Raw genomic sequence first — 71,332 nt, forward strand, 5'->3', positions numbered from 1 at the left:
AAGGTAGGGAGGGGGCATTAAATGCAGAAACTCACTAGGTGTGTCCGGAGTCAGAAGAGACCGCCTCAGCCCAGTGTTCGTGGGTACAGTGGTAGCACGAGAAGACTGGGGGCAGCTACCCCCGGAGCAGGTCCAAGGCACAGGGCTGCTGGTTTCACTGACTTAAAACAAAGAAATCGAGATTTACCTAAAGCGTTTCTTTAATTACAGCATTTACCCTCCAGTTCCAGGACAGGAGAGCCCTCTGAGGTGGGCAGGAAAGAAATTCGAGGAGATCCCAATCGCACACATTAAAGCGTCCTACAACAAGTAAGTGGAAGGGGCGCCTGGGCAGGTCTTAGGGGGGCTTCTTTCCCCTTTGTGGGGGAGGGCAAGCCCAGGGGGCTGCGTTCCGCATGGTAGTGTTGATGCAGGGGTCCCCCGGCACCCCTCCTCGTTTTGGGAAACCATCTCTACCTTTATAAAGTTTCTTCAGATTTCATGAAAACGTGAACTAGGTTGGGCCGATCCTAGTGTTAAGCTTTCTCTGCCCGCCTTACGACTAGTATCTCCTGGTTCTGCTCACATAGTTGGAGAGAGTGTTTATTAGGGTGTGTGTATTGAGTGTTACTGGGTACTGGGGAACAGAGGATGGGTGAGATATACATGAGAGAGGTGGTTTAAGAGTCTATGATTTATTGAGAAACTAACCAAAATGTAAATCTGTAAGTAGGTATTGTCCCTGAAGCGCTCACCACAGTGCACTGACCTCCAGCCTCATAGGGCTACACGAGAATCATGATTCAATGCGTGGGTTCCAGATGAGTGTCGGGGCCTTCCCAGCTGCGTGTTGGCAACAGAAACCTTGCTGACCTCCAGGACAACTTTGCAGGCCAGCCCCCACTGGGAGATGGGCTCACTGCTTGGTCACAAGCCTACCCAGGAAACAATTCAGAGAACTGTACAGGAGACTGTTGGCAGTCGGGGATGATGTGTGGGGCACAGCTGAGATGCCATAGGGTTCATCCAGCATTCATGTGACAAGCTTGAAATGAGAGCAACTGGGTTTCTTTTTCTCCCCTTCTCAGGCTGATAAGGACACAGGTTAGCACTCTCTGTATAAGCGCCGATGACCTACCCTATGTGTCTCTATTGAAGTTGTGTCAGGGACAAGCAGTTCCCCTGTCAGGGGGAAAGGGCAGTCGTAGCCAGACCAACAAGCAGATGGCCTGGGCCCGGGGCTGTTCCTCCACCTCCCTCTTTACTGGGAGTCCTCAGGGAGCTCTTCAGACCAGAAGATAGAGTAATGTTGCCCAAGGGGAAATGAAAAGCATGTCTAAGTGTCTCTGGAAGTCAGTTAGAGATGACTGGAAAAGAAGTTTCACGTAAAAGTTTTTTGATCACGGAACAGAGAGCATCATTAGCATTAAAATTATCCAGTATGGCAATATTGCTCACTTTTTTGGGTATGATAATGGTTTTGTGGGATTTTTTTAAAGTCATTATCTTTTAGAAATATATATTGGAATATTTACCGATGAAATGATAGGTCTAGGGTTTGCTTCAGAATAACCCATTGTGTGGGAAGAAGGGAGTGGAAACAGGGTTTATGGATGAGACTAAATTGGATAGGAGTATTCCTGAAGCTGGGTGATGGGTCCATGGGTGTTCATATACTCTTCTGTTCACTTTTGGGTATATCTGAAACTTTCCCTAATGAAAGCGTTTTTTTTTAAATTACCTGATGGGAAACATCTAACTTCTTAGGGAAAAAAAGCCCAACAAGGGTATCAAATCTAACTTGGACACCAGCCGCAGGGAAGACACTAGGAGGAAAACACGCCAGCCTTCTTCTGGATGACATTTAAGCACCCGGATTCTGCAGCTTGCCTTAGCTCAGACTCCTAAAACAAAATACCACAAACGGAGGTTTTAAGCAACAGACGTGGATTCCTCGCAGTTCTGGAAGCTGGAAGTCCAGGATCGGGGAGCCAGCATGGGGGGTGGGGGGGGCTTCTGGTGAGACTTCCTCTGAGTCACAGGTGGCCAGCTTCACGTTGTGTCCTCCCATGATGGAGGGGGCGAGGGAGCTCTCTCGGGTCCCTTTTATAAATAAGAGCACTGACCCCATTCATGAAGGCTCCACCTGATGACCTACTCACCTCCCAGAGACCCCTCCTCCAAACACCAGCAGGTTTGGGGCTAAGATTTCAACATGAATTTGGGGGGACACAAGCATGCAGTCCATAACAGAGCAGTCCTTAGATGATATGATGCATCAGTTTTTGATGAGGTTTTGGGGGGGTTCTGACCTTTCCCAACACCTCCTGTAGCAATTGAGAAAGCATTCATCTGAGAAGCTCCAAGGGAAACCAGTCGAGTGCCTTTTTCTTCCTCATTTGGGCTTGCAAGGGCCTGGCTTAGTGCTGTTATTCCCTGACCAGTCCCTGTATCCTCCATGCCTCCCTGTTTCCCCAGCACACAGATCCAGGTGGTCTCTGCAGCTTACCAGCCCCTTGTCCGCACTTCCTGTGGCACGGAGGGGTTCCGGAATGCCAAGAAGGGCACGGGCATTGCCGCCCAGACAGCAGGCATAGCCGCCGCCGTGGTAAGCATGTGTTCTTTCTGGCTTCTTCTGTGGTGTGTTCCATTTTCTCCGTGGCTTATCACTGTGAGGAAGATTCTCCTCAAAGTCATTCAGGAGCAATGGTGTCCGACAACTCTTGTTCGCTACCCCAACCTTGGCAGCAGTCTGAAGAGATCTGTCTCTCTCTCTCTCTCATGCAACACCAATTTCATCGTGAGCTGTTGTGGACCTTTCTAGAAGCAAATTGGCAGTATGCTCCTATTAGTATATTTATGGACCATCTACTGTACGCCAGACACCTTATGTTCATTACCTTAAATCCTCAGAAGACACTCGGTATTACCCACGTCTTTGAGAGCCAGTTAAGATCCAGGGTGCGACTTGTTTTGAGTCGTTGGTCCGGGACCCCGTTCTATGCGCGGTCTACCATAGCGCCCGCCTTACAGAGGTTCACCTTCTGCCAAACCAGAAGTATTTCCTGAAGGAAAACCTTGGCCTTCAAACAAAGCTTAACACCCCAAAATATTGTTTGCTGTGCATTAATGATCATCAAAATACAATATGGATTGTATACACTTAAAATGTCAGTGTTAACAGTAGCTTTTGTGTGGTAGGTTGAGTGACTTCCGTGTGTCTTCCAGAAACTTTCTATAGTGAACTGCTTTTGTAATCAAGAAAGAAAATTTAAATGACATCACTTAAAATTTTTCAATGATTTTATGATAACACTTTTTAAGTGGATTATTAGGCTAGGCCTTAAAGTTCTGCCCTTACTGAGAAAAATGTGAGCGATGTTCAGAAATCTCCATCAGGTGGCAGTGCTGCCCCGGGTTAACAGGGATCACAGGTGGCTGTAAATCTTGAATTGGACACATTCCATGCTCTCTGCTGGTGTCTGCCTACACTGGGCCATCTGTCCTTTGCTGCCTTCCCTGTTTTCTGCCTGTTTATGTATGTGAGTGCCTTTTCCCCAGAGCACTAACCACTTGCTCGTCCTCTCCAGAAAGCTGTGGGCAAGGGCGTGACCCACATCCGCGTGGTGGTGAAGGGCCTGGGCCCCGGGCGTTTGGTAAGTGGCCGGGAGTCTCTGCAGCGTGTGTCCTTCCTTAGTGAGAGAAATGGGGCTTGAGAACAGAGTCAGGAGAGGGGGAAAACCCTCTCGTGGGTTTCCAGGACAGCTTGAGTTTCTTTCTGCTCTTCTAACCTACTGAGCTTCTCAAAAGCAAGCCCAGGTCACAGAGTTTAATTCATCAGACATTTATGGAGGACCTGCTGTGTGCTAGGCACTGGGCATAGGAAGGTGCTCTGGGGGGGCCTGTCACGAGTGGGTCCCCCAGTACACACTGGTGGGTCCAGCGGTAAAGCTCGTGCCCAGGGTGCTGGGAGCCCACTGGATATATCCCCAAAGAGCTGACATCTGTACTGACTTTTCAAGAATAGCAAGGCATCAGCCAGGTGTGTGGGGAGGGAGGGGACATTCCAGGCAGAGGACACTACAGAAGGGTAATGCTTAAGGTCTGTTGGGGTTTACAGATAGTCTCAGTTTTCAGATCGTAAAGCACAAGGTGGGAAGTGGCAAGTGCTCCTAGAGAAATGGACAGCAGCGAGGACGTGGTAAAGGGGTTTGGTTGGGAGTCCATGAGAGAACAGAGTCAGGACTGTAGGGATCAGAGCCCCCAGCCCGTCCCTCTCCAAGACCTGCGTGGACGTGCTGTGTCGTTGTGTCTGGGACCATGGCATTCTCTGTTCCTTCTGCTCCTTCCAGTCTGCCATCAAGGGACTGACCATGGGCGGCCTGGAAGTGATCTCAATCACAGACAACACCCCCATCCCGCACAATGGCTGCCGTCCCAGGAAGGCTCGGAGGCTGTGATGGAAAGGAAGCCATGTCCCTGAACTTGACCGCAAGTCCCACCTCCAGCTGGACCTCATAGAAGGTGCACTGTCAGAGCTCTCTCCAGAGCAGGGCTTGCTGGAGACCCCTCAGGGAGCAAGGGGGAGCTTTACACCCTTGCGTGGTGACCTTGCTTGTTCCTTCAAGTGGAGACTGGTGTCCAGAAGGGACTCGAGAGGAGCCCGGGGCAGCTGCGGCCCAGACTCCACAACCAGTGAACGCTGTCTCTGCTCTGCAAAAATAAAAATATCTCTACCACCTGTAGTAATTTGTGAGGTTTCTGCTGGTAGAGTTGCGAACAGTAATCCCGGCTGCCTTCTGAAAGTGAGGAGGTGACTGTGAATGAAGGCGGGACCCCAGGCAGAGGGGGAAACGGACACATGAGCTGCTGCTTACCCAGCAGCCTCCTCACTGTTCCCAGGTATTTCCTTTCAGGCCCCAAATGGAGAGCTTCTTGCCTCCTCCCTCTAGAATATTCTGGTGGTACAAATTCCACTGTTGGCGGGCGTATTCAAAGTTAGCGCCAGCGGTGTGGGAGGACTGCCTGAGCTCCCCTACCGTGACGTCACCCGATGCACCCGCCAAGGCCTTCAGCAGCCCCAGTGCCCGAGATCAAGGGACCCTGAAGGGAGGAGAGGGGTTTAAGACGGGATTCTCTCGAAAACTGGCTGGATGGAGGGATGGGCCGGAGCAGTAGTTGGTATGGAGTCTAGATGGTGCAGACACAAGTGGGCTCAGCCTGGGAGCCCCAGGCAGGACTAGCTGCTCACTGATCGCCTCTGAGCTCCCTGTATACCACACGGTAGCCCAAGGCAAGGGGTCTAGAGAGGCGCCGTTCTTCCCACGTGAGCCAGGCTGTAGGACAGGCCAGCTGAGCACAGAGAGGCGGGCGTTCCACATCTGGACCCAGCCAGCTGGGCAGTGCGATCAGCCTGGACTCCAGGGACATCATCCACAGGTGCCCTCTTAGATAGGAAAGCGGCTGTGCTATGCAGGGTTGGAGAGGGGGAAGACCACAGCTTGGGCATGAATTTAAAAGGAAAAATGTCTCCCTACTGCCTCCTCTTCCGTCCTTCGCAGGACCTGTGAAGGTTCACTTGTGACCCTTGACTAAAGAAACCCAACCGGAGGCCTGATGGGTTAAGGCCATTGCTAGAAGGAGTTCCGCTGTCTCACCGTCAAACTACCTGTAAACATGATTCATGAAAAAACATGAGCACTCGCTCACACAGCTCCTGAGAACCGCTCTGGGATTTGATATGGTTTAGCCGTTATTCAGGTGGACAGTCGGACAGTTTATCAGGCAGGGCCCAAGCAAGAAACATGGTTCAAAAGGTTTAGAAGAGAAGGTTAATGAGGGCTCTTTACAGACGTGTGGGCAGGGTTGAGGGAATAAACACCCTGGAGCACTCAAGGACCAGCCAGAAGCCGTTCCCACCCGCGGGGGCAGGGGCAGGAACAGCTACCAGAACCTGGCCACAAGGAGCACAGCCTCTGCCAAACTCTGGCCTGGCCGAGAAAGGAAAGAAATGCCCTGACTGTTTCCACCCTCTGATCACCTGCGGGCGTCTCGGTGGCTAAACCCAACCAGAAGCAAGAGAGGAGGGGAGCAGGCTGGTGTGGTCCTGGAGCCTCGGCCTCCCAGGCCACAGAATGGTGGCCTCCTTCGTTCCGGAAGTGAAACCCTCCATACGCGGTAGTGTTAGAAAACATTCTTTTATTTACAGGAGGGCTTTGAAATGGAAGGGAATGCTCAAGCACGGACAGGACACTGGGAGCCGTACAAGATCAATGGTCTTGGGCCCAGAAACAGATGCCTGGCACCACCACCAGAGCCCACGGTCAAGGTCTGCCGGAGACACGCACTGCCTTATCATGAGCTCTCCGTGCTGTGGCCAGGCTCCGAGAGGCCAGTGAAACTGATGCTCTCTGAAACATTACCTCTTCCATATTAGATCTTGGCGTCTCAAAGACTTGGCCCCTTCCCAGGAAGGCATTCACCGAAGCCTGACGATGAAGGCAGTCACCATTGACTTACAATGCTGGCCACCCCGCCCCCTGCTGCCACAAACCCTTCTCAGCCACAGCCCCCCTCCTAGTCCTGAGGACACAGGTGGGCCCAGGGCAAAGGAGAGGCAGAGCAGTGGGTCCCAAGTATTTGCACAGAGTGTTGGCATCAGCATATGTGACACCCTCCCTCCCTCCCTGGCAGCAGGGCTCAGATTATTTCCACGAGTGCCTCTGCAGTCTTGCTCCTACCGGCTCAGAGCTGGTGGCCCAGGACTGGCTACATCTGCATAGAAGCTCTATGCAGGCAAAAGGACAAATATGCCTTCTTTCCTTTCTGCATAGATGCAGTGTTTCCCCTTCTTTGAGCCAAGGTCCTCACCTGACACGGAGATACAGCGTCGCCACCAGAATAAGCCGGTTTAACACTAGAGTCCCTGGGTGCTGGCAGGATATCACTGCGCTTGAGGGGAAGCCATTCTCCAGTCGCCTCTGCCTGCAACCTCGCTCTGCCGTGTCCATTCAAAAAAATGCGTATACACCTTCCCCCTGGGCTCCTTTATCCTTTCTCTCAATTCCTTTCTTCCTGTATTGGAGACACATTGCTTTTTATAAATCTGAGTCGTATCAGCGCGAAGTGATCGAGAGCAGTCACCGCCAAGGCAGGAATTGTCCACTCAACCGAATTAAGCAAACATAGGTTATTTTGCACAAACAGGTCAGGCACTGCCATGACTGTCCTGGATGCAGCTCACAGTCTAAGGAAGCTAGACAGACATGGGGCTGAATTAGTTAGAAAGAAAAGAAGCATTAAAGGCCCCCTCAGCTTAAGGGATGCTAGGGAAGGCTGTCTGGAGGAGATGGCAGGCAAAAGGAGCAACTGGGTCAGCGGGCACCCTTAGGATCGGAAGCTGGCAAAGCAGCAAGGCCCAGGCGAAGGGGGTAAGAGATCATCGGGTTACGGGGTATGGTTTGGTTGGCGTGGAGGGTCGTGGGGTTCAGACCAGATAGGAAGACAAATGGAGGGCAAAGCTGATGAGAGAAGAGGAAGGAGTAAAACACTAAGAATAAAGAACAGGTTATGCAGATGTGGAGAAGGGGAGGTGGGCATGCAGAAGGTTCTAGGCAAGAAGGAACCTGAGCATTAGGGACTATAGCTCGCTCCTTTACAGGCGGTGAAGTTTAGGTATGTAGGCATCTAAAACCGAGTAGGAATAAGAATCCCAGAGGTTTAAGGCGAGAAACTGTGAGCTGCGGAAAAGAAAGCTGTCAGTCTTACTGCTGAAGCCGCAAAGGGAAGTCGGGAAAGGGGACAGAGAAGGCGGCTGTGAGGCTGAAGACCCCCAAACAAAGCGGAGTGGCCCAGAGAAGAGGATGGCGTGGCCACTGCACCTGTGTGGCACAGAGTTGGGGGAACCAAGCTCTAGGGGGGTGGCTAGAATCCCAGGGTGGACGCAGGCTGTGGGCTGGGGTGGGGTGCCCGGCGGCGAAGGGGGTGCACACAGAAGGGCCCGGTCGTGCCTGGAGGGGGCAGGGACAGGGACCTGCCATAGCCCCAGTCTAAAAAAAAAAAAAAAAAAAAAGATGCTCAGTCTTACTAGTAACCAGGAAATGGGAATTAAAATGCATGACTGCCATTCCCCAAATGATGCTTAATCAAAGCCATGGTGGGGGTGACACTGCCCAGGAAAACACTAGAGAAGGAGGAAAACAAGAGGCTGAGTTATGAATGCTGAAGGAGGACGTGACTGCAAACGAGGCGGGGAAGGAGTGATCAGAGAGGCAGTGGCGCTTTGGAAGCCAAGGGACAAAGTGCAGGCTGTGGCTAAGAGCTCTAGCAAGATGAGGACCGGGCAAGGCCACCTGCATTTGGCAACTCGGAGGTCACCACCCGCCAAAAGGAGAGTGGCTGGGAGGGAGGTCAGGAAGGAGGCCGAATCTTCCAGTAAAGACTGTGCCATGGCAAGAGGGAAGGTGCCAGGACACCAGCACTGTCCCCTGAGTCGTGGTGGGCCAAGATTCAGGGTGTGGAGGCGCCCTGGCCTCAGGGAGGAGAGGGAGGTGACTTGGATCTGGAGAGAGGTAGCCCTCAGCAAGGGGGCAGGAAGCCAGGCCTCAGCGGGGAGACTCCCAGTGACAGGCGTGCCCACTGGAAGCTGGGGACAGCAGGGTTCAACTGGTCGCCAACAACAGAAACAGAACGTCCTCGCAAGCAGCACACAGGGAACATTGCTTCCCCCTCCACATTGCATACAGTCTTTCGGGAAGAAAAGTGCCGTTCCTCTCTGAGCTCTGATCGCGGGGAAGAGAAATAGCGAGAGGCTCTTCGGGGGCAGGTTCCGCAGTATCTGTCGCCACGTCAGACCTGCGGAGCTCTGGCTGCAGAATTCCCCTCCAGGAATGTATCCTGCGGGGCGGCACTGTCCCAGAGAACTCCCTGCTCCGTAGAAATGCTCCATCTCTGGCTCCGCGGGGCTCCGGAGCACTGACATGTGGCTAGCATCACTGAGGAGCTGAATTTTAAGTCTTCTTCCATTCAAGCTAATTGAAAGGTGGATAGTAACGCGTTGCTGTTGGCTACTATATGGGACAGTGCAGCTGAGATACTCTTTCACGTGTGGAGCAAGTCGGCAAAGAGACATGTTTCCTGAGGCACTGGGAGTAATGGCAAAATACTGCAACCTCAATGTCCAGCGATAGCGGGCCAGCTAAAGACTTCAGGATGCATCCATATAATGGAATGTTGGCCCTGAAACAGGCCAACAGGTATTGCTAAGCGAAAAAGAGGGACGCCTGGGTGGCTCAGTCGGTGAAGCATCTGCCTTCGGCTCAGGTCATGATCTCAGGGTCCTGGGATGGAGCCCTGCATCGGGCTCCTTGCTTAGCAGGGAGCCTGCTTCTCCCTCTGCCTGCCGCTCCCCCTGCTTGTGCTCTCTCATGCGCTCTCTCTCTCTCTGATTAATAAATAAATAAAATCTTAGAAAAGGGGCGGTTGGGTAGGGGGAACAATGTGCATAGTACAGCCATTAATTTTTGTACAAAGGACAGGATACGTGTCCATAAATATATACGCATTGAGTATCTGCAAAGACGTACCCCCAAATGGTAGCATCTCTGCAGGGAGGGAAAGAGTAACTGGGAAAGAGGCAAAGACAAGACCTCACTTTTTACCTTTCCATCCTTACAATACGGTGCCATGTACCCGTTGGTGCTTATTCAGATTAATTAGTGAACCAACTAAAATAAAATATAGAAATGAAGGACTGGTTTGTAAAAAAAAAAAAAATGTATAGAAGCTGCAGAGTTGGACATTATATAAATTGTCCGCTGAAGTGTGCACATAACATTTTTAATTGATGTTGTAAAAGACTCTGAAACACCCCCCCCCCATCCTGCTGGTGGTCCAGTGTTTGGGGGAAGACATCTGACTTGGCTCAGAAATTTGTTCTGGTAATGAATCTGGCTTCTCCCCTCTGCCTGCCCGGGTTCAAATTAAATTGTGCACATGCTCTGCGATTTAGCATAACAAGTCTTGCCAGAGAAGCTGGCCTCCGTGTCTTTATTGCTTGGCTGGAAGGAGGGGGCAGACAGAGCTCAGCGCTCTGTTTCCATAGTGCCCCGTGGCAGCTTAACCACCTTGGATTTGCGTAATCCCCTTGAGCGGAAACGAAATGTCAACTAAGGGGCAGCAGAGTGTCCAGGGGGCCCTGGCTAGCAGAACAAATGTCGCCGAGACCCAGTTGAGCAAAGACTCCGTACACAGGCTGCCAGGCCACACTCCCCTGCCCCCATCAGACCTCAGTTGCCCCCTCAGGTCAAAGAGGGGGTTGAGTGGGATGCGGCTCCAGCATCCCAGGAGCCTGCAGGCTGTGCATGGCCAGGAGGAAAGCCCGGTCCTGAAACACGAGTGACCGCACTGGGGGACAGCCTCTGGGGTGTGACAAAGGCCTGCCTGTGTGTCCCAGAAATGCAGTGAGCTCTTCTCCCCAAGCCCCGTGCCTTCCCCAGGGCTCCTCCAGCTGCCCATCCCTTCTAGCCTGCTGAGGGGGGAAAGGCTTGGTCCTTGGAGACCAGCTTGGCATCCGTCTGAGCCTCTGCTTCTCCCCTCCAAGGGCTGTTAGGGACATTTGCTAAGATGACCGGTACTGGGCTCTGCACGGCAGGTGTTCACGCAGGGGGCCCTGCTCCCCTCACACTGGTCCCTCGGGCTCCGGGCTGTGGGGACCCAGCCAGGAACACAGTGATGAATGCAGGTGCAGGCCCATCTTGCCGCCATCATCAGCATTACTTTTCAAAAGCTTTTTTTTCCTGCAATTTTAATCAGAAAGTGTTCTGTAGGAGCCAATCACCTGTCCTCCTACTCCCTTAAATCCACTCAACTGTAGATTAAGCCAGATTGTTAAAAATTTGCAGCCAAAAATTAAATAGCCAAACGACTCAAGAGTTTATCCCTCAGGGGTCTCTCTTCCCTCCCTCCTTCCTCGAAAATCTATCAATACTCAGATACAATATGTGTGAAACCCGGTCGCTGCCCTAAGCAGCTGAGAGGCTAGTGGGAGAGACAAACTCTGGAAAGGTCCATTGTAATACTATCGGTACTACCACAAAGCAGGGGCACCCGTGTGTGTTTTCGGGGGTGGGGGGGCGGTGGTGTGTGTGACAGTAGTGGTATCAAGGAACACTTCCTGGAGGAGGTAACATCTGAGCTGAAAATAAGAGTACGTACGAGAAGGCAGATGCTGGGGGTGACGGGTGAAGGGGGCCGTTTCTAGCAGAGGATGGCATGAACGAAGGGCAGAGATGATACAGTCCAGGCAGTAAACTGCACACAGCTCAGAGCATAAAGCGAGGTAGGGAGGCTCTAGGGGCCTGAACCACGACCCCGTACATGTCAACCTCGGTGCAAATAGGGTCCTTACAGATGTGCTTAACTTAAGGATCTTAACACGGGGAGATGACCCTGACTATCTGGATGGGCCCCGAATGAGATCACACAGATCCTTATAAAATGGAGGCAGAGTCTGTCTGCACCACATTCAGAAGAGGGGAGGCCAGGCGACCGCAGAGGCAGAGAGGGGTCACCAGAAGCTGGCAGAGGCAAGGAACGGGCTCTACCCACCCTGGAAATGAGACGAGAATGTGACGGAGAATAGCAGCAATCAGAACTGTGGGCAGGGCCCATCCGAGACAGGTCCAGGAGGCCAAACTGGGTGGAAGAGAGCCAAGAAGCACCACGGCCCCCCCAGGACATGTCTCACAGCAAGGGCCTGGGGGGCTGCTGGCGCGCCCTGAGCGGGCCCTGCATGGGCAGGTAGAAGGGGCTCCCTTCTTGGGCTCCACTTCCCCGGCCCCCCTGGAGATGGAGCTCTCCAGCTCCCTAGCAGTGTGAGCTGAGGACAAAGCTGCTTCGGGCAGAGGACAATCAGGGGATCCTGACAGCCCGTCCCTGGGAGCAGGCACTTTTTTTTTTTTTTGTCCTGTCGGGATTGGGATAATTGGAGCATTAACGGAAATGCATTTCTCACCTATTTTCTGTCTGATTGAAAAGTACTTTGCAGTCATTTAGAACCCTCACACCCCTATAATCAGAGCTCACATCACTCTGACGGAGGCAGGAAACTGGGTCACGACGTGGGCCCAGGGCCTCCCAGGACACAACCAGCAGAGTGCAGGCCTGCCTCCCCCCCACAGGCCCCCCAAGGACATAGCCGGCTCTGTGCCGCCCCTCGGAGAGTGACAAGTTTCAGAAACAGGCTGAACTTGGATGGAGTCTGACAGGATCCAGTTTTATTCTCCTCTCATCACTGCCTCAAATCAACTATGGTCAGGCCTCCCTTTCTACACCGCTGAACCTCCGGCCCAGGAAGATGCCATGGCTTTGTGGTTACTTTTCCCAATTTTTTTGGATTTTTTTTTTTTTTTTTTTTTAGTTAATACACAGTGTAGTATTGGTGTCAGCTGTATGCTATAGTGATTCCACGCTCGCATACGTCACCCGGAGCTCATCACGACAAGTGCCCTCCTTCATCCCATCCCCTACTGACCTGTAAGAGTAAGTCCCGTGTGGATAGTTAGCACTCTCTTTCAGGGATCCGAAGTCCAGCCAAACCCTAACAAAACTTCAATCCTATGGCTGTCCAGAGCTTCTCCCCTCCCGTCTGCAGCCTCACCCAAGCACGGCGGGAAGGGGAGCGGGGGATAGGATGGGGCTCCTTCCCCAGTGCCCACCGAGCCACAGGCACCTCGGGGATGCCCCACTGACCCCAGCCCCACCGGATGCCAGCAGTGGGGCTTTACCCAACCCTGGCCTTGCCCCTGCCCTCCTCCACCAGCCTCCCTCCTCCCAGCAGGAAGCAGAAGTGGGCACCAGTGTCTGTCCACGTATGTTCGACCTGAGCTCCCGGAGACGCCATCAGTACTTCGCTCCCAGAACTCTCGAGCAGAACCCTGCCTCAGAGGTGGCGTGGAGCAGGTTCACGGCTTTCCTGCAGCTGGGCACTCTCCTCTTCCAACAGGCACCCCAAACTCTGCCAGCTCCCCCACCAATCACTTGACTTCAAACCCCAAAGCAGTCCTGGCCCTATATAAGGTCTCACTAAGTAGATTTGGAAGGAAGAAGAGACCATCCCCACTGCGCTGCTTTGGTTGGGGAGATGTTAGATTTTTTCCAGCTCTGCAGGTGGGGAGAGGTGGTTGTGGTAGGGACAACGTCAGTGTCCCCACCCTGGGGTCAAGGAGAGGCAGGGGTCTGAGGTCACCCACGCCCACACTCGCTCTGAAAGCCCAGCCTTCCTGATGGGACAGGGGCAGCAGTTTCCTAGAGGGTCTGCAGGGATGTTCTGGGCCCTTCAGACAGCGTTGTAAACACCTAATTTCCAGTAACAAATCCTTTTCAACTGAAAACAGCCGGAGTAGTTTCTGTTTCCTGTCACTATACACCTTTCCAAATTTCCAGTCTCTTCCTTTGCCTGGATGGGGTGGCAGTTGCTGGATCTGTTTTGCTACCTTTTATTACGTCCTGCATGGATGCGACTTGTCCTCATCCTTGACTGTGCACGTGAATCCCCAGGAGACCCTTGTTAAAATGCAGGTGTCTGATTCTGTGGGTCTTGGATAAGGCCCAAGAGTCTGCATTTCTAACAAGCTCCCAGTAGTGCCTTTGCACCAACCCCACCGCAGACCTCCTGAGGAGCACAGCCTCACACTGTGGGGGTACTTAGCATCTACTGCCCTCGGCTGAGGGCCTTTAGCTGCAAAACCAAGGCAGCAGGAAGCGGCCCCTTTACCGTCCTGCACAAGCGGTGCTGGGCCAGGTGAGTAGGGGGCACAAAAGTGAGTTAGACCCACTCGGGGCCGTCTCGGATCACAGCGAGTAGCTCGTACTGCGCACAGAGCCTGGGGGGCAAGGGGGACACAGCCTCCTGCCTCCTCTATGCCCTTGTGACTGAAGAAGTCTCGCTTCCCAGACACAGGTCAGCAGTGCTTTCTGGGTGGACTCAGGTTTTGGGGACCAGCACTGTAGAAGCACAGGGGAGCAGGGCAGGCATTTGGGCCGGGGCTGGGAGGGGGGATGGCTGCGGCTCTGAGCTGGGTCTTTGCACCAGCGACAGGTTGGAGGCATCGTGGGAGAGGGGGGCAAGGAACAGCAGAATCACAGCGGAGAGGCAGGGAAGGGGCCTGGCCAGCCACACGCTCTGGAAACAGCCCGAGACAGGGTGGGACAGGGTGGGGTGCAGTTGAGGCAGGGGCAGGCTGGAATGCTGAAAGGAAGGATTGAAAGGGGGCTGAGGCCACCCAGGGAAAGCCACGCGAAGGAGTTTGGGGTGCCCCTAAGGCTCTTGAGCTGAGCTCTGTCAGAGGCATGACAACGTCCCCGGAGCAGAGGGAGGTGGTAGCCTGAGGAGCGGGGACACAGGGTAAAAAGGCTCTGAGTTCACATGTCCTCCCACTGGCTGGGTTACAGGAGCCCAGCCGCAGGGGCCTTATTATTTATATTTTATAAACAGAGCTATTCATGCAGGTGGCTTTCATGTTTCTTCAAAAGCTAGAAGACTAAATGGAACAACAGAAAAGGACATGTTGTCCATTTAGATGACCTCGTAAACATGGGCCTTCGAGGGGCAGGTGGAAAATATCGAGCACGGCACTCAATAAACATGGGCTGCGTGTGTCAGGTGAATGAGCGCGTAAGGCTAGAGCAAGATGCCTGGGGCGGGGGGTCCGGAGGAGTCCAAGTTACCCGATCAGGGCAGTGCATCCCCAGGCAGCCGATCCCTTTGGGACCATCCTCTCTGTTCCTGCATCCCCAGCCCAGAGTCAGCAAAGTGGTGACTGATCACTAGGAAATTGCAGATCTTTTCCCCGAAATGCCTAACAGATATCTTGACCTAACGTTGCCAACATAAAACCCTTTCCCTCTCACCTGTCTTATCTAAGGCAGCTAATGGAACCGCTTGCCCAGTTCAGGCCAAAAAACTTTGGACACATCCTTGATTCCTCTTTCTCACCCCTGTGCCAAATTCCTCAGCTGGTCCGGTTGGCCTCACCTTCAAATTAGATCCCATTCTGACCTCTTCTCACCGTGTCCGCTACTCCTCTAGTCTTGCTTGGCCTCCCTGTGTCCTGCCACACCTTCCCTCAGGCAGGACCCATTTCCCACCCAGCAGCCAGGGAGGGTCTTTTCAAAATGTAAACCAGGGGATGTCACTCGTTCGTTACTTTTCTTGTTTAGCTTCTGCTTGTCGGTGGCAATGTAACTCCACAAAGGTGGGGGCTTGTGGATTTAGGGGGCCCAGGGTGGAAGAGAGAGCAGGCACATGAGTGCTCAGCAACCACGGGGGGGGGGGGGGATGCTTCACCTCTAGCCTCAGTTACTCAGGGCTGCCCCCACCGGCTCCACACTGCAGAGGAACACAACCCAGCTGCTGGCTGAGCCATTCTCCAAAAAAATACCATGTGAGTGTTGGAGGGCATTACATAAAGTGATTTTTACAATGGTTTTCTAGAACATTTGGGAGAAACATTCCAAAACAGTAAGTAGAGTAGAAAGACTCTGGATTACCAACAAGGTGAATGGCTAAAATGATATGTAGCAGTCAATTCTAGAGTGTCACCCGGAATTCAAAACATTAGCCAGTGTCTGGTTCTAAAGGGACCCCACGGCAGTGTTTCCAAAATGTGACAAACGAATTTAGAAATGAAGGTGGGGGATGTTTTTCTTTGTCTTTTTATTAGGTACTTAATAAATATTTACCAAATGAATCAACTGCTTGTGTAATATGAAAAAGAAGGTGTGCCCAAAACGTCATTCTAAACTTCGGGGTGTGAGACGGATTGGAATGGCTGCAGAAGCTGTATTCTGGAAAGGGGTCACTAAGGAACCCCAGCATTCCACATTCACCTCTGGGGGCTCACCCACGTATTCTCTGGCCCCAAGTTATGCAAATATTTATTTTATTGTCCTACTGTTTGGAATGTATTTTTGATAGCTGCTTCAAGCCCTTTGTGAAATGAGACAGGAAACGGAAGGGCAGACAAAACAAATGAAATCAGCAGACCCAGATCAAAGTTGACAAAGAGGCCAGGAAAGAGGGGAATTGAGAGTAGGTCAGGAGTGACTGTCTGCCCCAGTTACGGACTCCGGGCCCATCATTCTAGTTTTACATCTTCCTTTCTGGAAGGGAGAAGATTCTCTGATCAAAAGCTCCCTGGCCAGCAAGAGGTGGGAGATTCCATGGCCTGAGCCACGGCCCTGTCACCTCCTGCTGTCATGGGGACAGAGATTAGCAAGTGCTAAGCTCCCAGGGCTGGGAGGTGCAAGCAGGGCCAGCCAGGAGGGCCCACTGTGCGTCTTGACCTGATGGTCATTGAAGTTGTTGGGTACACCTAATCCAGCTGTCACCATGCACTCGCCCTACTCTGCAAACAACAGCTGGTCAGGGCTGGGCTCCACGGCTGCCCATCTGCCACCCGCCCTCCCCGGCCAGAGATTCACAGGTGTCTTTAAAGGCCCTTATCCCTTGGAGCATCTCCCCTTGTTTCCCTGGCTTGGATCTATGGCTCAGTTGGGGATTTTCCATCCTTCCCACAGAGTGTTCTGCTGGCAGTGAGTCCCAGATACGCCATCTGCCCTCCTGTATCCCACATCCTTCCCCAGGGTCCCTCACCACACACAGGGGCGAGGGAGTGACTTAGCGGCAGACTCGGAAGTCCAACTTGAATTCTGGTTCCAGCTGTGTGACCTTTGGCAAGTTACTTAGTCTCTCTGTGCCTGAGTCCCTCATAGAAGATGGAGACAATAGTAGGCACTCCAGAGCGCTGAGAGGATTAGCTGAGAGGGTTCAGTAAGTTAACATAATACAGAAGTTTGCACAGCGTCTGGCTCTAGTGCCCAAGAAAATGCCAGGTGACCTTCCAGAAGGCACCTTGGGCAGCAGACATCCCCTTTAACTCAAGCGGGGCCTTCAGCTCTGTCTGTCTGCACTCCAGTGAGGACAGCCAAAGCAACAGCTGTATAACCCTCTCCAGAACGTGTCCTGAAACCTATGAAGGAACCTTAAGAATCCAGCCGAAAGACTATAAAGCGAAGTCCTGCCCGCTAGTTTTGGGCCTCGGCTGGGATACCCCTTCATGGGAGCTGGTCCCAGCTCCCTATTAGAGTTCATGAAATGTAGGATCCCTCAAACCCAAAAAGAGTTTCGAATGCCGGGGGGACCAAACAAATGCCAATGTCACTCACGGCATGAAAAGCAGAGCTGTAGGGTGAGCCCACTAACATCATTCAAGAGTGAACGGAGGCCTTGAACTTGAAACTGTTGGGAGGCTCTGAATTAGGGGCCGTTTGAGATTGCCCTCAGTTCCATGACACCTGCAGCGCTGAGGGGCTGAGTCCAGCCACAACTTCATATTTTCTGGAGAAGACACAACCTTCCACAGCCTTCCTCTGCAGCCCCACCCCCCACCCCCAAGCCAGGCTTCCTGTTGTCTTGTGGCTCCCACGACAAAAAGCATGCGCCTAGAAGGTGCCTGCAGGCTGAGGCAAGCTGGCCTTCACCTACACAGTGGGGGAGCCTTGAGGTGTTAGCTTCCTATTTTCACCTCATCAATAAGAAGCAGCTGGAAGGGAAGCCAGAACCAAGGGTTGTTGTCCCCCATGGTCTCTCCAGAAATGGGAAAAGCTGGGGTGCCTGGGTGGCTCAGTTGTTAAGCGTCTGCCTTTGGCTCAGGGCGTGATCCCAGAGTCCTGGGATCGAGCCCCACATCGGGCTCATCTACTGGGAGCCTGCTTCTTCCTCTCCTGCTCCCCCTGCCTGTGTTCCCTCTCTCACTGGCTGTCTCTCTGTCAAATAAATAAATAAAATCTTAAAAAAAAAAAAAAAAAGAAAGAGAAATGGGAAAAGCTAGGCCTTTCCTTTCATGGGAAGAAGGACAGGAAAATGGCTGGTTAGCCCTTCCCACACTCGCTCCGTTCCACCCAGGCCTCGGAGAGGCTGTCCGCTCCGAGAGGGTGCTTTCTGCTGCCTGTGTCAGGCACTGACTGTGTCGGGCGTGCGGTCCCTCATTTCATCCTCACGACCCTGAAGTCAGTATTCTTGTGCCTATTGACCGGTGAGGAAACAGGCTAAGCAAGGTGATGCCATGGGACCAGAGACTGGGGAGTGGTGGCGTCAGAATTCTAGAGGCAAACTCGCTGGCTTCACTAGAGTCCCCCCCTCAGTAAAAGGTGAGTGAATGTGTCCTCCAGCTCTCCGCTGCACTCCCACCTCAGGCTTTCCTGGGTGGGGTCCCCACTTCCTTCTCCTTCCCTAGCTGGCCCGGCCCTGCATGAAAGCAGCTGGGGCAGCAGAATCTGAGAGAACTGGATTCACTCCCTGACGTTGCCACTCACGGCGTGTGGTATGTGGAGCAAGTTACGTCTCCGGGCCTTGATGGGCTCATCTGAAAACAGGAATGTGGTTGCTTCCTTCAGAGCTGCCCAGAAAGGCGGAGATGCAGGGCAAGGCAGGACAGTTCTCAGCAGAAGCTTTGGATCCAGGCCACTCGGGCTTACATCCTGCCTCTCCCGCCCAGTGACCACGGGCCAGGGGCTGAGGGGAATCTCTGATCTCTCCTTCCTGATCCTCCAGGTGCCGACTGCCACGGTGTCTGCTTTGTGAGGTCGTGGGGACGATTTAGGGAGCTAATGAACGTGCAGTTTAAAATACCATGCTTGGCACATAGTAACTGATCAATTGACGTTAGCTATTGTTGTTATATTTTCTTCTCAACAAAACATTGCCCAGGGTGACCTTGGCCCCTCCATCTTGACCTCCAGTCCAGAGCTCTGGCTCTCCGGGCTCATTACCCAGCCTCCTGTGGATGTCCCACCGGGTGTCCCACGCCCCACCAGGTGTGTCTGATACCGTCCCTTCCACGACGGCCTCTTCCTGGGTCCCCAGTCTTGGATTTTACCATGTCAAATCCACTCTGGAGAGCCGGAGCGGTTTGAAAACACAAATCTGACCAACGGTTTTTTGGATGACACTCTGCAGGGCTCTCTAAGCGCAGGCCCTCAGCAGGCCACCCCCTTGGGCACCCTTGGCCTCAGGGAGAACCTTGGTCCCTGGTCTTGTATGCCAGTCCCCGAACAGGCCCCTCTGGCTGGGGTCTCCTTCTCTTCCCTTTCCCCTCCCCTCCCCTCTCCTCTCCTCACCAGGCTAACCCCTGTCATCTTCCAGGATTGGGCTCAGGTGACATCTCTGCCTGAAGCTGGCCCTGACGCTACCAGTGTGGGTCAGGCACCCTGGGTTTCTGCTGCCGGGGCCCTTGTGCACCCGCCTCTCAGCTGCTTTCAGTGAAGCCCAGCCTGTCTCCTTGTCTGCCTCCCCATCTGGTCCGGACACGCAGGACTGCAAAGGTCACACCTTACTGGTCCTTGCAGCCCAGTGCCTAGCTCAGGCTCTGACACTCTGACGCAGCTCCAGAAACGTCTGCGGAACAAACGAGGAAATACAAGGGGACCCCTGCAGGTGCAGCACCCCTCACCACTGTGGCTGCAGAAGGGCATGGGGCTCCCACACGCAACAGGCCGATGGATGGGTGAAGTGGGATTATACAAGCCAGTCTAAAGGGGCCCCAACTATGGGGCTGTGGGCCTCCTGATGGTGGCATAGAAAAGCGGGTTACTTTACAAATCCTCAAAACTGTAAAAGGCCCACGTATGCCAAATAAAGCACGTCACTGAGCAGCACCTTGCCTCAAAACATCCAGTTGCAGCCTCTACAGAAAAAGCATCTGGGAGGAATCGGGGCCTGAAGTCAGGTCCCTGAGCAGCCATTTCTCGGACGCCGTGAGGCACGGCAAATTCAAGTTCAGGGTGGTGGCTGCCACTGACGTCTACCTCCCCACGCCCTTTTTCCAGAGCCTCAGGAAGCCCAGAGCAGTTAGCGGGCCACTTGGGATGAGGCTTTCCTTTTCCCCCTTGTCCAAGACGGGGTGCTCCCAGGGCACCCCCAAGTCCATTCTGAAAGGCAGTCTCTGCCTCCTATGGGGCCAGATCATTCTCTCTTCCCCAAAGTCTCTCAACTGAGCTTCACAATCCCAAGGGACCTCTCTAGACCATATTGCTCTGTGTTATAGCTGGTGATGTTCTTTCTGTCTGCTCTAATCGTGAACTTGAAGGAGGGGTGGGATGGGTAGTTCAAGGGTCAAGGGGTTTGGGCACCACATCTGGCTTTGCAGGAATACCAGGTTCAGATCATTTACTTCTTTTAGAGAATTAGCCCTCAACCCAGGGACCCCTTGCCCGCGCTCCCACCCTAGGCTGTGACAGCAGGTGGACTGGCCACCCCCCTTGTCTGGAGAGAAGCAATCAGATGTGAGGGCTGCACGTTGCTAGGGAGCCGCTGGCAACAGCTGGCTGCGAAATAAGTCGTGTCCTTGGGAAAGCATGTTCCCAGCCGCTAATTAAATGCTGCTGCAGCCTCTCCTCCTTCGGGGAGCTATAGAAATGTGCTGAATTAATGCAGGCAGGAGCAGGCAGGGAACAGCGGGTGCACCAGCCCGCGAAGGCCCCTCCTGTCTGTACAAAGGAGAGGCTCAGGGGGCAGCAATGAAATTGCTCAGCCCCTAGGGACTAGGAAACAAAATCCTGGCCTAGGACAATGCAGCTCAACTAGCCCACGGGGTGCCCACCTAATACACCTCGGCTGTCACAGGGAACTTCACTGGCTAACTACTTTGTTAAAACTCATTAAATCCCACTTCTGGGTCTATAGCCAAAAGAATTGAAAGCAAGATCTCCGAGATATATTTGCATACTTCTGGTCACAGAGGCACTGTTCATGATGGCCAAGAGGTGGAAGCAGGCCACGTGTCCACTGATGGATGAGCGGATAAACAAAGTGCAGTGTACCATATAACGGAATATTATTCAGCCTTGAAAATGAAGGAGAGTCAGACGCAGCTCCAACCTGCACAAACCCTGAGGACATTATGCTAAGTGAAATCAGCCGGTCACAAAAAGACCCAGAAAAGGACAAATACTGTATGATCCCACTTACACGACGAAACTAAAGTAATCAAACTCACAGAAAGCACAGCGGCGGTCGCCAGGGGCTGGGCGAGGGGGAAGCGGGGCCTTATTGTTTCAGATTTGACAAAGCTGCAGAGATTGGCCACATAGCAATGTGAACGTATTTATCAATACTGAACCGTGAACTGTACGTAAAGAGGTAAGTTGGTACATTATATGGTTTGTGCTTTATACCACAATTAAAAATTGAAAAAAAAAACCTCATTAAAAATGTTAAGTAAGGGGTGCCTGGGTGGCTCAGTCGTTAAGTGTCTGCCTTCAGCTCAGGGAGTGATCCCGGCGTTCTGGGATCGAGCCCCACATCAGGCTCCTTTGCTGGGAGCCTGCTTCTTCCTCTCCCACTCCCCCTGCTTGTGTTCCCTCTCTTGCTGGCTGTCTCTATCTCTGTCACATAAATAAATAAAATCTTTAAAAAAAAAATGTTAAGTAAGGAGCGCCTGGGTGGCTCAGTCGGTTAAGCGTCTGCCTTCGGCTCAGGTCATGATCTCCAGGTCCTGGGATCGAGCCCCACATCAGCCTTCCTCCTCAGCAGGGAGTCTGCTCTCTCTCTCCCTCTGCCCCTCCTCACTGCTCATCCTCTCTCTCTCAAGCAAATAAAATCTTCAAAAAAAAATGTTAACTAATACATGCTGACATTAAAGAATTACAAAGATAAAATAAGCTAAAAAGTAAATGCCCACCTTCCCTTGCTCCCAGGTCTGCTCTCCAGAGGTAACTATTGTTAATAGGATCTTCAGTATGATTTCCAAAGTGTTCCATGACTCGATGACCCGATGAGCATGTGCATATTTATATCTATACTGACTTCAATCTCAATACAGATTTTAGGGTGGTTTGTTTTGTTTTGTTTTGTTTACAAAAAATGGCATCACACTAAACATGGTTGCTCAATTACTAGTAATGGCTCACAGAGCTTTCCAAATCAGTATGTACGGACCTGGCCTATTATTTTTAACAGCTGCATCAGATCCGATTTTATGGACATCTTACCATTTATTCTGTCTGTCCTCTATTGATGCACATAGTAGTTTCTACTTTCTCACAATGAAAAGCTGCAACGAAGTGGTGTTGTACATAGTCTTGCTCCTGTATGCTTAATACATAGAATTTAACTGGGTTTAAAAAATAGGAGCATTTTTGAAGATGCTGCTCTTTTGTCCTTCGGGAAGTCTGAGTCAGCTTACTCCCCCACCAACAGCGTGGGGAGAGCACACTACGTTCTTGACAACATAGGGGTCATCAAACATTGAACCTTCGCTCATCTGATGGGTGAAAAATAAATATCAGAAACATTTTCAGATAGCTCTTGACCATGTGTATTTATTTTTTCTGTGAACACCCTGCTAACAAGATTCTTTGCTCATTTTTCATTTGAGGTTGTTCATCTTTTCATTATACATTATATATTTTTAAAATGGTTTATACTGGGGCGCCCGAGTAGCACAGTCGTTAAAGCGTCTGCCTTCGGCTCAGGGTGTGATCCCGGCATTCTGGGATTGAGTCCCACATCAGGCTCCTCCGCTGGGAGCCTGATTCTTCCTCTCCCACTCCCCTGCTGTGTTCCCCCTCTCGCTGGCTGTCTATCTGTCACATAAATAAATAAAATCTTTAAAAAATAAAATAAAATAAAATGGTTTATTACTAAGGAAATCAATCCTTAGTATACCAAATGTCATTTGTCATTTGATTTTTGATAATTTTTGTTATGCATAAGTTTCCATTTGTTTTTTGTGGGTTTTTTTTTTTAAAGATTGATTGATTGATTGATTGATTGGAGAGAGAGAGAGAATGCACAGAGGGAGAGGGAGAAGCAGGCTCCCCACTGAGCAGGGAGCCTGATGTGGGGCTTGATCCCAGAACGCTGGGATCATGACCTGAGTGGAAGGCAGACACTCAACCAACGTGAGCCACCCTTCTGAAAAGGGGCTTACTCACTGCACAATTATAAACCGAAATCGAGAAGACAAGAGCACTTGGGTAATCACGGGTCTACTTTGCAAGGGTCCCCTGTCCTTCTCAGCCCTTGGCACTCTGCCTGCCCCTTCCAGAACCCACTCTTTGCAAGACCCACAGAAATGTACCTGAGTCCCACACCAGCTCTTTTCATTCTGCTTTTTCAAAAAATCACTATTTTCCTAACACAACACTTTCCAATCTTCTAAAACTCACCCCCCCCCATTTGACAACCAGGACAGTCTCCTGTCCCTCCAAGGTTTTGAGATGTGTCTCAATTATGAATCCTTGTCTTCTGCATAACCTCCTCAGAAACTTTTTTTTAACTCTCTGCAATTAGTAATGTGAAAACTTACACAGTTTTTCATTCTCCCAATAAAAATATCAACTTGTTTTTTCAAAAGAAACTTCCCTCAAGATTCTAACGTGCCCACCTACTACCTCAATTTTATCTGTAACCTACCCTGAGTTAACACTTTTCAGATAAAGGTTTATTCTTTAAAAATTTAACCAGAATGACATTTAAAAAATTTTTATTAACAACTGACCTTGGAAAACAATCGAGAGGCAATTTATTCTGAGTAACACATCCTTCCTTAAGGACAGATTTAAAACCTTGTAACACCCCCTCACCCCCCAAAAAACCCTTTAAAGACAAGGGAGAAGAAACTGAGTTTGAAAATCACCTTTATTTTCCTTCTGCGTTCCCCCATTCAGAATATTTCCAATCCCCTTTTTTTTTTCCTTTTAGTAGAAACATAGACCCCTCTCTGTTCTTTCAACAATTAATTAAAGCTAAGTGACAGTCTCCTCTCCTAATCCTGGGGAGTTAATTACTAAGTTTGGAAGAGAAACAGTAGCTGAAGACCAGGACATCTCTGGTCTCAGGAAGAACGGGATGTGCAGCACAGGGCCCGGGAACCCCCTTCTACCAGCAGAGCCTGGCAGCAGTTTCAGACAGCTGTCCCGTGGCCCTGTAAGTGCTCCTGGTGGAGGACAGAACTCCATCATCAGAGTCAGTAAAACAAGATGCAGAGGAGACGTGGGCTCCCACAACACAGCCGTCCACCCCTCGGCTCCTTCTTCCCAACTCCGCACTCAGACACTGGTCACCTGGCAGCGTCACTGATGGTGCGATGGGTGAGCCAGAGCAACGCCAGGGCCCCTCTGGCTTTCACAGATGGGGCGAGAAGTGCAGGCATACCTCACAGAACGGTATTTTCCAGATACCGCGTTTTCACATGGCAACTCCACGTCTAGCAAATTTATTGGCACCATCGTTCTAATAGCATTTGCTCACTTTGTGTCTCTGTGTCACATCGGGTAATTCGTGCAATATTTCAAAGTTTTTCATTATATTAGGGTGATCCGTGACTGGTGATCTTTGATGTTATGTAATTGTTTTGTGTGTGTTCTGACTGCTCCATCCACCCATTGTTCCCCCCCCCCTCTCTCCCTCTCCTTAGGCCTCCCTGATCCCTGAGACACAACAATATTGAAGTAGGCCAATTAATAACCCGACAATGGCCTCTAAGTGTCCAAGTGAAAGAAAGAGTCGCATATCTCTCACTTTAAATCAAAAGCTAGAAATGATTAGGCTCAGTGAGAGGAAGGTGTGTGGAAGGTGTGTTGAAGGTCCAGATGAGCCAAAAGCGAGGCCTCCTGCCCCAAACAGACAAGTTGTAAATGCAAAGGAAAGGTTCTGGAAGGACATTAAAAGTGCCACTCCAGTGAACACATGAATGATAACAAAGTGAAACAGGCTTCCTGCTGATACAGAGAATATCTCACTGGTCCGGACAGAAGATCCAACAGCCACAACGCTCCCTTGAGCCAAAGCCTCACCCGGAGCAAGGCCCTCATGCTCTTCAATTCTGTGGAGGTGGAGAGGGGACGAAGCTGCAGAAGACAAGTCTGAAGCTAGCAGAGTTGGCGCATGAGGTTTAAGGAAAGACACCGTCTCCGTAACATCACACTGCAAGGTGAAGCAGCAAGGGCTGGTGTAGAAGCTGCGGCGAGTTCTCCAGAAGATCGAGCGGAGATCATCCATGAAGTGGCTCCACCACACGACGGATTTTCAGTGTGGACGAAACAGCCTTCTGTAGAAGATGCCATCTAGGACCTTCACAGCTGGAGAGGGGAGGTCCGTGCCTGGCTTCAAAGCCGCGAAGGACAGGCTGGCTGTCTTGTCAGGGGCGAATGCACCTGCTGACTTGAGGCTGAAGCCTGTGCTCATGTGCCGTTCTGAAACTCCTGGGCACCTGAAGAATGATGCCAACTCCACTCTGCCTGTGCTCTATCAGTGCAACAACAAAGCCCAGACAGTACTATGTTTACAACATGGTATACTAAATTTTTCAAGCCCACCGTTGAGACCTACTGCTCAGAAGATTCCTGTCAAAATATTACTGCTCATTGACAATGCGCCTAGTCCCCCAAGAGCTCGGACGGAGATGTACAAGGAGACTGATGTTTGTACACCTGCCGATACAACAGCCTTTCCGCAGCCCATGGATCTAGAAGTAATTTCAAGTCTCATTATCTAAGAACTATATTTTATAAGGCTATAGATACCAGAGACACTAATTCCTCTGGTGGATCTAGACAAAGTAAATTGAAAATCTTCTGGAAAGATTTCCAGATTCACCATTCTGGATGCCATTGAGAACATTCGTGATTTATGGAAAGAGGTCAAAATATCAGTATGTCAGTATTAACAGGAGTTTGGAAGAAGTTGATTCCAGCCCTCATGGATGATGTCCGTGGAGGAAGTCTCTGCCCGTGTGGCGGAAACAGCAAGAGAACTAGAATGAGAAGTGGAGCAGAAGATGGGACTGAACTGTTGTGATCTCACGATCCAACCTGAACAGGTGACGAGTTGCTTCCATGGATGAGCAAAGAAAGTGGTTTCTTGAGAAGGAGTCTACTCCTGATGAAGAGGCTGTGAAGATTGTTGGAATGACAACAAAGGATTTAGAATATTACAGACACTTAGCTGATAAAGCAGCTGCAGGGTTTGAGAGGACAGACTCCAATTCTGAAAGAAGTTCGACTGTGGGAAAGAGGCTATCAAGCGGCATCACCTGCTACAGACAATCATTCGTGATAGGAAGAGTCAATGGATTCAGCAAACTTCATTGTTGTCTTATTTTGAGAAATTGCCCCAATCCAAGGCAAGACCCTCTATCAGCAAGAACATTCTGACCCACTGAAAGCACAGATGATAGCATTTTTTAGCAATACTTTGCACACTTAACAGACGATAGCATAGTGTAAATACAGCTTATATATGTACAGGTAAACAAAAACATTCACTGGATTTGCTTTATCGGAGTACTCATTTTCTTGAAGTGCTGGGGAAGGAAACCGAAGTATCTCTTGAGTTGTAGCTGCATTCGGAAACATTTCAGAAACTCAAAGGTTGGAGCCTATGACTTACAAATTCTCATGTTCTCAGTTCCTGGCGCTTCGTAGGTCCTCAATAAATTTGAAATCCTAAATGAACAAATAAGCCAACCTACACACTAGTGTGAAGAGGGAGAAATATGTGGAACGTATTTTCAACCTCTAATAAAAGATACCTTTGTTGGTCGTTCCCCCTGAAAGGGAAGGAATGGATACAGAAGCACAGAAACATCAGAATTCCCTATTAATGTTGTTGGTAGTCAGTAAAATACCAGTGTAGACCTATAGAAATCCAGGATTTAAGTGGATTCTGACAGAGGCTGGATTAGTTTTACCTGCCATTAACTAGTAATGATGATAGTCTCTCTGAGATCAGTTTCCCTATTTATAAAATGAGGAAAATATGGCATTTTTCAAATACAAGGTGTTACATTGCAAAACGCACTCTTATTTGTGTTAATTATATATTGTTATATAACAAATTACCCCCAAAATTCAGCAGCTTAAAACACCATTAATCTCACACAATCTGTGAGAGCCAAGAATCTGAAAGCAGCTTGGCTGGGTGGGTTTTTTGTTGTTGTTTTTTTTTAAGATGTATTTATTTATTTTAGAGAAAATGCACGCATGAGTGGGAGGGGCGGAGGGAGAGACTCTCAGGCGGACTCCGCACCAAGCGCACCAAGCGTGGCTTGCCTGGGTGGTTCCTCTTCAGGGTTTCGCCTAAGGCTGTACTCATTTGTTGGCTTGATAGAAGCTGGAGGATTCACCTCCAAAATGTCTCTCTCACATGGCTATTAGCAAGAAGCCAAGTGGGTCTCTCCAGAAGGTTACCTGATATCCTCATGACAGCTGGTTTTCCCGAGTGAGTGATTCAAGGAGGTGGGGGGGGGCGTAGAGTAGATGCAGAAGTCTAGCCCTGAAATTCCTTTTATAACCTGGGATTGAAAGTGACCCATTCACACTTCTGCTGTGTTGTATTCGTCACACAGACCAACCCAGATCCAGTGATGGAGGGAACTACACAACAGCATGAATCTAGGAGGTGGGATCATGGTGGGCCTCTTGGAGGCTGGCTACAAACAATGTAACACTAACAAAAAAGAACCCAGATAATTACACCATGACAATGCTTTCTTATTACTTGGAACTACTATTTTATACTGTTTTAACCATGCCTTTTATTTTTTGATGATTTGACATGTTAGGACCTCACTGACCCTATAGGGACTGCCGCTCCCTATAGGGAGTTAGCTAATTCCTAAAGATACCAAATAGCACATCTGGGAGTGTGCCTTTATTTGCACACCAACCAATCCAGAGCCAATACCCCAACCACCTCCTTCATGGTGCTCTTACACTCTGGGCCACTATCCAGCTGCCCTAATACCTCAGAGCCAGGTATCAGACAACTAGGGACAGTCCCTATGTTCCAGAGTCCACCGAATACTCCCATTAGCCAATCCCAAACCTACTCAGCTTGCCTTGCCTGTTCCTTCTTGTAGAAACCTCAATAAAGGCAGCCTGGGTGGCTCAGTGGGTTAAGCGTCTGCCTTTGGCTCAGGTCATGATCCCAGAGTCCTGGAATCGAGTCCCACATCAGGTTCCCTGCTGCGTGGGAAGCCTGCTTCTCCCTCTCCCTCTGCCTCCATTCCCGCTCATGCTCTCTCTCTCTCTCAAATAAATAAAATCTTAAAATTAAAAAAAAAAGTTCTTAAAAAGAAAAAAAAGAAAAAGAAACCACAATCAAGGCTCTTGCCCACATTTTCCCTGGCTCCCTTACCTCCTGAGTGACCCAGGTGCTTGCCCATGGAAGCAAGGCACACTGCACCTCCTGTATCTAGACACCTGTAAGTAAAACAGACTTCTTCCTTCACGAGTCACTTCCATGTCTGTGTGTCGAATTAAAACAAATCCTTGGATCCTTAAAACATATACTTACCCAAAGAGCATTTTAGGCCTTTTTCTGGACTTAGAGGCATTAGGGGTGTGCTGAGGAACAGCCAGTGTCACCAGCATTTCTCATCTGACTTCAGCTCTAGTGTCGTCTTCTTCCTATTCGGAATCATGTGGCCCCTGTAAGTTAATCAGCTTCTGTTCAAAGTCAGCATGAAGTTCCTGACAAATTGGTTCACACCTTAATGATTAGTCCCGTGCTTTGCATGAATTGGTCACACCAGGCCTCTCATTGCATTAAAACTTCTTCCATTTATTCCAAGGCGTGTGATAGCTTTCCCTTCATTCATGTGCCCTGCTTGGTGTTTGATAAGCAATTCTTGTGCACGACTCTCAGCATGTCCATAAAACCTCATTTACCAGTGGTTACCTTGCTTTCTTTCTTAGTTCCAAAAGCCCAGGGTTACTGATTTGCAAAAATATCTGGCCTCACATTCATTCCTGCAGTGGCAAACCTTTGCTTCCCTGATACCAAAATTAACCGCACTTCTGCGTCTGTACCTTTCTGTACATAAAATAACCTTTCATTTCAACACGAAATCACAGTACAATCTTTTTGAAGACATTTTAAATATCACGTACATTTAACACACGTGGTATCCCTAGTGCATATTACTCAGCAGGGCTGACGACAATGTGAAGAGCACACCCAGCGTGTACATGCACAGGTGACAACAGCAGTGACGTCACGGTCACTGTCTAGCATCACTGATAAGACACCGATATTAGATACACTCCAATCCTGAAAAATGCATCTCCGAATTCACGAAATGAAGGAATACCTTCCAACAAAAGGTGCTTACATAGCTTCCGGCCCCACAGTAAATGCCTACTACACGTTCACAATCAACAACAAATTCTCAGCAAACAAGGTTCCTTTTAATCCAATGTGTTTGGCTGCGAAGAGGGTCAGGGATGTTCTGGTCTTCTCAGACATGGGTATGCCGGGGACAGAGGCCATGGCAGCAGAATGGTACCACCTCAAAAGCCACCGGTCTCCTGTGTAGGGGCTGGGCCTGGAGAAGGGGCAAGCTCATGTTTCTCGCAAGGAATGAAGAGGCACTATCAGGGCTGGGTGCAGTCTCTGTGACATGAAAGAGGCATGAGCCTCCCACACAGACCAAGAAACCTAGAGAAAGGCAGCTAGCATTCACTGAGTACATACTGTATTAAGAGCTTTAATTAATACTCATTTAGTGCTCACATCAGCCCTGCAAAGTAGACATTAGCCCCATTTTACAGAGAAACTGGAACTCAGTTCAGCTCTTTTATGAAGCCCAGGGTTTGCACCTGGCCCCACTCGCAAGGCTAAGCTGTTCCCAGAGTTCTGCTGGGACACCACGGGTAAAGAACGAGTCCTACTGTGTATCTCTCTCCTTCTGCATTATTTCTGCCTCTGATAATCAAATGTCGTGTGATGGAGAGAGTCTTTAGAATTTTTCTTTTTTTTTAAAACAACAGAGGCTTATAGCTATAAAGGGTATACACTGAGCAGATGAATGTTGTAAATAAAATTGCCCTCTGGAACATCAGAATCACTTAATATGCTCAATTCTTTTCAAAGCACGTAGTGCAGAGAACTGTTATGCTGATTACCAATAATTATAATCCATTCATTAAGGAAAAGTCTCTAAGGGCTTCTACAAAGGAACACTTCATGGCTGAGATGGAGTTACTCTGTGTACTTGAAAATAATGAAGCTACCGTTCTTTTAAAAATTATCTAATTTAGGCTTTTCACTGATTTACACTGTGCTTCTCTACAAGGACTCTGAATGAAAGAGGTTTTGCTAAATTTAAATGGAGCCTTTCTCTCAAAGGTCCAGAGTAGCTTGGAACTGATCATTGACATGCCAGCCCCTGCAGAGTAGGGGTGAGAGGAGAGAGTTTCAGGGAAGAATTTAGATCTGAAAGATATGTCCCTGGAAGTCTCTGCTTTTCTTAAACATTTTGGTTCCAAAGAATTTGTTTCTCCAAAGATTCTTGAGATTCACTGGACATCTGTAGAGAGAAGGCACTAGAATTTACTGAGAGCAGCCTTAAATCTTTTAGAAACAAAGTTAACATGAACACATAGGGACTGCGAACTTCATACGGGTCCAGTGCTCCATGAGCTGAATGCTTTCTCATTTTAGTTACATCATTTCCAGTATAAGAGGCCATCCGAGATACGGATGCAGAGGGCTATAGGAGAGCCAAGAATCTTACAGAAATCCAAGAACAGGAATCATAATTGGGCTTTTTCAAACCCAATCTAAGAAGGTACCCAGCCAGCAGGAATTTCATGACTCTTTCCTCACGGGACCTGCCTTCCTCTTTGCATCTATTAATTTGCTTTCAATTATAAGAAACAAAAAACCCAATTCGAAGTGGCTTAAACAGTAGGGAAACTTATTGTCTCACAGAACTGGAAATCCAGCTATAAGGTGGGTTTCAAGGTCGTGTGATCCAGTCGACCAACTATATCATCTATGATCGGGTTCTTTCCTCTCCATTCTGCCCTCCAGGTCAGCTTTGTCCTCAGGCTCTTTTTTGAATAGGATCATGGGTGGTGGATAGTGGAACCATGGGCTACGTGGCTCCTCACTCACATTTTCAAAAGAGAAATGTTCCCCCAGCAGTTCCAGAAACCTGTACCTCATAGTACCATTGACCTGTTTTAAGTCACATGACATTCGTAAACTAATCTCTTCTGCCGACTGCTCTTGACCTAGTTCTAGTTCTGGTCACTAACAAGGAGTATGGGATTACCATGATTGGTTTAGACTGCTCAGGGCACATCCCCAGAGTGAAATCAGAGGTGTGGGTGGTGTGCGGAGAGGGAGGGGATGGAAAAAAGGAAAATTGGAAATAGTTCCTAAGTGACTGCCTAAAGTAAATGGGTAGACACTGAAGCCATATGGTAATTCTTGAAGGAAAAACAGGTTGGGGGGGGGGGGGCAGTGGGAACCAAGAGCACTGTTTTGGATGTGCTGGTTTTGAAATGCCTATTAGATATTCAAATGAAGATATCATGTTAGCCACGGGATATATGAATCTGGACATCAAGGAAGGGGTCACGGCTAGAGTTATAATTTTGAGACTCATCAGCATACAGCTAGAATTTAAAACCTGGGGAATGGAAGAAATCAATTAAAGAAATTACATACAGAGGAACTGAAATGAGATTCCAAGGCCAAGGCCTGGGGCCCTTAGTATCTAAATGTAGAACCAAAGAGGAGAAGCTAGCAAAGGGACCAAGAAGCAACAACCAGCAAGGCAGTAAGAAAACCAGAAACACGTACTGTCCTGGAAACCAAGAGAAGCGAGTGTTTCTTGATCGAGAGAGAAATGAGTTATGCCCAATGTCAGGAGGCTGAGTATGAGAGGGACAAGAGGTGAGTGCACAATTGGTACCATGGAGTCACTGGTGCTGAGACAAGCAGTTTCGGTGGGGCGGGACGACTGAGGCCCATGTGGAGCAGGCGGAGGACAAATGGAACGTGGTGGGTGACAGCGTTTAATTTAGACAACCCTCCCAAGAATTTTTTCTGTGAAGAGTAACAGAGAGATGTTAGTGGTAACTAACAGGGAAAAAGAGGCCAAAGCAGGAGGTTTTAAAGAAAGAAGATCCTAGGGGTTATCTAACATGCTGACAAGGAATGACCTATCAAGAGGAAGATGCGGGAAAGAATCATCGCAGGAGTGAAGACACTGAGAAGTCAAGAAGAGACAGGATTCAGTGAGCAAGTGGAGGAGGAGTTGGCCTTTTGTAGAAGCAGGGCTATTTCACTCGGGAGGAAAGGCAGGGAAGGAATACACACGCCAAGTCATGCGGTTGATGTGGTGAAAGATAAGGGAATTCCCACCTGATTGTTTCTATTTCTGGCATGGACTAGGGGGCAAGGTGATCATGAGAAATGGGAGGAGGAGTTGTGAAGAGAAATGAAGGGGTCAAGCAGCAATTCCAGGCAGTGGGAGAGTTCACAGACAAGAAAGGTATATGAGGACTGCTCAGTCGTCAGACGTGATGAAAGGTACGACCAGGAGAGTGGAGGAGTAAGGTGGAGCAAAGTACAAATTAAGCTTCAAAAAGGTGAGGAAATGGGCCCAGGGTCACACAGCTAATGGGCAGAAAGGCGGGCATTCACACTGAGGCCCAAGTGACTTCAAACTCTGTGGTATTTCCACACTGCGAGTCCCTCAGGCGCTATCGAGCGACCTGGTGCAAAGACAAAGCTGCAGGTAAGGTGCGTCTACAAAGATTTGTTGAGCCCCACAAACATGTGACTGCTGTGCGACCCTGATTTTGCTATGACCTATGAAGAATCTAGGAGGATGCCTCAGTATTTCACCCTTCCAACGCCCAGGGATGTCATCCTAACCCTCCCATTCTCCTTTGGGTTATGACCCCGACTGCCCTGTCGGCCTCCCTCCAGTCTCCAGTGCCCCCACACCATCTTCCGGACTGCTAAACACGGTCTTTGTGAAATGCAGATTAGGTCTTCCACGGCACAAAACCCTAGCACCATAAGACACAAGACTCTCCTTCACAATTTGGCCACATTCCCCTGGCCTCCCCCAAAGCTGGTGCCGCAGAGCTGTTATTGACCATTCCACAACCCCAACAGCCCTCTTCATGCTTCTACTCCTCTGGGCATGCTGGAGCTCTCCTTGAAATGTCTGTCCTCTGCCCTGGTTCACACAACACGGTCCCATCTCCTCCATCCTCCTCCACCGTCCCCAGACAACCGCTATGGGGGCTTTTGCCTTTCTGCATTCGAATTCTCTATGTCTTTCCTCATCCTCCACGTCATAGCACAGCATCTACCTGACTCATACTAGGTGCTCAAATCCTGTGTTGAATGCTGAATGAGAATGAATTTAGCTGTTCAATATTGAAGATGATGAAATGAGCTGAACTGCTTTTAGTGGGGCTCAGCATCTCATACCACATTTGTCATGTTCCCAAGGGATGTCAGAGGGATACAGAATCCACCTTTCACAACCTACTCTGAAACCCAACATTTCGAGGCTGCTTTCAAAGTCAGACGTTACTGAACAAGCTTACTGCATGAACGGTAGCTACATTATGCAGAAGAAACCTAAACAGCCTGACCAGGCAGCTGTAGGACCCTGGCTGAGACCGTACAGAAGGTCGGCTAGGGCCCAGCAGGTGTCTGCAGGAGCTGTGATGGCTTGGCCGTCCAGGAACAACCAATCTGATCTCTTTAGAGACGCCAGGAGCCTGCCAGCTCTCCCTTCCCAATCGCTGTACGTGCTACACAGCGTTTGTATCTGCTGTGGCCAAAGAGAACTGCTCACTCCTCCACCCGCATGACACAGATGGTACAGATGGGAGCATGCTTTCTCATGACAATGTGCAATTATGCCCAGTTCCTCCAGCTGTAACAATTACCAGGACAAAACCCCAGGGAAGGACACAGTCCTGGCAGAGAACGGTGTTCCATGCTGGCACACACCACTAAGTTCTCCCAAGGGTGGCCACCGCAGCCATGGCCTCTGGTGCCTTTCACAGTCCTTCCTGGAACCCACGGAGGTGAAAAGCATTCAGTGAGATCAGGACATAAGGCAATCATCAAACAGGATATATTTAAGTAAGAAAATACCAAGGCTTTATTATTATTCTTTTTTTTATAAAGACAGCCCTGTTGTCAGCTACGTGGAAAGGATGTACACAGTTCCCGTGAGGAAACAAGACATCCTGCTTCAGACTGCACACCATAATGCCAAAGAACAGACGCCAAGGGGGAATGGGGTAATGCTCTCATCTTCATAGCAATAAAATACAAAATAAGACAAAAATTAAATGGACTTAATGCTGGACATTCCCACAGGGAAAAGACCAGAGGACTTTCAATCAATCAGTAGTTGGATATGATAAAAATTCCATTAGGCTGAGCCACCCTCGCTCCTCTCTTTGGCCCTCCCCATCTGAGGTATAACAGTCTGGAACCAACAAAGCTGGCAGTCAGGAGCTTTTGCTTCAGAGTCCACCGAGATAAACAGGGGGCAATGTCTTGGAAGACCAGATAACTGGGCTTTGGTGAGGCACCTATGTGCAGCAGTGTCGCATATGGAAGTTGACAACATACTCAGCATTAGTCCTCTGCACTGAAATAGCAAAAGGCTCAAAAGGGTGAAAGGTGAAGGCAACAAGGCGTCGCACTGTGTGGTTGATGGGGCGGCCCAGTAAGCCTGCCTGGATCTCAAACTTGAGCAGACCAGAGTCCCGGGCATAGAACCTAAACAGAAGAAGGAGAGAAAGAGAAGATGGTACAGATGTTCACCACCACCTTGAAATCTGCACAGCACGGAAATGCAGCAACTCATTATTTAATCTGTTATCTCCTCTTACATCGGCCCCAGGTTATCAGAAATGCAAAACCGCCTTTGTCTGAACAGCTCATTCTATGCACAGGGTCATTATGAATTTTACTGTGCTGTCCTGAGTCATTGGGTCATTTCTCTTTCCCAAGGTGACCTTTAATTACAGCCTTAACTACAGCTTCCCCTTTTCCAGAAAAGCTGCCCCAAGACTGTCTAGGCCAGGGCTAGACATGAAATGGAAGCCACATGTATACTTTTAAATTTCCAGGTAGCCACATTAAAAAAGGTAAAAAGAGAAAGGTGAAATTAATTTAAGTAATATATTTTATTTAACCCACTACTGGTATCCAAAAATATTACCATTTCAACCTATAACTCAGGTAAAAAATATTAATGAGATATTTCACATTTTTTTTTGGTATCAAGCCTTTGAAATCTGATGTGTGACGTGAGCACGTCTCAGCATGGACTACTCACACATTAAGTGCTTAACAACCACCTGTGGTGAGTGGCTACTATCCAGGACAGCCCAGATCTTGGCCCATATTTGAGTTTTTCATTTTTAAGAATAAATTCTTTCAGAAGGTCCTTCTTTTTCACACACAAAAATAAAATACTAAGTAGTTTTTCATTTTTCATCTAATACTTCCATTCACCCCCAGACTTAAAGACATCTTCCCACATGCAAGATAAGCGTCTTCGGGTATCAGGATACTAGAGATGTTCAGTGGGGTTGGGGCTGAATTAGGGGAAGTCCCGAAGAGCTCTGAATTACAGAGCTCTATAACTTCCCTTTTGGAAAGCAAACATATGGTAGACATAAAGATATTCATAGCCTCTGACTCGATAATCCCATTTCCACGAATTCATATCCTCAGAATTTAATTTAAATGGAGGACATAGTGATATGAATAAAGACGGCTTCTCCAGCACAGCTCCAATGTAAAAATGCAGGAGAATGAAGGCTCAGTGACAGGGGACTAGTTCAATCAACTGTGGTACATCTAACTGAGGGAATAATAAGCCATCATTAGGACTGTAACTCTGAGGACTATGTAACAACATGAAAAAACATTTCTGAAATAAAAGCAGGCTACTACAAAGGACAATGGTAACCAGGATTCTAACAATGTACACGTGAACACGCATACTGACAAAGACTAGAATGGAACATCCGATACAGGCGCTCAAGTCATGGCGTTTCCTCTTCCAATGCCTTTAATATCCTCATATTCCTCATTTTAAATTAAAAATAAGTGAAAAACCCCTTTAGTCAGAGGCAATAGCCATTTCCAAATTTATTACTTAGGTTACTCTCTTTTCAAATTAGAAAGGCAGGTCAGAAAGGAGAGGAATGTATCTCATGCTACCTTGACAATATCAAATGAGGCCCGTGAAAAGCTTTTATGTGTAAAAACCACATTCACCTCACCCACACAGTCCCCAACACACAAAGGTCTTGTAAGGTTAAGTGAGTTGTTCGAGCTTCTAAATCTAACTACCAGTTCACAGGCAACGTACGAGAATGAGAAAAATCGTAAATACTACTCCAGGGACGCGTGACCAGACTCCAGCATGTGGGCAACGTTACAGGACAATTTCACTGCCAGGGAAATAAGAGGAAAGCAGAACCTACAGGATAAAACAGACTTAAGGGAGCAGCAACCAAATGCAATGTATGAGCCTTGTTTAGATCCTGATGGGAATAAATGGAACCATAAAGAGTATTTATAAAACAACAGGAAAATGTGAAAACTAGGTACTTCGTGGTCTTAATAAAGTTTTGATAATTTTCTTAAGATAAAATAATGGTTATGGAGGTTGTATTTTTCTGTCTTTATCTTTTAGAAATTCATGCCGAAATGTCTCAGTAAAATGCTATAAAATCTGCAATTTGCTTCAGAATAATCAAGGGTGGCAGTTGGTGGGGGGCAGGTGGAAAGAGATGACAACACTGACCATGAGCTGATAACTGTTAAAACTGGGTGGTGGGTATGTGCAGGTTCATTATACTCTTCCACGTTTTATATGTTTAAAGCTTTCTGTAATTAAAAAAAAAAAAAGTTAACTGGTTTTTGGAACATGACTGCAATTTCCCAAAGGAAATACCATGAGTGGTGATTAACTGTTCAGAATGTGTTACACAAGCCTATTTAATACACAATAAAGCTGGATCGTGAAACACTACCTACCACTGTTTCCATGTGAAAAAGGCCTTCTACTCTCTAGCTAAGGGTTCCAGGAACACACCTTCCCTGAAATCATCCCATGGGTAGTTGTGGTACCAGTTCCTCTCCCTAGTATCAAACACAACATACAAAGCAACACAAACTCCCAACACGGACAGAGAGGGGGTCTGTGGAGTAGACATTTGTGAGGGAAGGACTGCTTAGTTTTCAAGGTTCTAGCAATAATATAGCAGTCTACATTCTAAAATTTCTCCAGTGAGGAAGCATGAGTTTCTCCAAAATCTGCCTGTTCCCCAAATTATCTCTGCTATCTTTTCTACTAGGTAACATGAGGGGATAAAATAATTTGAGTGAAATAAAATTAGAAAGTCTCAACTATAAACACTATTATGAAATGGTATGTGGTTTCCTACCCTGGATACCTTTAAAAGGGAACAACACTTATCTGAATTGGATGTTTTGATGAGAAGTAAAGAGCAGAACTACTTAATTTATGAGATTAGTGCCTACATGATCAAAAGCACTCACCACATTATAGAAACAGCCTGTCCTTCCAATTCAACCCATGAGTACAAGCGGGCACAGTCACAGTGGAATGAGGTCCAAGGAGAGAGAGAGAGAAAGAAAGCGGGCCACCTTTAGCCCTTAGACAGTTACTAGCATCTGGAGCAGTGATGGTGTACCTGATAGGGTGATCTCCACAAGTCTTGGGTCGCTCCATGACAGACACCCACTTGTCATCGTAGCTGAAGAGAGACAAGTCAAGGTAGGGGCTACCGCTGTAAGACTGGGCACTGATGGGGAGCTGACCCAGCAGCCGGCGCACTGCCTCCGTGTGCCCTCCATACTTGGCATTTACAATGGTGTCTTTAAACCTAAAATAAAGCACCAGTGAGGAAGGCTGTGTTAGTAGGCACAAAAAGCTGCCTTGGATTTTAAATTGATAAAACATGTCTAAAAACAACTCATTCTGTAAATAGAAATCTAGATAGTGAAGGAACTCAGAACTCTCACACGTCACTAGTCTGCCTGGCTACAAACACTCTCAAAAACCAGAAAAGAGAATTTGAAGTGGGAACATTAAATTACTTTAGAAAAGTTAATACAGACTCTCCAAACAAGTTTAAAATGAGTATAACTATTCTATGACAACACTTCTACTCAAATCTACTTCCCCCAAATAACAGCCTCAGCTTGCATTTAGAAAGCAGTTATAGAGACAGAGAATCCCATGGAAAAGAGCAGCCTCTCTCCGACTTTTTTTTTTTTTTAAAGATTTTATTTATTTATTCGACAGAGATAGAGACAGCCAGCGAGAGAGGGAACACAAGCAGGGGAGAGGAAGAAGCAGGCTCACAGCGGAGGAGCCTGATGTGGGGCTCGATCGCACGACACCGGGATCACGCCCTGAGCCAAAGGCAGACGCTTAACCGCTGTGCCACCCAGGCGCCCCTCTCCGACTCTTCTTGGGATCAGTTATAAGCCAACTTCCATCAAAACTTTCAACAAAGTACTCATCCCTTGTTTCAAGTCTGGGAGCTAGCTACCTCTACTCCCACAGAAATATCGGTATCTAAACAGTAACGTGGACACAGAGTCACGTATCTCTCTCACTTTCAGTTATAATAACAGAGCAATTATTTCTCACAACTGTCATGAATACTAAATTTAATACCCTTTGACCAAGTATTTCTACTCTTCTAGAAATTTACCCTAAGGAAGCAATCCCATATGCAGAAAAATCTGTGCACATTCAATACAGCATTGTTTATGATAATGATAAAAACCTAATGGAAAACTGAAATTTTCAAAGATTGCATGCTTACAGAGGAAATGTTTATCATAATGGTAAGTAAAAGAAACAGGCTATATTCTGTATACACAGTGGAATTAAAAAAAACAAAGAAGAAGGGGCGCCTGGGTGGCTCAGTTGGTTAAGCGTCTGCCTTCAGCTCAGAGCGTGATCCCTGGATCCTAGAATCAAGCCCCGCATCGGGCTCCCTGCTAAACGGGGAGCGTGCTTCTCCCTCTCCCTCTGTCTCTGCCACTCCCCCAGCTTGTGCTCTCTGGCTCAATCTCTGTCAAATAAATAAAATCTTAAAAAAAAAAATTTAGGCCTAAAAAAAAGACTGGCAGAAATATACCAAAATTATAACTGTGCTTGTATAATTACATCTTGATTTTTTTTCTTTTTCACTTTCCCATAGTTTCTTAGAAAGAATGTCAACTATTAGTAATGTATTTTTTAAAATCTCTATATCAAAGCATATTATATGGTTTAAAATTCAAGGGGAAAATAATTTTTTTAGTCCAGGGGGAAAATATAACATCTTATCCCTGAAATCAATGGAATGAAAACTAATGAAATAAATTTAAAAACTTGAACGTTCCCAACTTTGTGGAGACCAGAAAGCTTGATGAGATGGGTTCTGATTTTTGTCTTCACCATTAACCTGTGATGCTGGGTGGACATCAACAGTTCTCAGTTTCCCCTGAAGAAAGCCTAGCTCTCAATATTGCTTTTCTGTTATTCCTCTTGCCCGTAATTTTCACAGCCTCAGCGTAAATCATAAAATTAAATCTTAGGCCAAAGAGAACTTCTTTCCATTTTGAATGAGCTGGAATCAAAGACTCTGGGCTCTCTGGTTTTCAGCTCCTTTTCGGCCAACATCTAGTACTACTCTCATAATCCACGCTGCCTTGCCTGGCTCACTGGCTTCAGATGATGGGGGCTGGCCCATAGCTACATAATAATCGTAAATCACAGCCTCCATGACAATCTCTAGGTTGAAGCAGTTCGTCTTCCCCAGCAGCTCCACCAGCTCCACTCTCCGTGCTCCCTACTGACAAAAACATGAAGCAGTAATCCCTGGGACGTCTTCTGATGTTTAACACCTCGCTCACTGTCACTCTGTCCAGTTATGACTCTCTCAATTCGTGGGGATTTCTAAATTCACAGAGATTACCCTTCCAGCACCATGGCCTCCTAGTTCCTGAACCTCCAGTACTAAATTCCACAACCTCTCCTACATTTAATCAATTCCTCCCCACCTTTTCCCAAACCATCAGTTTCCCCCCACCTACACAGTTTCAGACTATTTCCTGTACCATACTATGGTGGTTTATGGGGAAAATATATTTTCCAGAGGCTTCCTTAGAAAAGGTACATGAAAGGTCATTTTTTGAGAACTTTCATGTCTGAACATGTCTTTGTTCCACCCTACTGGATATAAAATTCTAGACTGGAAATCATTTTTTTCACAGAATTTTGAAGGGATGGTTTTATTGGCTTCAAGCTTTCAGTGTTATTATTGCTAAGTCCAATACTATTCTGATGACTTATTTTTTAACATGTGAAATATACGTTCTTTATGCAATTTTTTACAATTTTTTCTTTATCCCCAATGTTCTAAAACTTCATTTAAAAAGACTGATTTATTTCTTTTAGAGAGAGAGAGACAGAGCATGAGGGGAGAGGAGCAAAGAGAGGAAGAAAGAGAATCCTAACCAGGTTCCACGTGGAGCCCAACAAAGGCCTTTTTTTTTTTTTTTTAAAGATTTTATTTATTCATTTGACAGAGATAGAGATAGCCAGCGAGAGAGGGAACACAAGCAGAGGGAGTGGGAGAGGAAGAAGCAGGCTCCCAGTGGAGGAGCCTGATGTGAGGCTCGATCCCAGAACGCCGGGATCACGCCCTGAGCCGAAGGCAGACGCTTAACCGCTGTGCCACCCAGGCGCCCCCCAACAAAGGCCTTGGTCCCATGAGAATGAGACCATGACCTGAGCCAAAATCAAGAGTCAGACACCCAATCGACTGAGCCATCCAGGTGCCCACCAATGTTCCAATATTTCATGATGATATGCTTCAGCATGGGTCTTTTTTTCATTAGGTACTTGATGGAGCTGGTGACAGGCTAATAAAGATTTAATAATTATTTATCTGGGGGCAAAAGCCATGATTTGCACCTGCCAATTTCTGTGCTGTCAATCCTACTGCTGTGGTCAATTTCAAGGTACCAATGTGACATCGCTGAATGTGGAACTGTCGAAAGATGAGCAGTAGCTCTTAACTGGATAGTATTTTCACCATACAGATAAAATAGATACAAATACACTCAAAAGCATAAATAATAGTAAAATAACTACAACGTAATTAATTTTTTTAAATTAAGGACACAATTTGTTTTTAAACATTTCATTTATTTGAGAGAGAGAGAACATGAGCAGGGGAGGAGTACAGGGAGAGGGAGAAGCAGACTCCCCACTGAAAAGGAAACCCAACATGGGACTTGATCCCAGGAGTCCGGGATCATGACCTTGAGTCAAAGGCAGACACTTAACGGACTGAACCACCCAGGTGCCCCATAATTAATTAATTTTTAATAACGACCGCATTTAGCAATTGCTTGCAGAAATTCTTGAAAGCTTAACAAATTAGCTCTCATGAGCCCGTAAGAGCCAGTCTTAGCACACCACTGAAAGGTCCTGCCAATTTCAAAATTTATGTTCTTTAGGACCGGAAAACAATTTGCATTATTTCCTCCCTGTCATTTGCTCTACTGAGCCTTGTGGAAATAACCAGATACTGGATGTCCTGGGCAAATTCTCTAATTTCTTTTCATTGTTTCTCTCCCATTTTCCTACTTTCATCTGTTTATTCTATTTTCTTGGAGAATTCCTCAACTATTCCTAAAAAATTTATCTATTCTAGGAATGTTTCTTCTTTTATAGCTTGAATTATTTCAGACATTGCATTATTGTTCCTTTATGCTTTCTACTGTTTGTTTTATTTTGGTTTCTTTCAAAGTGAAGATTTTCCTTAAGTAACTCATGATCCTTGGTGTCCCCCTGCTTTTTTTCTTGAACATTTACTCTAATCTATATTGGATCCACTTTTATTTATTTCTACTAAAAGATTACTGGAGACTATAAAAATAAGCATTTTAGAGCCATGAGTTCACAAGAAATAAAGAATTCCAATTTATATACACATTGTATTTTCAATGCAGCAAAGCAAGACAAGATGGTTAATGAAATGTTACATTACGATACAGTTCTGTGGGGGAGATAAAATATATGAATTTGAACATAAGGAATAACAATGTAAAATCTCAAATAATATTGGCATAATTTGTTCTCTCCTTTTTATATCAAATACTGAATATCAAATTATTATGGCATCTAGATTCCCCCCCAGGTTATGTTTAAAAGCGTTGAGTTGGGGCACCCAGGTGGCTCAGTCGGTTAAGCTTCTGCGTTCGGCTCAGGTCATGATCCCAGGGTCCTGGGATCAAGCCCCGCATCGGGCTCCTTGCTCAGCAGGGAGTATGCTTCTCCCTCTCCCTCTGCCTGCCACTCCCCCTGCTTGTGCTCACTCTCACTGTCAAATAAATAAAATCTTTAAAAATTAAATAAATAATAAAAAATAAAAGTGTTGGGTTATGTACCATAAACTTATACAATGTTATATGCCAATTATATCTCAATAAAACTAGGAAAAAAGGCTTGTAATAATTTTATTTTTAAAAATCAATATTAAATATACATTGAAAACTGCACTTTCTGCAATTATTCAAATTTAACAGCAAAAAAATTTTAAGATCAACTTAAAAATTAATGTAAGAGGATACCTACAGTTGATCAAAATCTTTTAGTGGTATGATGTAAAATTCTGAGGATCACAAAACTGGAACTCCACCTTTCTTTTCAACCTTTATTCTCTCCTCCTGAGACTTCCTACAATTTCACTTAATTCCAGATGCGTTCTGAAATAACTCTCAAAAAACAGCTTCCTCGAATTACTGGGTGATTTCATTCATTCAACAAACAACTTATGAACTTCTTCCACATGAAAGACACTGGCCTAGGTGCTATGGGTACAGCAGTGCATATAATAAACTAAAATCTCTGCCCTCATGGCAGTTTACCTTCTAGTGACTTTTTTGGTATTTTCTCTCAGCCAGCTATACCCAGCTTTGTAATTAGTTGATAATGATCTGCCTGATTTTAAAGCTAACTTAAAAGAAGAAAATTCAGGGATGCCTGGGTGGCTCAGTCGGTTAAGCGTCTGCCTTCAGCTGGGGTCACAATCTCAGGGTCCTGGGACTGAGTCCCACATCAGGCTCCTTGCTCACGGGGAGCCTGCTTCCCACTCTGCCTGTTGCTCCCCCTGCTTGTGCTCTCTAACAAATAAATAAGTAAAATCTTTAAAAAAAAAAAAAAAAGGGAGAAGAAGAAAGAAGAAGGGAGAAGAAGAAGGGGGAAGAGGAAGAAGAAGAAGAAGAAAATAATTCAGGGGCACCTGGGTGGCACAGCTGGTTATGCGTCTGACTCCTGGTTTCGGCTCAGGTCCTGATCTCAGGGTTGTGGGATCCAGCCCCTCACTGGGCTCCACACTCAGTGCAAAGTCTGCTTAAGATTCTCTCTCTCCCTCTGCCCCTCCCCCCACTCTCAAAATAAATAAATCTTTTTTAAAAATAAAAGAAGAAAATTCATTCCAAAATGAAAAAAGCAAATTCTGATCCATGTTCTGCCTCCAAAAATCCTTCTATACTGAACAGAAATGCTTATAAGGCAGAAAACTTGTGTGAACCAGAGAAAAAGGAAAAGGCAAGTAACTTGTCTGAAAATCAATATCCATCTATTTCTGAGTACTACTCTTTTATATAAGGGGTGATGCCACTGCATTAATGTATCTGCTTTGTTCCTTTTTTCCAGTGGCACTGATGCTTATTCTGAGTCATCTGTTCACTCTGGTCTGACCTATCTTGAAACCTAAAGCAGATATTGTCCCTAACTGGCTAGAGTTGGGGGAGCAATTTAGTATGCGGCATCCAATAAGGCACTGACCAACTAGAGTAGGATTCAGCTTGGTCCAATGGCCCAAAGTAACCACTCATTTCACAATAATGTTCTCAGATAATTATATCCAAAACTCCGGTTCATAGGAAGACCTGGTTGATGGGGGGGTCTTAACTTAGGGTGATCCAGGTGTTTGTGGAGGGACTCCAAGTATGAATATCTGAAGGTCTCTTCTTTGGGTTGGTCAGTTTCCCTAAGGAAAAAAATCTCTAACCTCCTCCCTCAGGAGTATAAGCCTGGCTGCCAAATCTGATAAAGAGGACAGAAATCTCACCTTCAGTTTGTTGGTTTTCACTTAATTCTTGTTTTTAGCATGACAAATCTCATCACTACCTCAGCTGTGCCTCATGAACCTGAAACCAGAGCCTACATGGTTCAGTTTCTCCAGAGACTAAACCTCCAGCCCTCTGCGGAGGTGGAGAAGAGACAGTCATATGGCAGAGTAGGCTTAGAGAAAGGGGTGAGAAGTCCTGATTACTCCTTTCCAGACCTTCCCCCAATCCTATTTAAGCCTACATCATAGGTATCTTCAGAGGTACCTGGGGCCTCCAATTCCCCCAACTCTTTCCAGAGTTCTCTGGAGCAAGGCAACTTGTTTCTGGATGGCTAAGCTCTGCAGTCTTAAGTTTTTGTTCTCTGAAGTGTGGCAAGTTGTTTACCGATCATCAATTAGCTTCTCAGCACCCAACACTGATTCAGATCTCTCTCCCGTCGCCAATCATCTCCTGTCTCCAATGTCTCTCCTCTCCCATTCTCTTTGCTCTTGTTATATTTATACCTCTTACTCCTTTAATGTCATTTTAGTGGGGTTTGGGGATGGAGCAGAGATAAACACATGTGTTCAACACATCATGTTTAACCAAAAGTTCTAAAAGTATTTCCTTAGTCATTCACTCAAAAAATACTTAAATGTTTGACAGTACATCACGAAAATACAGCAATAAATAATAAAGACATGGTCTCTATCTTTCCGTAGCTCTCATACAGCTCTCTTTCCTCTAGGACAAATCAGAGATAATGTACAAGTAATTCCACAGGTGCTGAGAGACAGAAGCTCAGGATGACCCAAGAGGTTACAACAGGCCGACCTAACCAAAGCAAGGTAAACAGAGAGAATACAGGAAGGGTGTTCTGGAGGACATGACTACTGGCCTAACACCAGTGAACTGTCTAAAGAAAAATTAAGCCTGTTAAGCCTGGTGGAAGAGCTTACCGGCGCTGGATCTGCCTTGCAAAATTGTTGCTGGAAGCTGAGCAGGGAAACTGCACTTCACTATGTAGGGTAGCATTACGGAAGAGGTCACAGAAGTTCTCAAAGAGCTCTAGAAGCTCATCTGATGTATTCTCAAACACGGCAATCACCTCTGTTGTCACCATATTGTATACCACAAAGAAAGACGCCTGCAGAAGAACAGAGAGAGCTATGAGACAGCTGGGTATACTGCCATGCCTCGGAAACTTACCACTTGCTTGAAAATTCAAACAAGTAAACCAAGCAAACACTTCTGCTCCTGTACTACCATAACAACATGGCTCCAGGTGGTTCTGGGAGAGGAGGAAGCCTCGGTGCACTTTATCGATCAAAGGCCATCAGTCATGGCCAGTACTGTTGGATTTACCACCATATCTGCGCTGCTGGAATTACTGAGGTGGCCTGCGTGTACGTGTAGAAAGGTTGCCAATCTTTCACTTCTGACTCTGCAAATTCAACATTTTCCCTTCCTAGTATTTATTCGCTACTTGCTCCCCAACCCAGCCTGAAATAAAAGGCACTTTTTTTAAATGCCAGATTTAATTTTCCTCCCTGCTGAGAAAGTGATTGGTAGCCTGTAGCTGCCTGTTGGCAAATTATTTTCTCTTGTATACGTACAGTTGAAAGTTCAATTTAGGGACATTTATTTTCCCTCTTAAGATTTCTAACATGCAGAGAGACACCTGAAGTACACTGTGTCCTAAAACTGCCCAGGCAAGTTGTAACCAAGCAGGGAACTGCTGTTGAACAAATGAAAAATCAGGGAGGCATTTTCCATTTCTTTCTTCATAAACGTTCTTTCAGCCAAGAGCATTTGGAAGATACATTTGAGATTTGTAGCAATTAAGATCAGAGGGGGAACCTGAAAAGCATTCAAATGCCATAGGTGGCAGTTACCACTTTGTCTGAATGGGCCCCTGGGTGATCGGCCCTCTAAATCACCAGTGCTCTGCTCTAACAAGGAAGCTCCAGGAACACCTGGTTTTTGTCCCAATGAATGTGGCAATGCGAATCAATCTGTAAGCTTTCAACAGGACCCTAGAAGTTTTCAGAATGTTTCAATTAGTACTCCCCCTCCTACGACAGAGTTTAAGTCTCCATCATCAATTCCTGGAGTCACATGGCCCACCTGTTTTACTAGTCATTAGTCCTTCCCAGAGCTTTCATTACATGACTTTTGCAGTAAACTGGAAATTAAATATGACTGTAAATTAAAGAGGCTGGAAAGTAACCTGAGAATAATACCCATAATATTAGCAAGGCTTTGTGTGTAGATGCACTTTCTCTCATTAACGTTATTGGAACCTATCAAATTAAACTGGGGAAGGAGGTGGGAGGACAACTAGGACAAACTGGGTTTAAAGTTACAAGCTTTGTAAGCAAAACACTGAGCACTAGACTGAGTCTAGCCACATTTATTAGAGCTACCAGAAATAAATGGGTCATGTTTTAGCAAAGGAAAGAAGGATAATCTCAAATGCAGCTATCACAGACAACTTATTCCTTCCAAATGACAAAGGTAATTATAGCTCAAACCTAAATAAAAGATTGACTCATGTCCTTTCTATAGACTTGGACAACACTTTGACCCTATCAGGGCTCCACCAGGATCCATCATAATTATGTGAATATAAAATTACACAAACCTTACTAGCCTTCCCTCCAGGGCAGACTGGGAAATACAGAAGGGACAGAAGTCAAGAGTGTCTATGCCAATCTTCCATGACACATAAGATGGACTAGGCGCTCATTCGTGATGGCTTAATGGGCACCTTCTTCATTAATAGGAAAGAAAAGAATCCAGAAAAACTAACCTCCAACCATATTACTCCCCCCTCCACCCACCTTTTTTTTTTAGAATATACAAGCTATGATTCAGAAGAAAAATACTGGAAAGCATTTTACCGTGGATAGTTGGTAAGGTCTTAGGAAACAGTGTCCTGCACAGTCTCTACTAAGACAGAACCAACTACAAGTCAGTGGGAGATTTGAGACTCAGCCCTCTTTGTGGCTGACTGGTCTGCTCTCTATTCTGAATCCCCAAACTCCTATCTAAGGAGACATTCTGGAAACAGGAGAATAGAGGGCAAAGGTACAGAAAGGTAGGTCTCTTACTCGACCAACACTAAAGTGGAGAGCTTCTCAAAGAGAAATACTCCCAAATAGCCTGAATTTCAACACGATATTTCAACCTAAGAGTCTTGGGAGGGTTCTGCGCCCTTAACACCACTTGATTCCCATTTGAGAAATAGCTCTTTCCCCTCCAAGATCCTTCAGCCAAACTGGAATACCCCAGGACCTGCAGTCCTGATGATTCACTTGGGGGATCAGAAGTTTTGGCTTCCTTTTAATCTTTTCACTGCCCTACAGCCTATGGTCCAGCACATGGGCAAGACCAGGGTAAAGCCATAAAACTTAACTGCCAGACGAACTTACCTATTAGTTAACTCCTAAGGATTGTATGAAAAAGTATACTGACATTAACCCCTTAAGCAGGAAAGGCCAAATTTTTAGAAAATTTTTTTTGGTATGGTGGGCTCATTCTCATTCCTAGAACTAAAGCAGTCAGACCAACAAGCACAGTCCCACAAAATCAGGCAGGATTATCCACCAGTAGTCCAAACTTTGACCTTGTAGCACTTTGGCTTCTACCTCAAGGGAACTGAAAATGCTCTGCAGAAGAATTAGGGCAATAATTACAGAGCTGACTACCCACATGTCAATGACTTGAGATTTAGCTTCCATTTGTCCAAATAATTACATGTGGCCAGAGAAAAATGGAGCTATTTTAAGTTTGAGGCCTAGGATAACAAAAATTCAAGAGCATAGAAAATGCAAATTTCTGAGAGGCTGGCTATAGGCAAAGAGAGAAACCTTCCCATTTTACCAAGGGGATGGGAGGAGAAAGAGCAGGAGAGCACTTCGTACCTGTGAGGGATCTGTGACCCGCAGGGTTACCACGTCCTCACTGGTGTACTTGATAAACAGATGGTTTTCATCCAGAAGCTGCATTTTCCACATGCGCAGCTGCCGCAGCTGGTCAAAATACTGGAAGAAGCGCCTCTTGGCCATCGCACTACCATCCTGCTCTGCCCGGCGCCACAAGTACACAAGCAGCCGGTGTTTCAGGGAGTTGATGAAGGGATCTCTGAAAGGATTGGCCATGCCTGTCTGACTGTCGCGCTGCACCTCTGGGAAAACGGCTGACACAGTGAGGAGGTCATCCTCATAGCAGAAGCGGCCGATGGTCCTCACATCAATGAAAGTGCCTTCAGGAGTCACCTGGAAGACGTGGATCGTCTGCTGCTGCACTGACAAGATGGCCAGGATGTTTTTGTACAAGTACAGCCCTTGGTTGTGTGACAGGACCACCTTATCACACTTGAAGGTGCGGGTATCACATAAGCGGCCAGTGTGAAGGTCAATGATGTGAAGGGAATAGTCTTCCAGAGGGGACCGTGGGTTGGGGGTCACAGACTCACTGTTCCGATACACCTCATAAAAAGGAGGGTGCGGCTCATCCGGGAGATAGGCAGCCGAGCCCACGATGACACACCGACAGTCATCGGTGAAGAGGCTGCACTCCCGGTTCAGATGCTCCCCGTTGGCAGCTACGTTGGTAATGTGCAGCAGGACAAAAAAGCGTTCAAAGAGCCGGCCGCGGATGTTGACTGACCGCTGGTCATTGCCATTGGACAGGATCTCCCCCTCATAGCCCTGCAGTAAGTCCTCAGCTGCCTGGCAGCCCTGGTACTCATAGATTTCAAGGGAGGTCTGGTCTGAAGAGAAAGCAATAAAGTAGCGCCCATCAGGCGAGAATTTACGCAAGAAACAAGGAGGCTTTTCCACATTGACGACTGTGAAGTTGGGGAAGACATTCTGGTGGAACACTCGGACCTGGTGCCAGTGGGTACCTGCCTTGCCTGAGCTGATTCGCCGCCGTTCCAAGCGGTGAATGACATTTTGGTTCTGGATTCTTCGAGGTTTGATGGTTGAAACATGATGATCCATTATCACATCTCTGCATGGAAAAGTAAAGAAGTCAAGAAAACAAAACAAAATTGACCAGAACATAAATGTATAAGTTAAGGAGATTTTCCTCCTTATACCCTGGACCTAAGAGCTCACGGGGTGACAGTGGTCAGCATTTCTCCTTCCCAGATTATAGTCAGAAAGTGGTCCTGACATTTCTGATTCTAAAAACAGGTTTGAGGGAAGGACCTAATTCACTAGGAACACCTTCAAAGCACACTTAGCTGTTGGGAACATTCAACAGAATAAATGCAGAATTATATCAAATTTGTTCAGTGTAAGAGTAACATTTAGTGCACGTTCATTAAAGAAATGTACTAACTGGCTGTTCAGATGTCCATACTACCCAAAGCAATCTATAAACTCAATGCAATCCGTAACAAAACCCCAATGGTGTTTTCTGAAAAAATAGAAAAATTCATCCTAACATGCACATGTAATCTCAAGGAACCCCAAAACAGCCAAAACACCTTTGTAAAAGAACAAAGTTGGAAGACTCAGACTTCCTGATTTCAAAACATATTACAAAGCCAAAGCAGTTAAAAAAAAAAAAAGTGTGGTACTGGCATAAAAACAAATATACCAATGGAATAGAATAGAGAATCCAGAAACGAACCCTCACAGATGTAAACCCAAGACTGAGGAAGTTCGGAGAACCTCAAACATGATAAACCCAAAGAAATCCATGCCCAGACACCCTGCAGTCAAACTTAAAAACTAAAACACAAAGTAGAAATCTTACAAGCAACCAGGTAGATGACATACTACCTGGAGGGGAACAATTCAAATGTCTGTGGGTTTCTTGAGAAACTGTGGAGACCAAAAGGAAGCAGAACGTTTCTAAATTGCTGCCTCTGGGTAAAGTCAAATACCAGCTAAAAAAGCAACTCTCCAGATTTTTCCCTACCTTCCCATCCACATCAACTCTCATTCTACCCTATTTTATTTTCTTCAGCCCTCATCATGTTTTGAAATTATCTTGTTTACCTTTTTAGTATCTGTCACCACACACCGACCCCAGGGACCCTGCCCAATTCCTTGCTGAATCCCATCACCCAGAGCAGTACTGCAGGCACAGTAACTGCTCATAAATATGTTAAATGAATGAAGGGGCCCTGTAGGATCAAGAATTCACTAGGCAAAGTAAAAGAGGAGCATTTCAGAAAAAAGGAAGCCTAAAAAATACACTTGGAAGGAGTGTGGCATGATATATTTGGGAAACAGAGTAATCCCAAGTGGTTAGAGCCTAGGTAGCACAGAGTGAGTGATAAAACAGAAGCCCAGAAAAGCAGACTGGAGCCAGACTGGGAAACACTTCACACGCCCTGCCATGCCACACCAGCTATTACACACTTTAAGCAGGGGAGTGACTGACCCAATCTATATTTTAGAAATAAAAACATAACATACAATGTAGTATTTATGTATAGTGTCCCTTCTAAAAGGGATTTGAAATGCTTTACGTAAGTATGGATACTACCTAGTCAAGTTAAAGATATGCATACCTCTATGACTGACCAAACTAAATTTCTCAAACTGCTAGTCACGACTCATTAATGAGGCCTTGAAATCAATTTAGCGGATATAGCTGATATTTTTAAAAGTGGAATAAAATTAAAAAGACTACATTGTATCGCACATAGTAAGGGTAAACATTATTTCGTGAAGCTTGTTTCAATTATATATATGAATTATATGCACTGAGTGAGGCTATAAAATCTATTTTCTACTGATCTAGACTACAGCAAGAGAGTGCTTACTCAGGCCAAATCTTGTCTGCCTGCTTGTTTTTGTAAACAAAATTTTATTGGAACACAGCCATTCCCATTCACTTACATGTTACCTATGGCTGCTTTTGTCCTACAAAGGCACAGATGATCGATTAGTTGAGACCAAAGACCACATGGCCCACAAGCCTGAAATACCTACTGTCTGGCCCCTTGCAGAAAAGTCTGCCAACAGCTGATCTTGAGCACTGGTTCCCACCTGGAGCAATCTTTTAACATCTGGAGACAATGTTTGGTTGTCCTAACTTGGGAAGGAGGGATGTTGTGAGTATCCAGCAAACAGAGGCCAGGAGCGTTGCCAAACATCCTACAGTAAACAGGACAGCCCTCCACATTCAGGCCAAGATGCCAACTATGCTAAGGATGAGAAACCCCGACCTAGAGAAAGGTGTGTACACAAATAACATGAATGTCTGCAGGCCTGTTAGCAACAGCAAAGACTGACCGCACTCCAAATGCCCATGAACAGAAGACTAGATCAATTCTTCCAGGCATATTCATGCAGTGAAATCTTACGAAGCAATGAATTAATGCACTATACAGTCATACATAACGACCTAAGTGAATCTCAGAACACAACAATGATTGAAGAAAGCAAGCAGCAGAATATTTGTGTGTGATTCTCTTTATATAAGCTTCAAACAATTTCTAGTTTAAGGCTATCAATATATATGGTATACAATTACAGAAAGCAAAGGAATTATAAAATTCAGAACAGTGGTTACCTGTGAGAAGAAATGGGATGGGGACTGAGACACACTGGCAGCTCTGTTATATTTTTTCTTAAATCAGCATTCACTGTATTGTCATTCTTTAAAGATTACATATACTTTTAAAGTATTATTTGTACTTATTCAGAATTTTTTTTTAAGTAGAAAACAATCATCGTGAAGAGAAAACTAAGGTAGGACAGTAAGATGAAGCCAGATGTACAGAGAAATGCATACCATGTGACCTGCAGAACTGCCAAGCTTCTAATTTGGCTCTGATTTCTCTCAGCAAACAAAGCAAAAGGAAAAAATCAGTACAGAATCTGCATGGCCAGGGGCGCCTGGGTGGCACAGCGGTTAAAGCGTCTGCCTTCGGCTCAGGGCGTGATCCCGGCGTTCCGGGTTCGAGCCCCACGTCAGGCTCCTCCTCTATGAGCCTGCTTCTTCCTCTCCCACTCCCCCTGCTTGTGTTCCCTCTCTCGCTGGCTGTCTCTATCTCTGTCGAATAAATAAATAAAAAATCTTTAAAAAAAAAAAAAAAAAAAAAAAAGAATCTGCATGGCCAATAATATAGAAACTTAACAGATGCTTGAAGAAGCACAGCTCTTCCCAGGACTGGAGTTTAAAAGCAATCTTTCTTATAAGTTTTCTCAAAGGACCTTGGCATGACAAAGTGAGCAATATCCTCTGAACAACAAATATACTGAATTTCACACAGATACTCCTTGTAGCAGTGACATTGTTGATGTGGCTATTCTGACACAGCCTAAAAATCACACTATTAAGGTTTAAGCATTTCAAAATACCAAATAACACACAAAACTACCTCACTCAATCCCTGCCCAGGAATCCCTGCCAACCTATGATGGAGGCTGGAGTCACAGAGGGTGACCAGAATGGGAAGACAAAGGCAGAGAAGGCCCAGGAATGGGAGGACTAGGCATGAGACACCATCTAGCAGACTAACCGTTGAGTCGGATCAAGTATACTACAGTGGTTCAACTTAGAAAGAGCCACTGATCATATTAAGCAAAACAGATGCTTAATCCTAAGAAAATTCATGTACATTTTGTATCATCCCATTTTAATTCTCTGATTTGTCTTCTTAGGGAAAAGACACCAGTAACTGGGGTGAAAGGTGTGAAGGGGTGGGGTAAGCAGAGTTGAGGACCTATTAGCTTCAGCTCCAAATTGTACCGAAAATCCTCACCGAACTTCGTACACTTCTCTCAGCGTACGCGCTGTCTCTCCCTCTCCCTCCACACACACACACACACACACACACACACACACACACTCTATTTTATATCACACAATTGTGATTTTTAGAGACATGATGGAGTTATTTAAGGCTTTTTCAACTTGTTCTCTTATTGTTCTGATTATAAAACCAATACACGCTCATAAAAATTCAAACGCTATAGAAAAAGTATGTAATGAAAGTCCCTTTGGGGCGCCTGGGTGGCTCAGTCGGTTAAGCATCTGCCTTCAGATGGAGCCCCCAGTCCGGCTCCCTGCTCAGCAGGGAATCTGCTTCTCCCTCTGTCCCTTCCCCTGGCTTGTGCTCTCTCTACTGTTCACTCTCTCTCTCTCTCTCTCTCTCCAATAAATAAAAAAAAAATCTTTACCAAAAAAAAGTCCCTTCCAGTCGGGGTGAGAGTTATTATGAAAAAAGAGTCAAGGTAACTGATGATATTTTCCCCAAAGCTGTCCCTCTCCCAGCTCCCCTAGTCAGTGAATAGCCCAGCTACTCTCCTGCTAGCAGGAACCAGAAACCTGACAGTCTTCCTTGATACCACTTTCCCTCAGCACCCTGATCAGTCACCAAACTCTGGAAGCTTTATCTCCTACTAAACAGCCCTCTAATCTTCCACTTATTTCTATCACAACCTGCCAGTACCCTTATCCAAACTTTTATAATTTCACGTCTGTGATATTGCACCAGCTTCCTACCTAAACCCACACCTTACAACAGCCAATAATCTTTTCAAAATGCTTTTGTGACCACGTCCTTTTCCCTACAGATTAGAACAGGGCAGTATCTTCCCACTGCTTTTTATGATCAGAATCAAAATCCCTAACATGCCAACCAGGTGTTCAAAGGTCTCAGCTCTGCCCCTCCAACCCTATCTTTTCCCATTAACTCCAACCATTTCTTCAACAGGGATCCTACCTCCCTCCTGCCTCAGAAGCTTGGCATTTGCGGTAAACTGAAATCTAAAAAAGCTCTTCTCCTCCCTTTGCTAACTCCCATTTCAGTAATCAACCTAATTATCTCTTCCTCAGACAAGTCTTCCTTCCCCTTCCCCTTAGCTAAAATACCAACTTACTAGCCACATCTCGCCTTCACAACACTTGTCATGCTTGCAACTTTGTCTCAGCATTTCACTCCTACCTGTGGCACTAGATGGTGAGCACATATTCTGTCCGCCCCATCACCATACTGGACACATCTTAACCCTCATTTCCTGTGCGTTGGACCTGCCTCATGCCAAGTTCCTTGCCAACTCAGGTATCCACAGGGGCTGTTGCCTCTGCCTATGACGTTTTTCCCCAGGCCCTTCCCATAATTTCTCAAGTTGCAGCCTAAGTGTCATCTCCTCCAGGAAGTCTTCCCTGACCACTTTCTCCAAAGCAAGCCTCCCCGTTACTTTCTGTTTGTCTTCTCCATAGTAACTGCCACAATGTGCATACCTACTTTTACTTGCATGGTTGTGTGTTTAATGATTGACTCCTCCACTACACCGTACTCCCTAGACAGGAAGCAACCATGTCCACTTCGGTCACCTCAGTTTTCTCAGAGCCTAGCAATGGGGCTGGCCCTTCGTATGCGTTCGGTACGTTATTCATGAATGAAAAAAGAAAGCCTCACGGGCCACTAGCTCGTCGTGTGGTACTAAGCAAGTCCTTTCCCCCTTGCTCCATCTCAGCTTCCCCACGGGGGCCGGTGCACACACCCCTCAATTCGTCGTGACAGATTCCAAAGCGGTAAGGGGATACCGAGGGGCTGGCACACACACACCCAAGGGGGCGCCCCCGGAAAGAGAAGCCCGGGGCGGGGCCTCAATGGGAAGGGAACGCTCAGGGAGGGCGGAGGCCACGGGGCCTCGGCGTCTTGCGGGGAGGGGGCCGCCCCTCGGCGGGAACCCGGGTAGGCCTCGGGTAAGGCCTGACGGGCTTGGAGGCTGGGCCAAGAAAGGAGAAGTCCTCACCTGTAAGGTCCTGGTTCAAAGGGCCGGGGAGAGGGACCCCCCGGCCTGCTCGGCGCGCTCCTCCCCCAGCCCCGCCCCCGCCATGCCTCCGGCCCGGGCGCCCGCGGCTGCAAGCCCCCGCTTCCGCTTGCCACCGGAAGTGCGGCGCAGAGAGACGAAAAGCGGGGAGAGCGCGGCGGCGTCAGCGGACACCGAGAGAATTACAACGCACCCTGGTGCCTGGAGGGAGGATCGAAGCCGCAGGGACCCAGGAGCTGCGAAGGAAAAAATTAAGAGAGCCCTAACCTGGGCATGTCAGTGATCTCTTACGGTAATGTTTATGAACCTGCTGGACACGTCTGCAAAAACATGGATAAAAATTAATGTTTCACCTCTTGATTAGATGCGCCCTTTCATCAGCGAAGGAACGATCCGTTCTGTGTTGTCCGCTATTGCACAGTGAGCGCTTGGACCACCGGGACTGTACCCGCCTCTGAACGCCCTGCCAATACAGTTGCTGGCGCATAGTAGAAGTACAGAAAAGCTCCTTGCGTTAACCTAGTCCCATACTTGGACAGCCTGCCCCCAAATTTCCCACCGTCGGCCTCCTTCGCATCCTTCAGTTCTCAGCGCATGTGTCACCTGACTGCTTCCGACTGCTCTCGTTCCACTGCCACTTCACGCTATTTTTTTTTTATTTAATTAAGATTTTATCTATCTACTTGTGAGAGAGAGAGCAGGACAGCACAAGCAGGGGGAGCAGCAAGCAGAGGGAGAAGCAGGCTCCCTGCTGAGCAGGGAGCCCGATGGGGGACTCGATCCCAGGACACGGGGATCCTGACCCCAGCCGAAAGCAGGCAGAGGCTTAACCGACCGGGCCCCCAGGCGTCCCTCACGCTATTTTTTTTTAGTACTCATCACTGTCTGATATTACCCGGTGTGTGCGCGCGTGGGCGCGCGTGCAAACGTCTTCCTTTGTTCTGTTTCCCTTCCCCCGCTAAAGTGTCAACTCCATGAGGGTAGGGATTTTGTCTTGTCTTCTATCCTTGTCTACAACAGGGTTGGGCATCTTGTAGGTAGGTGCTCGATAAGGATTCAGTCCATGAATGAGTGGCTCCGCCCACATTGTTCACAGCAAACGTAGGAAGAAGGAATGCTAATTAGCCTTTACAGATGAGGACACAGACTCAGGAAGCCTAGCGGCTGAGGAAACGGGCTGGTTTCTTGGGCCAGTCTTGACATTTCCAGGCTGAGTGTTCTCAGGCACTGACCGCAGAGTCTTCATTTTCTCTTCTGGGAAATGAAGATTTACCTGCTTAGTAAGGTTATTGAAAAAATTAGAGGTGTTATACTTAAAGTGCCTGGCACAGCCTGGAATGTCCTTGATGCTCAGTAAAGAATTATTGCAGTTACCCAAGATCGACTCCCTTGCCCATCCATGATGAAATTGAGACCCCAAGAGGGACATGACTTCTACAAGTTCCTACAAACACAAGCAGCAGAACTGAGACTATGACCCAGGACTTCCATTTCCCCTTTTCCAGGGTTCGCTCCCACAGTATCAAATTCTGACTCTGCCATTTGGGTTCCTACATGATGTTAGGTGACTCACTCACCCTCTCCAAGTCTGTATTCTTATATCTAAAATTGGGTAATTATCTGACTTGATTACTGGAGAGATCACATAAGAGAATGTCGTTTAAACTATCAAATGCTACCCAAATGGAAGCGTTTGGGGCCTGTTACCTCTGTGCTGAGCCTGGCAATTAGAATAGGGACCTTTACCTGTGCCAATTATTGAAGAATAACTGAAAAGCCCTACCCCTATCTCACACCATATACAAAAATCAATCCAAAATAGTCTGGGGGCCCCTGAGTGGCTCAATTGGTTAAGTGTCTAACTCTTGATTTTGGCTTAGGTCATGATATCAGGGGTGTGTTATTGAGCCCCGGCTGAGGTTCCACACTGGGCATGGAGACTGTTTAAGATTCTCTCTCTCTCTCCCCCTCTCCCGTTGCCCCTTCCCCCCCAAAAAATAGACCAAGGACTTAATTGTAAAGGGCAATCTATGAAACTCTTAGAAACATAAGCATAATCCTTCATGACCTTGGATTAGGCAACAGTTTCTTAGATAGGACACTCAAAGCACAAACAACCAAAAGAAAAAATAGATTAAGTTGAACTTCATTAAAATTTAAAAACGTTGGGGCACCTGGGTGGCTCAGTGAGTTAAGCCTCTGCCTTCAGCTTAGGTCATGATCTCAGGGTCCTGGAATAGAGCCCGGTGCTGGACTCCCTGCTCAGCGGGGAGTCAGCTTCTCCCCCTCCCTCTACCCCTGCCCACTATTCGTGCTCTCTCTTGCACTGTCTCTCAAATAAATAAATAAATAAATAAATAAATAAAAATAAAGTTAAAAATATTTGTGCTTCAAAAGACACAAAAAAGTGAAAAGACAACCCACAGAATGGGAGAAAATATTGGTAAATCATATATCTGATAAGGGTCTGGTATCAAGAATATTTTTAAAAAAACTCTTGCAACTCAACAACAAAAAGACAAACCATTTGAAAAATAGGCAAAGGATCATATATACAAATGGCCAATAAACACACGAAAAGGTGCTCAACATCATTAGTCATCAGGGAAACACAAATTCAAAAGCTTAGTGAGATATCATTTCACAGCCACTGGGACAGCCATGATTTTCAAAAAGGAAAATAATAAGTATTTGTGAAGATGTAAAAAATTGGGGTTCTCCTACATTGCTGGGGGGCATGGTACAGTCATTGTGCAAAATAGTTTAGTGGGTTTTGTTTGGCTGGTTTTCGTTTGTTTGTTTGTTTGTTTGTTTAGACAGAGTGGGAGGGGCAGAGGGAGAGGGAGAGACAAAGAGAGAATCTTAAGCAGGCTCCACCCCCCACACACACACCCCACCCCCCAGTACAGAGACTGATGCAGGGGCTCCATCTCACGACCCTGAGATCAAGACCTGAGCTGAGATCAAGAGTCAGAGGCTTAACCGACTGAGCCACTCAGGCACCCCCTTAATGTTTAACTTCTGTTTAACTTTTATTTATAAGGAAGTCTTTAAAATCCTCTGACTTCCCGCTATTGTTCTTGCTATTTGTAGATTTAGTGCAGAGTCCAACACGGGAAGGCTGTCACACTGTGTCACACAGTGCTTCCTGGAAAATCTGCTAGCCATGGAGGAGGCCGGAGGTTGTCTTTCCTCCTGGACTTTTCCAGGAAGTGGATTTCATTTCATTGCTCTCAGAGTCTGATGTTATAGAGGAGACCGGAGGCAAGACTGTGACTGCCTGGGAGGTCTTTGCAAGAACTTTGCCTTCAATTCAGAATAAAATAAGAAGCCACAGGACAGCTCTGAGCAGAGGAACTGCATAAGCAGACTGATGTTTTAGAAGGTTCACGCTGGCTGTCGCGGGGAGAGGGAGGCCACTGCAGTAGTCCAGGCAAGCGGTGATGGTCACCTGGATTTGAGTGATGGCAGTGAAGGTGGTAAGAAGTGGTCAGATTTTAAATATACATTACAGTTATATTGCCAATGGCTTGGATAAGCAGTGTGAGAGAGAGAGAGGAGAGGCAAGCATGCTCCAAGGTACTGGCCTAAGTAACTGTGAATGCTTTTACTCGGAAAGTAATAGTACCTTGAATTGGGCAACGTTTAAAGTCATCTCCATGAGAACAGGAACCACGTCAGTTTTGCAGCTACTGATCCCAGAGGCCTAACACAGTGCCAGGCACAGAAGCACACTATAAAGATTTGCTGAATGCTGATACCAGTCTTTTGTGCACGCAGGGCAATGCCTCAGATGACACATGTGATTCCTCAGCTCTTCAGCCTGCCTTTCCCAGATGTTCCAACTTCTAATTGCCCACCGCCCCCTCCCACTGTGCTCCCGGCCCGGGAAGAACATTGAGTCCTGAGCCCCCACTGCAGCCCGTGCTCCTCTGTCCCTCTCAGGAGTCCCAGGGCACTCCAGGTCCCCAAGTGAGTGGGCTGATGGAGCGATAGGGAGGGGGGCCTGGAGGCCCTGAGAGCTTTCTCTCCTCTCACTCCGTCCTCCCGTGGCTCTTCTGCCAAGGCTTTTAGCAACTCTGCTCGGTATGTGCATTAGCCACAAGAGGAGGAGATGGGAACAAAAGCAGGATGAGAGGCTCTTGTTCTTTCTCCTATTCCAGAAGAGGCTGGCTGAGCTCTTTTCACCTCTATATTCAGTGGCAGACATTTCTTACCCTAATATTACACCACTGCCACCCCATCATCCCCATCATCCCCAGCACCAACATCATCATCATCACCAACACCACCACCATCATCATCATCAACCCTTTCGTGAAAATCATCACAATCACCATTTAGTACATATTTACCGTACTCCAGACCCCGAGCCAATCATTTCACCTACATTATGTCATTTAATCTCCCGTGGGTATTGTTATCCCCACTTTACAGATGCAGAAACTGAGGCTCAGTTTTGCTTGACCCTCATTTAGATCCCCCCACTCTATTCTCATTCTACAAGGTTTATTTCCTTATAAGTCCTGAATTGCTAATCAACTGTTTGAAGACATACCTTCCCTTCATGCTCTCGGCTAAATGCTTCCTGACCCCTTAGTGGTTTTTCTTTGTCTTCGGTGATCCTGCAGCCATTAGTCTCTTGGACAGTCTTCCCACTGCCTCAGGTACCTACGCTCAGACAACAGGATGAGGTTTGCTCTGCCAGAAAGCACATGCGCGTGTGCACACACATACACACACACACACTGGAGTTTTCCTTTGGCTTGGGAGAATTGTTCCCTTTCACATGGCAGAGAAAAACAGTATGGGCTTCAGCATGAGGACTGACCTGGGTTTAAACAGGCCGCCCCTTGCTGTGTCTGAGCTGGGATGCCCGGGCAGCAAGCATGGGGCTGGAATCTCGTCCTTGCTGGCTCGGCCAGGCTGGGACCCCGGCTCAGCACTGCATCAGCCAGGGAGGGAGTGCCTTTTTCTCACTGGTCCACAAGAAGACTTGCCTCTTTTTGCAGTCAGTCTACTCGGAGAGGGAGCTTTGTCCTAATTCACACGAAGGTGCCTTATGGGAACAGCAACCACAGTTCCAATCTCATTTTTGCCTTATGCTCTCAGTGCAACTTTACACGAGTGATTTCACCTGTTATTTTCAGCCAGTTTTTTTTTTAGAACACTGGCTCTATGCCAGGCCCTGTGCTGGGTGTGGCAGGACAAAGGTGAGTAAGTCCTGGTTCCTGCCTCAGAGAAGCTGGCCATCTAGCTGGAAAGACACTCAGGAACAGCTAACTTATTTATTTTTTTTTAGATTTTTATTTATTTATTTGACAGAGAGATAGACAGCCAGCAAGAGAGGGAACACAAGCAGGGGGAGCGGGAGAGGAAGAAGCAGGCTCCCAGTGGAGGAGCCCAATGTGGGGCTCGATCCCGATAACGCCAGGATCACACCCTGAGCCGAAGGCAGACGCTCAACAACTGAGCCACCCAGGCGCCCCAGGAACAGCTAATTTCTATACGATGTGGTGAGCACTCGATTAGAGATCTGGGCAAGGCAGGTAGATAGGCAGCCAGCTCAGCACTCTGAGAACAAACGCGACAGGAGACGCCGAAGGGAAGGTGGGGATGCTGTTCCAGGCAGTAGGGACCACACAGGCCAAGGTATGAAATGCAAAACAGAGGAGCGTCTACAGAGAACAAAGTGCAGTCGGGCATTGCTGAACCACACGTAGGGAGGGACCACCCAGAGGGCTAAAGGCTCTGAGCTCACTCATCTCCTCTTTAAAACCGGAATAACAGTATGACCTCCAACAGGGCTGGATCTGATTACCCAGTCAACGATCGCTCCTATGCCCAGGCAGATCTGAAACCTCTCCAAGGCAGCTACCTTGTCTTCAAATTATGTCTCTGGCCACACCTCATAAATCTGCATTCAATCAGTAGTTTTTGATTGTCTAGTGCCTAGGACATATTAGGGGCCTAACAAGGATTTGTTAAAATAGTGAATGAATGAATGAATGAATGGGTGAAGCCAAACCCGAAGTCTCCTTCTAGAGGTGCCTGAGGTCTGTGGTCGGAAGAAGGTGTCTGGGGGAGGAAAGAGAAGTAGGAAACTATCAGCATCTTCTTTCCTGTGGCAGTAGCTGTTTCACTCACAGAACAGGGCCCCGTGGAGTGTGTCCCTTAAACTGGGGGTCCCGGAGGTGCCCGAGGCCCATCCTGTTCCACCCTCCTCTCTCGGGGGCGGGACGAGGGGAGCAGCTGAGGTGTGAATGGCCAGAGTAGGGGTGCAGGCAGAGCTCTGGAGGAAAGGATTGCTCATGTTGCTTGCTGGAAATGAAGAGAAGAGGCTGGGGGCCGAGGAGGCAAAGTCCAGAGAACATGAAAAATCTTAGCTGCAGGGAAAAGCACTCTTCTTCCCATGAAGGCAATGAAATTACAGGTAATTGTGAGACACAGAGATTCGATAAAACCTAGGGAGGCTGTCAGGTGAGGGGACAGGACTGGCCGGGGAGATGGAACAGCTGGTCCTCCCCTCCAGCGCCGGTAATCGCCCCTCTGTTATGAAGACTGAACAAACAGTCCTTCCTGGCCCCTGTCATGGGGGCAGCTGGGATGGCTGGAAGAGCCAGGGATGGCCAGGCCTCCTCCCAACCACCACTCAACTCCTGGGGTCTGGCTGCCCAAGCACTATGGAGGGCAGACCTGTTCTGAGGACAGGAGTGACAGGGGCGACTGAGCTAGAATGGACCTCCTATCTACCTCCGGGCCACGGACGACCAGAAGGCCATCTGCGGAAGAGGGACCACGCATTCCTTTTTTCCCTACCCCCCACCCCCACCCCTGTGGTCCTCCCTGTCACCCACAGAGGATCCAGTGCTGAGTAACTCCCACCGTAAAACAGAATGGGCGTGGAACATGCTGGTGAGGGAAGCACAGGGCCGTGTGGACACACACAGCGATGACAGCCAGCCCAGGTGCTCCGTTGTTAGGGAAGGTCTTCAGGAAGAAGTAATCTCTAACCAGGTCTGGCACACAGCGGTGGGGGGAGGAAGCTGCAGAAGGGGAGAGGAGGTGAGAAAGCGCACAGTGAGAGACCTCCTAGAACACACACTGCACCGTGAGAGGCAGGCTTTGAAGGAAGTTACTGACGTGATAGAACAAGTAATAAGCCTCTGGGAGGAGAGCACCATCACTCTGACCAGGAAATATAATCACAGTTCTTAGGGGAGTAGAACCATCCATACACCAGACTGTTCGTTATAACCGAAAAGTCCCCCAGCGAGGCAACGACCGAGAAACCGTACAGCCCCTCAAGGACTAGAAAGCAGCTTCCAAAGCCCACAGTAAGGACAACTGACTCATAACATTGTATAAGTTTATGGTGACATAGGTGTTAGAGCAGGACCCCAATTGTGTATACGCCAAGTCTAAAATGTTTTAACAAAACCATATGGGAAGAGCAATGGTGGGAAGTAACAATGGCCAGATGATTGGGCTGGTAAGAGAGACAGAGTGTGCTGTTTCTTTTGTTCCCATTTTTTTCATGAGTTATTTCTATAATTTACTTTTTCACAACAAAAAATGTTACAGTGCGAGTTGGGAACGATGGAGTCATCTACCAAGAGGGGACTCTGGTTCAACAAATGGTGACGGAATATGAGCCCATGTGGACTGGAGAGCACAGCCGTGACTATGGTTCACAGAGAAAGTAGTGTGTGGAGTGTGGACCCACTGGAGAAGAGAAGAGTTTACACGGTAATAAAAAGTCAGCAAGTTTAAACTTAGATCTGTTGACGATGGCTATTCCTGGGAAGGGTCACAGAGAGATTCACCTTCTACTTCATACATTTCTCTGGTGTTTTTTTTTTTTTTTCATTTATGATGAACGTGTTTTATTTTAATGATTGGCCACATCAGGACAGATATTTATACTGAAAGTATTCAAAATAGCAATAACAGCATAAAATGATAGGTTGAGAGAAATGCCGAGTTTTCAAGCTGCTCATAATCCCCCTTTTACCATCAGGATGGGCCATCCGTGGCCAGAACAGCTCAGCGAGGACAAACTAGGTTTCCTTCATTCTCCAGCCCAGAGACACTGCACTTTGCTAAGCTCAGTTTAGCAAAACAAGCCCTTTGTGTGAGCATCTCCTAAACCCAGATCACCTGGCTAGGCACTGGGGGTGGTAAGGGGACGCAAGAAGACTAAGCTGGGCCCTCCGTTTGACCAGAGTACAGGGCCAGGGGAGGAAATTTAGCTGGAAGGAAAAGCATGGGTATCTTTTGGAGAGTCTCCACGGCCTGGCCTTGGTCTGCAGGGGAGGGCAGGGGTGTGACAGGATTTGCATCAACCCCTTGGAAAATCATCTGGGGGTTGTGGAGGGTGGAGACAGGGACATGGCAGAGGGAGACACGGGGCCACCTTTCCAAGTGATGAGGGCCCAGGCTAGGGGGTGTATCCAGGGAGCCCCTCCTTTTGACCAGCAGACTTTTCTTTGGGGTAGCAGGAAGTGAATGGATTGACTTGCCCCCTTCCCCCAATGCCCATACGAAGTGTGTCCTGTTGATCAGCAGTTCTCAGCCATGGGTGCCCAGTGAATGCCACTAGGGAACTTTATAGCTACTGAGGCCTGTGGCCCATCCCCAAGTATTCTGATTTAATTGACCAGAGGTACAACCTGGGCATGGGGTATTCCAGAACTTTCACAGGATTCTGGAAGATAGTAGAGTTTGAGGGCCTCTGCCCCCAGAGCACCATCAAACACAGCAGGAGCCCCAGGGCCTGTCCCCAGACAAGCTCTCCCACCTCCTCCTAGAACAGATGTCAAGCAGCTGGCCTTCTTTTTAGCAGACTCTGAATTTGGAGCTTTTCTGGGGAAGTGACAACCTTGTCCTCTGTAGCACTGAGGGTGTTCAGCTACTTCCGCTTAGTATTACCCATCACTTTCTTCCTTCTGGAAATTTGGTGATCATTTAATGCGCTGTTGACCCCTCTTCCTGTTTCCCTCAGTCTATACATTTGGGCCACGGGTCCCTCTGTACATGACTGCCTTCACCACGGGAGTTTGAGAAGGCAGGAGAAAAACACATATGTACAGGGAACCACCTTGACCTGGAGGCTCCTTTCTATCTTTTGTGGGAGCATGGGTGTTGGGAAGGATGGTGATCCCGGGGGCATCTAGCCTCCCTAGTCTCCAAAGGCTGATTATAGGAAAAGGACATCATTTTACGGATCATCATAAAGAATTGGGCTCTGTCCCAAGACGCTGGGGGTAGCCATGTGCAATCGGAAATTGACATTTATGATATGGGACCAATAACCACAGTAGCTGGGATGTGAAGTTTGGCCACTTCTTCCAGGGGTGAGGTCACCCAGAGCTCCTCTCTTCTCCCCTCCACCCCACTGACAAAAACTAAAGGCTGCAAGCCCAGGGCTCCGCAGGAGGGTAGAGCAGTTAGGATGTGGGTGTCCAGGGATGCCCAAATCCTCCACATGACCGTAGTAGGGTGAGTCACCTCCCACTCCAACAGGAATCTTACCTCACAGCCGGCCAGGGTGTGATTTGCCACATTTGCCAGTCCACGATTGGTGAGTTGGGGAGACAGCCAAGGCCCTTCTAGGGACCTGGCCAGCAACCTCTGCCAGGGATCTGGTACAAGGGGGACAGAGGGACCGTAGCAGCTAAGAACCACTGGATGGCCTTCTGACCAACCTGGGACAGGCTCAAGAGATGGGAAGAGGGAAGGGAGGAGTGGGACACCTTCTACTGCTGCCTTCACAAAACAGTCCTGTGGGCTGAGGCCTGGGCCCCTCGGGGCATCTGATAAGGTCATTAAGTCAGCTGGAACACCTGCCCAGCCATCTGGCACTTTCATCCTCCAGACAGGGCCACCCAGGCCTCCTTGCTCACCTCCTCAAAACCAGGGGGCTGCAGGGGTTCTCCATACCTGCCAGGGAGAATGAAACCACCCCAAGACCCAAGGGGAATAAGGCAGTGTTCTGGCCTCGCACGTGACACTTGAGAAATTCCTTTTTGACTTTGTTAAGAGATGGGTTTCTATCAATGACCCACCTTCTCTAAGGCTCCCAGTGGTTTAAACAGGGGTTAATTCTGACCTCGCTGAGATAACAGAGAAGCATGGTTGGGAGGGGGGGAGGACTGGAACAGGGAGAATTTAAACAAGGCTGCCCTCTCTCCATATCAGACTGGAAAAGAGCTGCAGCCCAGGGCCCATTAATCATCTCAAATGCTGGGCTTCAGGATCTTATCTGCTGTACAATCGCCTCATCCCCTCCTCTTCTGGGCTCTGGAAACCATAGCATTTGCAGAGAAAACACAGTACCTATGTTAGCAAATCTTGTTATGCTCTATCTAGTGGCACATGACCCATTAATGTATATATTTAGCTGTTCCAATAGAGTTCTGATTTGTGTTAAGAAAAACATTGGGGCTGCTGGGAATGTTCTGTATCCTGGCCTGGGTGGTGATTGTACAGGCGTGTGCATGTGTAAAACGTCATCCGGCTGTACGCCTTAGGGCCCTTTATGTACGTACTCTCTCTCTGTTATCCCTCTACTTATACATTTAAAAAGAAAAATCTGGGGCGCCTGGGTGGCACAGCGGTTAAGCGTCTGCCTTTGGCTCAGGGCGTGATCCCAGTGTTCTGGGATCGAGCCCCACATCAGGCTCCTCTGCTATGAGGCTGCTTCTTCCTCTCCCGCTCCCCCTGCTTGTGTTCCCTCTCTCGCTGGCTGTCTCTATCTCTGTCGAATGAATAAATAAAATCTTAAAAAAAAAAAAAAAGAAAAGGAATGCACCACTGAGTGATGCTAAATTCTCAGGTGTAACACCCCCACCATCGAGGGACCCGGGCTGTATGTGCACAACTCTCGCCTTAGTGCCTGGGTCCCTGCCCGCTGCGGGGTGGGGGTGGGGGGCAGCAGCAAGGCGGAAAGAGGTCGAATTTGAAGAAGACACATCTGTATTTGACTCTTGACTCTGCCGTTTCCTAAGTCACTCAGGGCAATTCACTTGGCCGTTCTGTGCCTCAGTTTCCTCACCTGCAAAATGGGGAAAATATTCTCTGCCTTACCAATTGTTGATGATTAAAGCTAATTAAATGGAAAGCACCTGGCTCATCACAGACACCCACCAAATGGCAGTGCTGGTCCCTGTGTAATAGCTGTTCCCTCAAGAGCCTGCTTCTCCTGCTTCCTTGTCCTCACCTTAGCTTGACACGCTCAATGTCCGAAACAAGCTTTGACATCACTTGGCATCAACTTCTCCTTCTCCCACCTCCTCTCATGCACTCCATGATTTTCCCATCCCCCTTCCGACTGCAGACGTCCCACTTATAACCCTTGCCCTGTCCCCTGCTCACACTGCCACCTGCTTCAGCAAGAGTGGGCCAAGCCTTTCTACCGTCCTCCATGAGACCGCCTCACTCCGTGTTCAGCGTCCCCAGCAGTAGCCTCGGCCCCTGCAGCTGTGGCCCCAACCTTACCTGTGGATTTAGGAGATGTTGGGCTGCAATGCCCATGGTGTATGAAGAGGATGTCAACAGCATACCCACCACTGGCCAATGGACCATACGATGGCCAGTTCTCGGAACTCAAGGTACAGGTAAGGCAGACTCATTGCCTGCACAGGGAGCCGCCTGTGTCCACTCAGGCATGGAGACCTGTCCAAGATGAGGTGTCAGAGGCATCAGTGCTCACCTGTGCACACCCTCTCCCCAGGACACATGCCTGTGCTGCTGGGAATTCGCTGCCTCTCCGAGGCAAACCCTCTCCTCTATGGACCACTTAGAGTTTTCAAAACCACTCCATCAAATGGGCCCGTATATGCTTCCCTCTCATGCTAACTAGAACCAGACTAACCCCTTTCCTGCGCTCTCAGCTTCCAAATACTTATTTTTTAAAGATTTTATTTATTTGAGAGAAAGCACAAGCAGGGAGAACAGCAGGCAGAGGGAGAGGGAGAGGGAGAAGCAGACTGCCTGGGGAGTAGGGATCCTGACACAGGGCTCGATCCCAAGACCCTGAGATCATGACCTGAGCTGAAGTCAGATGCTTAACCGACTCAGCCACTCAGGATCCCCTCAGCTTCCAAATATTTAAAGACTTCCATGTCTCCAGTCCTTGAAAAGTCTTCTCCAGATTAAAGATGCCCTATTCCTTCAACCATAGCTCAGACTCAAGCCTAAGGAGCGCCCCCTTGCTAAGCCCTGCCCTGGGTTCCATCATGGAGGCAGTGAGAGGTAAAATTAGGAAATAGTGGCTATTTTCACACTGGCACCCAAGTGCCCATTCCAGGCCCTCCTCTGAGCTTTTCACACCCTTTTACCATCCCACACCACCGCTCCCAACCCCTCCGTGATTGATTCCCGGTTCACACTAATTAGGCCTTGCTTGCACTGTGACAGGAAAGAGAGCTTTGCCATTTTCTTTAAGGAAACCATGTGAGAGGCCGACCTGCTGGTGGTTGCCAGGCAACCTTGAGGATCCTGCCAGAGAGATGAGCTCGGGAGAGAGGAGCCGGAGAGCCTGGTTAGCGGCTCTGCTGAGAGGTGCGAGAAAGGCCTGGCTGGCTGTGGCGCTCCTTGCTCCAGCTGTCTTTTTAAATGAAGTGCATGAGGTGTGTGTGTGTGTGTGTGTGTGTGTGTGTGTGTGTGTGTGTGTGTGTTGTGGTGCACATGCTAAGTGACCTGGGACAGAATAAAGGAGCGTCAGTCTTTAAGGTGGAATCATAATGACAGATACCGTGTTTGGATAATTTATGAAATATCACACTATCTGTTTACCCTTAAATGTTCCTTCCTGCCTCCTCAGCTCTGGGCGCCATGCGAGACTTGGAATTCTGAACAGGACAGGAAGCAGACACAGCCTGTAGGCAAAGGCCTTTCCCCTTTTATAAAATATGAAGCCGCAGAACAAGGGATAAGGGGAGGAGTCTTGGAAGGGGCAAGGAAGGAGGTATGACATTGGGGAAGGGGGTTGCCTGGGGCCCGGGAAGGAGACAGAGGTCAAGGACCTGACACACTCCTAAGGTGATGGTAAACTTCAGGGGGTCGGGACACCTGCACCCCCCAACCTCACAAAGGGTTCCTTCACCTACTCCTGGCTCGGGCCTTCTGACAAGAAGGAATCACGCAGGTGCCGTGGGCACAATGCATGGTTCCAGGGAAACCCACGGGAGCTGGAAGTCGATGCCTTCGCATCTCCAACAACCCAGAACCTTCGCACGGCCCTGATGGAGGGAGAGGAGACACTGTGCACAGAGCACAGTGGGCTTGATAAAGAGTGATTAAAGCTTTTTAGGTGAAGGAGGCACCTGGTTGGCTGAGTCAGGAAGACTATGTGACTCTTGACCTCAGGGTCGTGAGTTCAAGCCCCTTGCTGGGTGTAGAGGTTATTTAATGAATACATGAACTTAAAAAAAACCTTTTTAGGTGAACAACTTGGTAATATCTAACAAACTTTTAAATGTCACAACCTGTAATTGCATTTGTAACAAGAAGTCACATTTATTGTATCTCTAAAACACCCCTCAGGCCATACTCTAGGACCTTTCCCAGGGAAACTCTCAGCTACGACAGGGGCTTGCTATGGACGGTTACCAATCTTTTTTTTTTTTTTTAAGGTTTTGTTTATTTATTTGAGAGAGAGTGAGAGAGAACAAGCAGAGGGAGGGGAGAAGCAGACTCTCCACTGAGCTTGGAGCCCTGATGATGTGGGGCTCAATCCCAGGACCCCGGGATCATGACCTGAGCCAAAGGCAGACACTTAACCCCGACTAAGGGGCGCCCTGGAAGGTTACCAATCTTTTAAAAATGTTGCCGATCTATTGTTGGGAAATGGCATCTCCTTGATGCTTTAATGTAACAACGCTGAGTAGTGATTTTCACCTCAATTTCTGTTTGTTTGCATTTTAACAATGAGACATATTTGTGTATTAACTGATGGTAAAATTAAAGTAAATAAAAATCATGATTCCTTATGCTCTTAAGAGCATGGCTTTGGAATATAGAGAGCAACAGTGGATAGAAAAACAAGGCAAAATTAATAAAACCACATTCGGTGGAAGGTTTGGGCTACCTCCATTAGATATTAGGTAAAAGTGAAAGATTTGATAACATAATTAAACTTGATCATATATAAATGTATATTACATATGTGTATACATACACATAAACACACAAATGCACACAAAATCTAATGAAATTATGCACACATACAGCATACAGGAAACAATCTAAAAAAAAATGACCCTGCCTTGAGCTACAAAGAAAAACTAGACAAATTCTAAAAATCAAACATCATAAAGGGGCCACAGTCTCTGAACACAATGAAATAATATTCAATATTCATAATTTTAAAAGGATAACCAAAATATTATCTGCCTAGAAAAATCACTAGAATATTCTCCTAAATACTCTTAGGTTAAGAAAAAAGAAAAAAATCAAATTACAATGTATTTAGAAATGAAAGGCAACCGGGGCGCCTGGGTGGCTCAGTCGTTAAGTGTTGCCTTCGGCTCAGGGCGTGATCCCGGCGTTCTGGGATCAAGCCCCACATCAGGCTCCTCCACTGTGAGCCTGCTTCTTCCTCTCCCACTCTGCCTGCTTGTGCTCCCTCTCTCTCTGGCTGTCTCTCTGTCAAATAAATAAATAAATAAAATCCTTAAAAAAAATAAAAAAGAAATGAAAGACAACCGATTGGTTTAAAGGCTTAAATGTAAACAAAAACTAGATAAATTATGGGTAATTAAAAAATAATCTTGGCGTAGGAAAAGCCCTTCTAAATATGACAAGGGTCACGTGGGTGACTCACATGGTTAAACCTTGGCCTTTGGCTTTGGGGTCCTGGAATCAAGCCCCACATTGGGCTCCTCGCTCAGCAGGAAGCCTGCTTCTCCTCCCTCTGCCTGCCACTCCCCGTGCTTGTGCTTGCTCTCTCTATCAAAATAAATAAAATCTTTTAAAAATAAATAAATACAGGGGCGCCTGGGTGGCGCAGCGGTTAAGCGTCTGCCTTCAGCTCAGGGCGTGTTCCCAGCGATCCGGGATCGAGCCCCACATCAGGCTCTTCCGCTGTGAGCCTGCTTCTTCCTCTCCCACTCCCCCTGCTTGTGTTCCCTCTCTTGCTGGCTGTCTCTATCTCTGTTGAATAAATAAATAAAATCTTTTAAAAAAAAAATAAAAAAAAAAATAAATAAATAAATAAATACAACAACAAGCTTCAGAAATCCCAAAAGACTAATACGTTCAACCACCTCAGAATTTTAAAAAACAAAACAAAAAACTATGTGATAAAAACTACAATAGGCAAAATCAAATGATAAACTAGGAAAGAACATTCTCAACTTATATCACAAATGGCTAATTTCCTCATATATAAAGATCTGCCATAAACCAATAAGAATAAAGACTAATTGGGGCACCTGGGTGGCTCAGTTGGTTAAGTGGCTACCTTTGGCTCAGGTCATAATCCTAGGGTCCTGGGATAGAGTCCTACATCGGCTCCCTGTTCTGCGAGGAGTCTGCTTCTCCCTCTCCCTCTGCCCCTCCCCCCACTTGTGTGGATGCTCTCTCTCTCTCTCTCTCTTTCTCTCTCTCACTCTCTCTCAAATAAATATATAAAATATTTTTTAAAAAAGAATAAAGACTAATAGCCCAAGAGAAAAATGCCCAAAGAATATGAATCAAGAGTTCATAGAAAAAGGAATTTAAGAAATGTCTGTTAAAACATACAAAGTGATATTCCATCGCACATCCAATAAATTTAATCACAAAATAAGTCTACATTGAGACATTGAGTTAAAGAAAAGGACACACTGGATATAATGACCTTTACATAAACTTCAAAACCAGGCAAAACTAATTGAGGGTGTTAGAAGCTAGTGAGTGGTAGGGAGCTGGAGATGAGGGGGCTGCTGGAATTCTATTTCTTGATCTGAGTGCTATTTCACAGACGAATGCAATTTGTGAAAATGAATGGAGCTGTACATTTATGGTTTCTACATATGTCTGCATGTATGTTAAATGTCAATAAAATTTACTTTAAAATACTAGTTGAATTTAATTTTTTACCTAATCTTTTACCTTTTGATGATGCATTATGTTAATATGGATGAGGAAAAGGGGGCTCTCTCATGTATTGCTAATGGGAGTACAAACTGACAAAGCTTTGATAGGAAGATGATTTATTAATACCTGTGGAAATTATCAATGCACATGCCCTCTACCTAGCATTTTCACCTCCAGGAATTTACCTTATAAATAATACTTGCACCAATATGAAGATATAATGCATTGCCACATTACTGAGAGACCAAAAGATTGAAAGCTACCTAAATATCCATCAACAGGGACTAATTAGATACTCCTTACAATGGAACCCTTACAATGAAGTGCTCTACCATCATTAGCTCTAAGGAGGACATTTTTTATGTACCAATATGGAGTGATCTCCAAGGTGTATTTTAAGTAAAGATATAAATTAAGGAGCAGAACTGCATCTGAGGGAAAGCTATAAATATAAATAGTACTCACATATACATACATATCCCTAGATAAATAGTCAAGGGACTGA

At 47.2% G+C, this 71,332-nt stretch overlaps 2 protein-coding genes across 6 annotated transcripts in view; one reads left to right on the forward strand and one right to left on the reverse strand.

The window, feature by feature from the left end:
• Positions 1-4,724, forward strand: part of MRPS11 (mitochondrial ribosomal protein S11) — a 10,332-nt gene extending 5,608 nt beyond the window's left edge. The window contains exons 3-6 of one of the 2 annotated variants that reach the window (XM_026510437.4): positions 211-309; positions 2,458-2,587; positions 3,570-3,635; positions 4,332-4,724. In XM_026510437.4, the coding sequence (XP_026366222.3) occupies positions 211-309; positions 2,458-2,587; positions 3,570-3,635; positions 4,332-4,439 (403 nt within the window). In that variant the 3' untranslated portion in view covers positions 4,440-4,724. Of the gene's footprint in view, positions 1-210; positions 310-2,457 lie in introns of both variants that reach the window. The other variant, XM_057303786.1, reaches the window with a different exon arrangement.
• Positions 4,725-23,662: 18,938 nt separating this feature from the next.
• Positions 23,663-54,827, reverse strand: DET1 (DET1 partner of COP1 E3 ubiquitin ligase). Of its 4 annotated transcripts, none has more exons than XM_044388399.3 (5): positions 54,727-54,823; positions 47,914-49,006; positions 44,947-45,134; positions 37,555-37,746; positions 23,663-25,933 (listed from the first exon to the last, which is right to left on the reverse strand). In XM_044388399.3, exons 2-5 carry the CDS (start codon positions 48,994-48,996, stop codon positions 25,843-25,845), a joined length of 1,554 nt encoding a protein of 517 aa, XP_044244334.1. In that variant the 5' UTR covers positions 48,997-49,006; positions 54,727-54,823; the 3' UTR covers positions 23,663-25,842. The 4 variants fall into 4 exon arrangements, with proteins under 4 accessions (XP_044244334.1, XP_057159717.1, XP_044244336.1 ...); XM_057303734.1 differs by lacking the exon at positions 23,663-25,933 and adding an exon at positions 25,942-28,452; XM_044388401.3 differs by lacking the exon at positions 23,663-25,933 and adding an exon at positions 25,942-28,473.
• Between the last annotated feature and the right edge of the window lie 16,505 nt (positions 54,828-71,332).

This window comes from Ursus arctos, unplaced genomic scaffold, assembly GCF_023065955.2.
Source record: "Ursus arctos isolate Adak ecotype North America unplaced genomic scaffold, UrsArc2.0 scaffold_28, whole genome shotgun sequence".
Classification (NCBI taxonomy): Eukaryota; Metazoa; Chordata; class Mammalia; order Carnivora; family Ursidae; genus Ursus; species Ursus arctos.

Coding starts and splice junctions, on each gene's coding strand:
- DET1 (XM_026510438.4), bottom strand. CDS start 48,996: ATGGATCATCATGTTTCAACCATCAAACCTCGAAGAATCCAGAACCAA. Junction 37,747..44,946: donor GCAAGGCAGATCCAGCGCCG/GTAAGCTCTTCC, acceptor GCTTTATTTTAG/GTTTAAAGACACCATTGTAA. Junction 34,598..37,554: donor TGTGGAGATCACCCTATCAG/GTACACCATCAC, acceptor TCTTCTGTTTAG/GTTCTATGCCCGGGACTCTG.